Source organism: Neltuma alba, unplaced genomic scaffold, assembly GCF_004799145.2.
Source record: "Neltuma alba isolate B1F8T4 unplaced genomic scaffold, ASM479914v2 tig00011022_pilon, whole genome shotgun sequence".
Lineage (NCBI taxonomy): Eukaryota > Viridiplantae > Streptophyta > Magnoliopsida > Fabales > Fabaceae > Neltuma > Neltuma alba.
Genome location: NW_021635775.1, coordinates 214323 through 286411, shown reverse-complemented (window position 1 = coordinate 286411; position 72089 = coordinate 214323). Strand labels below are relative to the sequence as shown.

The 72089-nt window shown below is 31.1% G+C and overlaps 4 protein-coding genes and 1 long non-coding RNA gene across 6 annotated transcripts; 2 read left to right on the top strand and 3 right to left on the bottom strand.

Moving 5' to 3' along the window:
- Positions 1–5567: 5567 nt before the first annotated feature.
- Positions 5568–9827, top strand: LOC114760799 (uncharacterized). The gene is made up of 3 exons (XR_003742089.1): positions 5568–5672; positions 8414–8474; positions 8939–9827. It is a non-coding gene; the product is annotated as an uncharacterized LOC114760799 (long non-coding RNA).
- A 17084-nt stretch (positions 9828–26911) lies between these two features.
- Positions 26912–31066, top strand: LOC114760804 (metal-nicotianamine transporter YSL1-like). 2 transcript variants are annotated; one of them, XM_028950091.1, is made up of 8 exons: positions 26912–27011; positions 27132–27510; positions 27615–27787; positions 28259–28353; positions 28850–28984; positions 29068–29254; positions 29618–29738; positions 29849–31066. In XM_028950091.1, exons 2-8 carry the CDS (start codon positions 27132–27134, stop codon positions 30787–30789), a joined length of 2031 nt encoding a protein of 676 aa, XP_028805924.1. In that variant the 5' UTR covers positions 26912–27011; the 3' UTR covers positions 30790–31066. The 2 variants fall into 2 exon arrangements, with proteins under 2 accessions (XP_028805924.1, XP_028805925.1); XM_028950092.1 differs by having other exon boundaries at positions 26913–27011; positions 29618–29732; positions 29849–30789.
- A 2854-nt stretch (positions 31067–33920) lies between these two features.
- On the bottom strand, positions 33921–38179 carry LOC114760800 (oligopeptide transporter 7-like). The gene is made up of 6 exons (XM_028950087.1): positions 38068–38179; positions 37499–37977; positions 37295–37392; positions 36241–36810; positions 35344–35599; positions 33921–34931 (listed from the first exon to the last, which is right to left on the bottom strand). The coding sequence occupies exons 1-6, from the start codon at positions 38108–38110 to the stop codon at positions 34143–34145; spliced, it is 2235 nt and encodes a 744-aa protein (XP_028805920.1). The 5' UTR covers positions 38111–38179; the 3' UTR covers positions 33921–34142.
- Positions 38180–53524: 15345 nt separating this feature from the next.
- LOC114760784 (aluminum-activated malate transporter 10-like) lies at positions 53525–57234 on the bottom strand. The gene is made up of 6 exons (XM_028950069.1): positions 56925–57234; positions 56475–56615; positions 55935–56207; positions 55730–55845; positions 54939–55082; positions 53525–53947 (listed from the first exon to the last, which is right to left on the bottom strand). The coding sequence occupies exons 1-6, from the start codon at positions 57232–57234 to the stop codon at positions 53525–53527; spliced, it is 1407 nt and encodes a 468-aa protein (XP_028805902.1).
- A 2792-nt stretch (positions 57235–60026) lies between these two features.
- On the bottom strand, positions 60027–64401 carry LOC114760783 (bidirectional sugar transporter SWEET4-like). Its single transcript, XM_028950068.1, has 6 exons — positions 64359–64401; positions 63582–63618; positions 62812–63190; positions 62250–62369; positions 61414–61580; positions 60027–60057 (listed from the first exon to the last, which is right to left on the bottom strand). The coding sequence occupies exons 1-6, from the start codon at positions 64399–64401 to the stop codon at positions 60027–60029; spliced, it is 777 nt and encodes a 258-aa protein (XP_028805901.1).
- Positions 64402–72089: the final 7688 nt, after the last annotated feature.

The following is a 72089-nucleotide window of genomic DNA, read 5'->3' as shown; positions in this document are numbered from 1 at the left end:
TTGCAGGGAATGAAGGCTGTCGTCATCACCGGAGTCGTCGCTGTATACCGTTGTCCTCGCCGGAGTCATCGTCCTCGCCACCGTCGCTGTAAAGGACCATCATTGCTGGCGGAGGGAAGGAGAAAGAGCAAAGGGTAGAGAAGGAAAATGACTCATGGAACTGGAGGTGGAAGCCGGTTCCATGGGGTTAGGCAGGGAACTCACTTCCATCGATTTTGATGGAAGTGAGTTCCATCTGGAACTGGGTTCCGTCACACCAAACAAGCTAAAATATGGGTTCCGCTTCCACTTCCACTTGTCAGCCTTCAATTCCCTGCTACCAAAATTGTTAAACCCTCCGACATTTTTATCTCCGTATGACCGTATCATCAAAATGAACACTCCATTGTCTATTGTCTATTTACAATGTACTCCTTTTTATTTAATATAAACTTAATTATTAAATTGATTTTAATTTTAAATATAAGATTTATTTTTTATATTTATTAATTTTTTTAAATTATTTTTATTGATACTTTCTCAATCATAATCAAATAAAAAAAGGTAGAGGACATTAAAGAAAATGATTATAACGTTTTTTAAAAAAACATGTTATATTTTTTATAATTAACTAACTTATCTAACTTACTTAATCTAATTAAATTAGTTAAATGAATCTTATATTAAGAATTAGAAGAGTAAATCAATTCTAAAAGAGTGGTTTAATCCAAAAATATAAGTAATTTGAAGATTAATTAATAACTGATGTTTATTTTGTATTTTTATGTATTTTTTCTCTCCTTCACAATCTCATTTAATATGGGTATAATTAAGGAAAAAATTTTATTTGCGACAAATTTAATGAATTAACTACATTTTTTTTAATTTGGATGATTAGTTAAAACGATTTTATGGACCAGTAAGCGTATATCAATATCAATACTACCTTCCATTCTAAATATAAGAATTAGTTGTGGGGTTAGATTTAATCTTAAATATAAGGCCTTAATACCCTTTGCATGTCACCAAAAAATAATTTTAATGTATTTTTTAAAAAATAATACTTATTTATTATAAATAACTAACTTAACTAATTTTTTAATTTTTCTAAATTTTCAAATAAGTTATCTAACTTTTATATTAAGAACGAAATTAGTATTAAAACTGGATGTTACAACTCATGTCAAATTTTATCCTAATAAGAAAGCCTTGCTAATTTAATACAACATGAGGTTGTCAAATAGGGGTGTTTACGGGACGGATGGGAGCTGTCCCGGTGAACAGGGACAGGATAGGACTTTTGTCCCGTGTCCCGTCCCTTTTTTTTTGTTTGCCCCCTAATGAGTTTTGGACCTTTTCTGAATTGGGCCTGATGCTTTCCTATTTTTTTTTTTAGCAACTGTATTTCAAGTTAATTTTGGGCCTTTGCTTGCTTTTTTAACAAAAACTCCTCTCCTTGTGCGGAACGACGAGGAAGAGGCACGCCTGAAGGCAGAGGCGCCGAAGCCGTCGAGGTCGCGGGAGAGTTCAGTACAAAGTGTGGGAGCAAGATAAAAAATCTGACGAAGAACGCTAGCGGGACGGTGGTCCGGATTCAAGATCCAAATGTGGCTTTGGCTTCAGCTATCTCCTTGTGCGCGAGAGTCGGGAAAGGAGTGAGCACAGACCTTCTCGCGGAACAACGAGGAAGAGACGGGCAGCTCTGAAGCCAGCGGAAGGAAAGAGTTAGACTGAGATCTGAGAGGGGCGAGAGCACAAGAGCGGCAAGAAAGGCGCGGCTAGTATGAAGTATGAACTATTAGAAAATTTTAGGGCTCAAGAGACGAAGGGAGGACCGGATAAATTGAAAATTGCAATTTTTTTTTATAATATATACCTTGGGACGGGACAGGGACGGGATGACCCCGTCTCGTGTCCCGTCCCATCCCAGGGGTACATTCTGTCCCGTCCCGTCCTAAAGTTACCGGGATCAGGACGGACCTGCCGGGAAGGGACAATTTGAACACCCCTATTGTCAAATACAACACTTATGCGCTATTACTTCGTTTTTCGCGTATTTAAATTATGATCATTTAAGTGCATCAAAACAAAATTTCTTGTCATTTCGTGTGTTTATGCATACACATATAATATATAAAACTCAGGAACAATAATTTCTTAAATTTGTTGCAATTATCCATTTGATTCTTGAAATTTAATCTTTATTATAATCCTTAAAATTTCATAAACATTAACACGATAAGGACTAACTTATGGTGTTTTTCTTTTTTTTGTTGCCAACCTGACTTATCTAAAAAAAATTTAACATAAAAAAAATCATTCATAAATTTTTAATAATAATTTTTTTGGTTAACAAAAAAATAATATAAATTTTTCTGACCTTACAATCATATGTTTTGTATCTAGCTCTATGCAAAGTGTGAGCCTTATAATCACATTTTCTTTGCTAGTAGATCTCTCTGTTTTTTTTTTGGTTATGAAAAAAAAGATCTCCTAACTTTTTAGTTAGAATAATACATCAATCCAGTCTTTTAATATACTCACACATGTATATCCTCGGTTATATAGTATAAAATATAAATTTAAGAAATTCATGTTACTTATTTTTTATGGCCACAGCACAATCTATTTTAAACCTTAAATTTTGTGCAAAGCATGTGACTGGCATAATAATCATCTCTAAAATTAGAAAGTATATAACAAATCCAAATTTTAAATAAACTATATTGCGCTATCGAATACTACCTTTTGTCTTTAATATAAAATATAATTTATAATTCAATTCAAGATAAAATATAATTTATAGTTCAATTCATAAGACAAAGCATGTTTATAAGATTAAGATATGTATACAATAAATAAAATTACTTGCTCATCTGTCCCATCGTATTACTCTGAATTATGAAAACCACACAAGTTAATGAAATATTCCTCCGGTCCTTAATATACAACCTAATTTTTAAGTTGATTTTGGTCCTAAATATAGGACATATTTCTTATATTTATCAGTTTTTCCTAAATTACCCATATAGATACTTCCTCAATCATAATTAAGTAGAAGAAGGAGAGAGGATATTGAGGAAGATGATTATGATATTTTAGGAAAAACATGTCATGTTTCTTATAATTAACTAAGTTACCTAACTTTTTTAATCTAATCAAATTAGTTAAATAGATTTTATATTAAAGACCGGAAGAGTATTAAAATATAAGTTGCATGTAAAAATTAGCTTTTCATTACTTTTAACTTTGTTGAATAAGGTGGCTACTCAAGACGGGTGAATTGGATGTCTTATGAAAGTTTTAAAACTATCTCTCAACAAAAAAATTACAGCAATGAAGAACTAAAAAGCAGACAAATAAAGAAGACGAACTTTGAAAAGAAATTAGAAGGAAAATAAACACGAGATTTAGGCCTTGTTTTTTTTTTTGGAAATATAGTTTTTTTAAAAAATAAAAAAAATATTTGGTAATTTACTTTTAGTTAAGTGTTTTTAAAAACAAAAAAACAGAAATCTGTTTTTAAAACTAAATAATTTTTAGTTGTTTTTGGTTTTTGCATTTCTTATTTTTAATGCGGAAAAATTGAGAAACCTTTTCTTCTCTACTTGATGGCTTTTCCTCCATTTAATTTAAGGATTTGAGTTCTCATCAAAACTTCACCTTCCGATCTCAATATGGTTATTTTTAAATATAATATTTTAGAACAATTATCGAAACAGATTGTTTGTTTTCAAAACTTGTTTTATGAAACAATTCTATAAAATTATTTTGAGGGGAAAAAAACACAAAACAGAAACAAATAAAGTTATTAAAATAATTTAAAAACTTCGAAAGAAAGGTCTAAAGCCATATTCTTGAATTGGGATTGTAGGAGTTAGGAATTGATTTAAAGTTAAAGGATGGTCTTAAATACTTTAAATTGCTAAGTTATGATTTTGGCTTCTAAAGAATAGGCTTGAACTGATGTCTCAAAGTTAGGAATGATTTTCAAATTATTAAGGGCAGCTGAAATTGATTTGGAATTTATTGTTTAAGGTTTGCTTGAGGGTTTTAAATGGTGGATAGAAACTTTAAATGACTAAAAGATGATGTTTAAAGATTTAAATTGTTGAAATTGAGAGCTCTGAGCTTGGAAGTTAATCGGGAATTGTTGCTTGGTATTCTTAGATGGTAAATAAGCATTCTAAGTTATTATATTTAGAGATTTAGAAATAAGAGTCTAAACATTGTTTTTGGAACTGTTTGAGATAGAAAGGTATCAAATTGAATTAAAAACAAGAGAAAGTAGCATAATAAGGTTTATTAACAGTAGTTTAATGTTGGAGAGCGTGGTGAGTTCGAAAATGTGAAGTTATATGAAATAAGTTATGAATTAATGTATAAAAATAAAATAGTATCCTAGGTGGTAAAGTCTTCAATGTGCTAAGCTATATAAATGGTAATAAGTGTTTAAAATTATTTTACTGCACTTAAAGTTATAGCTTAAGATTCTTATGTTATAATTCAAAGCAATTCTTCTTTGGCCAAGCTAGTCTGACGGGATTGGAATTGAGTTTTGCTTGGTCTAATAATTTCCATAAATTCGAAAGATAAAATTGTGTAGGATATGCTTGGGGCATTAAAATAATTCTCAAGTAAGCAAATAAGTGTAAAAAAAAAGCAGATGAGTTGAGTTAATGAAATAAAGTTTGAGATTTCGGTAGAGGTTATGTCATTAAAATATAAATATACATATACGAGAAATGTAATAGACTGTAAAGATTGAGGGGGAAAAAAAGGCATTTCAAATATTCCTAAATATAATAGATGAATGTATTGTTTTTGCCATGGTGACCAACTCCTCAACATGGGTAGAATTTCAATAAATGTTGGAATCAAAAGGGAAGTTATTTAAGTTATAAATAGAATAAGTATTAACCTACTCTTACGTGTATATAAATGTTAGGTTTTTTTTTTTTGGGCTAACAAATGTTAGGTTTTGACATTTGCTAAAACATCTCAAATTTTCTGATTTAAGAAAAACACAAAGGAAAATATATTAAAATTATTTAAAGCCTAAATATGAATTGAAAAAAATTATGGAATATTAGTTTTGAGGACTTCAGAATTTTATGAAAAATTTTATTTCTCAAAAAGTGACTTAAATAATTTTATAGTTTTTTTTAGGACAAAAATGATTTATTTTTCTAGAAAATTCAACAAAAAATAGTTAGGGATTTATATACGAGTTAGAAATTTTAGCATAATTATTTTGTGAAGTAAAGAAGCTAATTGAGGCATAAAATTCTTAAAATGAGTTGAGAACTAATTTCTAGAATTAAATGCTATTTTTTTGAAAAATTTAAAAAAATAGTTGGGAATTGATTTTTGACAGGAAATTTTTATGAAAATTATTTTAGGGGTCAAAAAAGCTATTGGATAAGAAAGGTCTGTATAAAATATTTTGGATTAATTTTTGGGGTTTATTTTACAAATTACAGAAAAATAGAAAAACGATGAAAGCGAAGACAAAAACTTGTTGAAGGGTATAATGGTCATTTCCTGACTTAAGTCATCAGCTCCGTCTTTCCCCTTCATTTGCATCTGAAACCGAGAATTGACAGAGACGAGAGGAGCAGAGGAGAAACGGGCAAAGAGAAGCGGATGATCGGAGGCCGTTTTCGAGCATGCAAGCTTGGATTCTGGACAAGGTGACCCTCCTAAACCTCCTCCCATCTTTGTTTTTTGGTATTTGTGACAGGTTGGAGTGTTGATAATGAAAGAAGTATGGGTCCTAGTGAGAGAAACTCCCCGTTAAGGCTGAAACTTGATGATGATGAAAGAGTAATGCTTGTTGATGATAATGGAATATAATTTTTAGCTTGCACATCGATTATTGTTGCTGCAAGTGAAGGGTGGCTCTATTTTGTGATAGCCGAAACAGGGATTTTTATATTTATGGTTGTGGCTTCGGTATTCCTAGGTAATCAGATAATCAATCTCAGTCCTTCTCTTATAGAAATGTAAATATGGGAGATGGAGTTGTTCTGTGATTTTCGAAACTAATCTACCTGTTCTTGGCTGTGAAGTTCGAGTTTAGTGAGAAGGATGTGTGAATGTGAAAAAAAAAATTATATAAATTCATTTGTTGTTTCTGGTTGTAGAAGTGAATTCACAGCAAATAAAAGAAAATAATTACGTAATATATGTGGTGATTTTTGTGTTGTGCTTTCTTGGTAAATGGATAGAGTAAAACATTAGATATATGTGCGCGCGCGCGCGATATAAAATAAAGGAGTAGTGGCTGTTTAATATTTGTGAATGCTAGGAAAGAACGTAAAATGATTAAATTACAGATAAAGGATGTATAAGTCATGCTTAGGAGCAATAGGATAATGATTTAAAGTATGTTTGAATGTGGGAAAATAATTTCAGATTGAGGGTGGGATTAGTTGAAGCATTATGGGGTATTAAGTAATAGGAAAGTGAATGGAAGCTGGAATTTGATTTGGTTTTGCTGATTCATGATTAGGAACTATGAGTCATGTTTAAAGGTGTTAGAGATCACTAATTGTTGGTTGAAGTATGTTTGAGTGTAAGGTTATTGGAATCATTGGAGATATAAATATATAAATGTTTATAGGCCTGTAATGCTATGAATACTCAATATATAGTTACTGTTTAGTATCTTTAGATGTTGAACAAGTATTTTAAGTTATTAAATATTTAAATTGAGTTTAGAAACTTTGAAAGAAAGGTTCAAAGTTAAAGGATGGTCTTAATTACTTTAAGTTACTAAGTTATGATTTTGAGTTCTAAAGGATAGGCTTGAACTCATGTCCTGAAGCTAGGAATAATTTTCTGACTATAAAGGGTAGATGAGATTGATTTGATATCTATAATTTGAGGATGAGATTGACTGAAATTCAAGTATGACGTTTCTAAATTTTTAGTTAGATGCCTTAATTGAAGCTAGCTTGATGTAAGATTTCAAAGTTATGGTTCAAAGGTACTTGGAGGTATTATATAAAGGTTTTAAGAAAGGATTGAGAGAGAAGCTAGAAATGAATTAATGCAAGGTGAAGTGATTTTCATGAATTGAAGAGATGGAGATATACAACAACAACAACAAAGCTTTATCCCACTAGGTAGGGTCAGCTATATGGATTGCATGACACCATTGAGCTCTATCCAAAGCCAAATCTTTGGATATATTGTTAATTGAAAGATCTCTACTCTTTTTTAGAGGACGCTATACTATTCGATCAACTCTTCTTACCTGGAAGAGATGGAGATATAAGGGAATAAAATAATAGTTACAAAATAGATATAATGGAGAGCTTTAGAGATTGAATGACGCAGATTAGAATTAAAATTAGTAGATAGTGGGTGGCCAAAGAAGATAAGTTAGGAAAATATAATGGGATAGATTGTTGATTTTTCAAAGTGTTGTGTTGAAAGTTATTTCAGAACTTACAAGAAGGGTAGTTGGAATTAATGTGGATGATTGAAAGTGTGTTTGAGGATTCAAAGATGATAGATAGATTAATAGTTATGGAGATGGAAATTGATAAACTTGGATTTGAATATACTTTGGATCTTGTATGATTTTGGGTGCTAAACTTGTATAGAGTTAAATATAGGATTATAAAGTCATTGATTGATGTCTTAAGTGTAGGGGAATTATTGTAAATGTTAAATTAGGTTTTAAGGAATTACAATGATGATTTGAGCAAGGTTTAAGGAATAATCTTCAGCCTTGGGAATTTTCCAAATTTAATTGAAAGGTTGTATGAAGTTCAAGCGACTCAGAATGATGTTCAATTAGCTATGAAATATAAATGAATATTTTTCCAAACTAAAATAAGTTATGAGTTAATGTAATATATAAAAATAATGCTTTTGACCAAGATGACTAGTTATTAAGTAAGGTAACCAATTGGAATCACAAAAGGAAGGAAAACATTTCAAAAGGCGTATTATGAATAAGAAAAGTTGTCCAAAATGACCAATTATTAAGTAAAGGTAAAATTTAAAAAAAATTGGGATTTAATGAAAGTTATTTAACTTATAAATTATAATTGGATCCAGTATTAATATATCCTTACAAATATAATAGGTTTTGATATTAGTGTTTGATTGCTGCATGTCTGTTTGTACCATATTGCTATTTTAAAGATGAGAACATCTAATCCTTTATTCCTTGCATAGATTATTTAGCTTTAGCTTTGTGTAGCTGATAGACATTGAACAATATCTGCCAGTTACTTGCACATTAATTATTCAACTTGTTTTCCTGTCATTACACATAGATGCATCACTACATTAGCTTGTAAGGTTATGTTCCACTCTGGCTTGTTTTGCATGCTTTGTGTGATCTGCATTTTTATTTGATGAAAATTACTACTACAAGGATTCTCTAGAATCTCATCCTCCCTTTCATATGATACAGCCAAAGCAAGTAGTAGTAAGGGAAAGGAGATTGCAAGAGAAGAAGATGGGCTGTGAGAAGAGTATGAATGCTTACTTCTTTTTGTACAAATATGCAGAATATTTAATTATATCTAGTAGTTGCTTGTTAAATATATATTTGTGTGTGTGTACTTTTGTATCCTCCATAGGGGAGGTGTGCTTTGTCGAGCACAGGTAAGTACCATCAACCAAGATGGTTGTTATGCTTAAATGTATTATTAGTAAGATTTCATGGTATGAAATCATTATAGGTATAATAGAATAAGTTGAAAGTAGGGTAAAATTGTGAATCACTCGTTAATTTTTTTGAAATTTTTAATTTTTAGACAATGAATTCTAATGTTACTTTTAGGTTTAACTCCTACGTTGGATTTGGTCTTTAAAAGTATGAGTTTTGAAAGGATATTTTGAAGAAAAAAATTTACCCAGTTTTTCTCGCGTCAGAAACTTGGCATTCAGTGATTCATAGACTTTATAATGACCTTATTAGTATATAAAAAATTAGGTGTTGCATTTTCCCGAGCCTGTCAAGGAATCACCAGAAAAAGAGGACAATAAGATTTGTTTTGGAAGAAAGCGTGCCAGGTAGTAGCTCTTTCCTCTCTTATGATTGTGTTTTGATCGCTATATGTTTGTCTGTGCTATAATGCTGTAGTTAAGCATGAGAACATGTAATCTTTTCTTTGTATGGATTATTTAGCCATGGCCACGAGTAGCTAATAGACAAGGGATAGTTTTGCCATTTATCTGCGCGCCATTGATTTCATCTTGTCTATCTAGTTTTGCACATAATTTGCTTTTAGGCATAGCTTGGGAGGTGTTGTTTCTTCATTGCTTGTTTTGCATGTTTTTGTTGATGTTGCATAATTATTTGATGGAAATTGTTACCACGAGGATTCTTTGAAATCTCATCCCACATTTCTTCCATATTGTACAATTAAGACCGATAACTCTAAGGGCAAGAGCATTGTGATTGAAGAAGAATGAAGGTAGAAGAAGCAGGAATGCCTACTTATATTTTATACTGATTATATATATATATATAGGTTATATGTAAATATATATTTTGACAAGGTGTATTTACTTGCATGTGTGTGTGTAATATATATGTATTCCCTCCGTTAGGAGGAGGAAATTAATAGCTGGAGATAGACAAGTGCTATAGACTGAGGTGGTATCTATACAAGCGTATGATATTACTACCTCCTGTCCTAATTAGGACCGGAGGTCGTAATTAGGACCAAAGGTAGTAATTTCTAACTCTTGTTATGATGATAACAATGGATGTCAGTTAAAGCAAGTTAGAAATCAGGGCAATAAATATTAAGCTTTGCAGCTCATTATAGATTTAATTATATTTAGTGGATAGTTATAAGTAGTGAAGATTGGTTCAATTGAAGTTATGCTTGAGCCCAAGTCTTAAGATAATTTTACCAATTTTGAGAAATGGTTAAATCAAATACTTGAACCACTAAACATGTTAGAGTAAAAGTAAGCTTTCAAAACGTTAAAATTTTTTCAGAAAATTACATTCCTTATATAGGATCAAACCCTGAGTTTGAGAGAAGTTTTTAGAATGATTTAATAAAAGAGATCCATGATCAAACCTGACTTAGTGGTTCAATGTTAATTAAAATAATCCTACTAGTGTAATTAACTAAGGTGTTACATGGCTAGGTACAAGTATTCTTCTACTAGAGAAAATCCCGTTCAATTCAATGTATGATACTATATATGGGCACATCTTTCAACAAGGATTTGAATATTAGTTCACTATGTTATGAGGGACTAACTCTTTCTATTATATCAATATTAACGTTACCAACAAAGTGTTGGTCTAGCAGTTTAAGGCCGTACTAGATCCTTTTGAGTTTCGGGTTCAATTACCAGAGGATACATCTTTGTAGGGAGGGATAGCCACATATCGAACGATAATATATATCAGTATTATGGCTGAATGTTACGACTTATGTCAAATTTTACCCAATCATGAAAGCCTTGCTAATTTAATACAAGAGGCTGTTCAAAACAAACGCTTGTAGGTGGTAACGTCGTTTTTTCCTGTTTAATTTATTATTATTTAAGTTGACTACAACAAAATTCCTTGCCACTTCGTATTTATACACATATAATATTTTTTTGGGGTCAAAATAGACATATTATATGTAAAACTTAGGAATAAGTTTTTTTTTTTTAATTTCTTAAATTTGTTTTGATTATCAATTTGATTCTTGAACTTTAATCTTTATTGTATTCGTTGCCCTTAGTCCTTTATGGTGCCAATGGTTATGAGATCTTAAGAATTCAATTAATAAAAATTAACTTTTAGAAAATAAATTAATAATTAAGACAAATTTGATAATTAAGAGTTTTAGGATCTCTGGAAATTTTTTAATATGAAAATATTATTTATATGTTTTTAATAACATGACTTTACTGGTTGGCAAAAAAATTAACATGACTTTTTTTCACCAAACATGACTTTTTTTGACCTCATAATAATATGGCTTGTATCTAGCTTCATGTAAAGTATGAAACTTATAATCACATTTTCTTTTTCAGTTAGATCCCCTAATTTTTAGTCAGAGTAGTATATCAACCCAATTTTATATTCTAGACATCTCTGAAATTAGATTGTATTTTGATATATGTGTGTGTCTGCATGCTATGTATTTATAAAATTCATGTTATTTATTTTTTTTATTAGCCACAGCATAATCTATTTTAAATCTTAAATTTTGTGTGAAGCATGTGACTGGTTATGTAAAATGGGAAGAGGAAATGAGAAAGACATCAGAGATAGGAGAAGGGTAGAAGGGAAGAGACCTGAGAAGATAGAGCATAGAGGAGATAAAACTGGGGGAAAAAAAAGTAACTGCAATCTGATGCAATATCCAAGTTTAATTTAGTCTAAAAATAATCCTAGAATTACTTATACTAAAATAATAATAAAATAAAAATAATAATAGCAACTAATCCTTATAATGAAAAATACTAAAATATAAATAAATCTAAATAAATCTTAAAGTGATGACAAATTCAAATTGTTCAAATATCCTAGAAATATAATTAAATCGTAATTATTCCTTATTCCGCATTTCATTAAATAATTATCTCTAAAATTAGTAAGTATATAAAAAATAAAAATTTTAAATAAGGTTACATCAAGAGAAGAAGAAAGAAAACAGGGAAAATTACACATAGGTGTCAAGTAACAAATTTTATTAATTTAAGGTCTCTTCAAATGTTTAAATTACTGTAAAGTTTCCAAGGACTTGTGAGTAAAGTATTGTAATTGTCACCAATGATCGTTGGGTCTCGTAGAAAAGGGTTAGCGCTGCTACAAAAAAAAGCTTTTCACAATGCTCATTCACATCAGTTTTAAGAAGAAACGCTATAAAGAAAACGCAGTGGCATTTTTGTAATCAATGTCAAGTAAATTTAACTTTTTACAGCATTTTTTGAGACAACCGCTGTAAAAAGTCAAATGTGAAATTCACTTAAAATTTTTACGGCATTTTAGAAAATGATAGGGTTTATACTTTTTATTGAGGCTATTTTTATTGAGGCTATTTATCTAAAGTCGACGACATCAACACATTGAGAGATGGTTTGGCAAAAACAATAGTTGAGTTGATAGGTTGATAAACAATTAGTGTGATTGATGAATTGTGAACATTTTTGTATTGATTGTTAACTAGGTTTAGTTGAATTAGGATTGCAAATTTTGATTATCTTATTATTGGATTTGGATTTTAGTTATCAAATGATATTCTATTTCGCTAATAGGTTAACCGTCGTCGAAAGTTGCCCATAAAACATGTTTTATTGAACACCTGTCACAATGGTTACAGCTAAAACTACCTTGGAAAGTTACTTACCATGGCGATTTTTTAACCACCGATAAATCCTCTAATTTGTTACATCAACGGCATATACATTATTACTAAAATCATCATGAAAGTTTCATTGTAACTGCCTTAAAAGGCCTTTTTTATAGTAGCATAGTTTCCCGTAACATGGTTAACTAATGTTCAAATCTCCGCTGAAAGAAGTGTCTACATTTAGTATCCGAAAGTGTCTCGAACAAAATTGCCTCCAATAGGAGGATATTTGTTCCTAACCCAAAAAAAAAAATATAATGGTCATATTACCTCCATGCCCTTGTTTATACCCCATAAATGGCGTCTTTATAAGCTGGAAGTAACTTCTAATTTGCATGGGTGTTACTGTTTGGTAAATTTTTTCAGTTGAGTTTCATTGTCTTAATGCTAGTTCTTGTTATTATATTTGGAATTAGTATCTTATATGCTCAAATTAGTGTTGCTTAATATTAAATAAGAATCTTAGATAACTTAGGTCTGAATAATGGAAAATGAATTTGTATTCTTGAGCTAGAATTTCCTAAATCTTGGTGATGATGTATCCGTATGATTGAAGGGTTTGTTTGTGATGCCTAAGAGTTAAGTGTTGTTTGTTATTGTATGAATTGAAATTGATGAACATCTAAATATTAGTTGGATTGTTTTGGCTTTTGTTTTCTCTACAAGTTTTTTTTTTGGGTTGCTTTACCCCCACCTTGTAAGGACTTGGACAATTGTTCTAAGTATTGGCAGTATGTGTTGATCAAAATTTAACCATGACATATGCTTGCAGCAGATGCTCAATTCCTTTTGCTAGAATCGCTAAGGTTAAATGCAGCGTCCTTGAATTGGGTGGTGGGTTCACTAAGCTTGGGCATTTAGATTTTTGTGGGGGTTGAAATGGAACATGCGAATTTGTCCAACCTCTTGCTTGGGTGTGGTAAAGGGGAATATTCCTGTTTAAAGAAACTAAGCATAGTAGAGTCAATTTTGGAATTGCTTGCTACAATTTGTATGGTTGATGTGATTAAGTAGGATAGGTCTTCATAAAGGAAACCAAAATAAGTGGCAACCAAGACTGTCACTTTGGTTTTCTTTGTGACCAAAACCTGCTCTTTTCAATCATAATTAATCATATAAAATGTTGTTTGCAAATTTGGAATCAAATCTTTTTAACATTTGTTTCATTCAATAAGATTCTGCGATTTTGTCACCTCTAACAATGGCTGGGGGACATTGTATATTTCATTTTAATGCTAATGATAAAAATGCCTAATATTATAAAATGTAGAATCTAATTCAAGAGTTGTGAAATCCAACTTTATCGATACTTACAAAAGGAGTCGGCGTTCCACAGTAAGTAAACATCGGGATTAAATTGCATCCATGAAATCCAAGACAAAAAAAATCATTTAACCCTTTTGCATATAGGTGGCAAAATAAAGCAAGTAAAATAAATAAAACTTGAAAAGATAACTACATAAGAACAAGGGAAAATTACACTCAGGTCCCATAGAGCGCAATTAATATAAAAAAGGTCCCTCGAAATCGCGAAATGATTCTGAAGTCCCCAGGGACCTGTGTGTAATTAATTCTAATTGTGAAATTACCTACTTACCCCTATTAATTTTATTGCAACAATTCGTTTACAATTTCAACAGTGGCTGTTAACAATCCGAGAACACGTGATTGACAACCTCTGCAGTGTTCATGACAACTCACTCTGTGGAATGCCAGGGGCGTTGTTGAGGTTGTTAACCACCTCTTCTCGGGTTGTTAACAACCACTGTTGAGATTGTAAATAAGTTCTAATTTTATTGCAACAATTCGTTTACAATCTCAACAATGGCTGTTAACAACCCGAGAAAACGTGATTGACAACCTCGGCAGTGCTCATGACAACTCACTCTGTGGAATGCCAGGGGCGTTGTTGAGGTTGTTAACCACCTCTTCTCGGGTTGTTAACAGCCATTGTTGAGGTTGTAAATAGGTTTAAATTAACAAGGGTAACTATGTAATTTCACAATTAGAATTAATTACACACAGGTCCCTGGGGACTTCAGAATCATTTCGCGATTTCGAGGGACATTTTTGATATTAATTGTGCTCTGTGGGACCTGAGTGTAATTTTCTCAAGAACAACTAGGTAGTATAAGAAAAATGATAATTAAAAGAAAAAGTCTACTTAGACCTACTATAACAAATATAGCCGGTTTAAGAAGTGGATTTTTTTAATGAAAATTCCCATATGCACGCAGGTTGGCAATACAACCAATCTAAAAAAGTTACCTTTTCGGCACTGGTTTCGTGGCTAATATAAAGGAGAACTTTTTGAACTAGTAGTTTTTACGCTAGTCACGTCTTTGGTTTTAAACTTTAAATTACGTATTTTACCTGGTCTAAAAGATCTTCTTCTTGTTTTTTCCCCTAGTAGTGAAAGTACTCATAAATTTCAACTAAAGCAGGTTCCACATTTCATAGAAAAAATTATGCATTATGGTACTTGCCACTATAAGGTCCAAGAACTAGCAGAGAAAATCTAATTACAGAAAAATCCATGACAATTCGAGAGCCCAATTCAATTCTTTTCCATTAAAATTTCGGCAGCATAAGCTTCATTATGAAAAGAATGAAACCCAAACATATAAGAATATCATATTAAGGATTGAAATCATTCAACATGTGTTTCCCCTTCATTGATAGAATTGTTCTGGGAAACAAGTGCTATTAAAAAACATGGAGGGAGTAGAGGCGCCCAAAACAATAGCTGAATGAGAAGTGAGGGGGGTGACGCTTTTTACAAAGATGTTGAATGAGAAGTGCAAAGTGCCCTGACTTCCCTTCAGTTTTTCCTTTAAGAAGTACAAGGCACAATGAAGCCACCTGTGAAGAAATTCAACAGTGTTCACTTCCAGTGAGGGTAAAGAGATCAAAAACTAAATGAGATTTTGGGTTCTATGGGGGAACTTTTGAATTGAGGGACACAACTTCAGCTTCCTTGTCTTTCAATAAGGGTAGGAGCACCTTTTCACAATTGCATTCTATTACCCATAGTTCCTCTGGAACTTGTTATTTATTTTGAAATTTTATGAGATCTTGCGGTAATAATTCGTTTTCCTTGAAACCTTAACGTAATGTTGACAAGAAGCTTTGGTGAATTGCTATGTGATACCTCATAAAACATCACGTAGATATTATGTGTTTATCATAATTAGCATAACTTTCTCGTCCATCCTATAATACTTTTTTGGTCTTTAATATAAGACCTATTTATCACATTTATCAAATTTTCTTGAATTACCTGTATTGATACTCCCTTAACCATAATCAAGTAAGGTATGAATGAAGATATTAAAAAAGATGATTATGGTATTTTAAGAAAAACATGTCATATTTCTTATAATTAACTAACTTACATAACTTTCTTACCAAATTAGTTAAATAAGTCTTATATTAAGGATCGGAGGAGTACAACTCTTAATTATGAAAAATACAAATTAAGGAAACATTAAAACATATGCTGTACGTAAAAATTAGTTTTTGATCATTCTTAACTCAGTTGGATAAGGTTAGCATTCAAGAGAATGGGAAATGGGGTGCCTTATAAAAATTTTCAAAAATTATTTCTCAACAAATAACAGTATACCAGTCAAAAACTGAAAAAACAGAGAAATAAAAAAGAAAAAATGACTTAGAAAGAAAAACATAAATTTATGTAATAGGTATAAAAATTAAATGTTATTAAACACTCGTATATATTTAAATCTATTTGTACATATGAAAAACTAGATTGGTCATTGAATTAGTCAAGATAATGGTTCAAGGATCGGTGGTCCAATCAAGATCCAACATAGTTTTGATTAAAATAATAGAATATAATTTGAATATATAAAAATGTTCATAAATAATTCTCAAAAGAATAATATTTAGATAAAAAGGCATGAATATACAAGTAAATGGAACATTTTTATATATAATGCTTATTATCCAACAGAACAAAGCTGTTAAAGCACAAATATAACTTGTTATTTTTTCTTTTTAATTCAAAACGTCATCCAAAACTCCTGACTTGTTCAAAAATATAATGTTCACATGGGATGGATAGCAGAAGCTCATCACCAAGGTTAGAAGCATGCCTTCGAAGTTAAAAAGCAATTGCAAAAGTATTTATAATTCACTCATAAGCAAAGTCAGTACATTGATACCAAAATTTGAACCTATGACATTTATCAGCAAGATTCTTATCAACTAAGCTGACTTTTGGTGATATGAAAAAAGCCTTTTTTTTTTTGGGTTAGGAAAAAGAATGTTTTTATTTGGACAAATTTTCTCAATTTTGCTTTGGATCTACCCTTCCTTGCCCAAAAGTCCCATTAGTACCGCCTGGATCCCACAAAAAACAAAATACTACAAAAATGTTCATGAAAATCTAACAATTTTTTTTGAGTCTCAAAGGGACTTGACTGCAATAATAAAAAAGTTAAAAAAAAAAAAGAAACCTTGTTGCCCTTAGTAAAAAAAAAATATATTGAAAAGAGAGAGTTGTCAAAGTAGACTATGATAATTGTCAATGTAGGCTGTAATAATTGTCAATATTACTGTTTCACTTGTTAGTTTATCTGTAGATATAAATTTGAAAAAATAGGATTTCAAATTATATAATAACAAGTAATATTAACAAATCATGTGGATTAATACTTCTTGATCATAATGTGATATAATATCGTTATTAAAAATCAATTATTACTATAAAGTATTGGTCTAGATGATATGTTGATATTACATGTCATTATATAATTTGAAATCATATTTTTTTAAATGTATATCAGTAGATAAATTGACAAGTGAAATAATAATATTGACAATTATTGTGACTTATACTGACAACTATTAGGCATACTTTACTTTGACAACTCTTTCTTTTCAACGCTTTCTTTACTATGGACAATAAGGTCTTTTTTACTTTTTTATTATTACAGTCAAGTGCTTCTAGGACTACAAAACAATTATCAGATTTTGAGAAATTTTTCGCAGTATTTTATTTTCTGTAAGATCTCAGTGCAATTTTTCCTTATATGATAGTATTTCTTTTGGACAGACGTTAAATGAAGCGGACGGATCTGCAACAGTGGACCGAAAGGCTTAGATGAAGTTGGGCTTGCAAGGGAATGCAAAAATATCTCTTGTCAAATCAAACATGCGGAGGGTGGGTCAATGAGAGGCATAGTGGTCGCTATCGCAGCATATTTCCATGCTCATGATGTAATGCTTATCTTTTATTTTGACGGTCCATATTAAAATTCAATGATTCAGTTTTATTTTTATTTTATATCTATACATATTTTTTATATTTTTATTTTAATAGATATATAATTTAAAATAAAAATTATTCTTAACCGCTATGTTCTTTTAAAATAAAAGATTTTTAATAAAAATTTAATTTTATTCAACAAAAGTAAAATGATTACATAAAACATCGGCCAATCACATTTAGTCAATTTGAAATAAGCTCAAATGAACTAAACAAGAAGACTCGCCCAGAATAATTGAAACAAGAAAAGAATAGACAAAACAATGATCAACAGAATAAAATGCTAAGAGCAGAAAAACCCAAATAAAACATGTTAAAAGTGCTTTATAAATAAGTTAAAAGGATATTACATTTTTTGAATAAAAGATTCAAGATAAATATGATGGGAGTATATATGGTGTTGATTATTATGACAAATACAAAATCCAAATTTATGCCTTATCTAAAAGATACTTGATTGATTACCCAAAGATATGGAATGGAACTAGTAAAAGGGCGTAAGTAGGCATTGATTTGAAACCACACATCATTTGGATTGGAGGATACTCTTTAGTGCGCCATTAGTTTCATCCCAGGTTAATGAGAGGAAGTTGTAATCTAATCCTAGAAAAAGATCTGTGAAAAGACAGACCGGAATGCCATCATACAAGTTGCCGAAGAAAGTCCCACGGCACAGTCCGTTTGGGATTCTCCCTTTGAAAGGTCCTCTTTTGTTTTCTCTCTCTCTCTTCTTGAAGAACTTGTTCATGTTATATTTAGAGATTCAAATTCAATCCTCCATCCCTCTTCCAAAATTATTGTTGTTTAAGGTGCCTAGAGAATGCGTAATAATATCCTTCATGTCCTTTTGATAATATTTCAAAATTTAAATTGGTTTGGTTCTTTTTATAAGATATTGTTTAGGAGTGTCTAAACATTAAATTTAATTTTATCAATTTTGATCCAAATTAATTTTCTATTCTCTCTCATTATTTTTCCTTATGCTATATTTTTTTTATCATTTATTAACATTTCTCTCTCATTTACATCCTAATAAAATAGGAACATACATGGAAGAAATTTTACTTTTTATATATTTATTATTACATTTAACTAATTTTAATTCTTTTCTTAAACTGCATAATTTTGGTTAAAAGAATCTTATTAAAAGAATTGGATGTGAGATATCATTATAAATTTATCACCAAAAAAAAAGAAAGATATCATATGATATATTAGTTAATAATTTTTCTCCTCCAAGAGAGAGGTGGAGAAAAATAAAAAATTAAAGTGCAAATTTATTCATAAAATATTCACTAATATGCATCTAACACAATAATATTCACTTAGATACAAAAGTGCTCGTGAAAATTTTAAATGGGTGTAAAAATGTCGTGGCCATTTATTTGAATTTATTTGAGCAAACTCCTGTTACTTGATAACAGTTGGCTCTGTATTTGTTTGTGTTTTATGGCTTGTTTGGATAGAAGGCCAAACCATGGTTTGGAGATCACCCAAATAGGCACAAATTATCTGAAACCATAGTTTTGGTCAAAACCATGGTTTTGGAATCCAAAATCATGGTTTCGGGAGAAGTGAATTCATTCTGCTTTTGGCTCAAATTGGAGAGTATGATTGTGCCTATTAGAGTAAATCTCAACAATAACATGACTTTAACACCCCTTAATTAATTTTTTATAAACATATTTAATCTTATATCTTATAAATAAATATATACGTATTAATTATTTATTAATTACATTATCTTATGTATTATTAATTATGTTGGTAAAAAATATATTATTAACAATTTTATTCCTTCAAATTAAAATATATCATACAATCTATGTTTTATGTAATTATCATATTAACTTATGCTCTTTTTAATAATTTGTATATATAAAAAGTGTTTCTGATAATAACTATCCAAACACTTTCACTTCTCAGAGTTATTTTTTCACAAAACCTATTCTTCACAAAATCTATTTTTTTCAGAATCTATTCTCCTGAAGCTATTTTCCAAACCATAGTTTGGTTTCATCCAAACACCCTTTTAGTTTCTAAAAGTTAATGGACTATTTTTGCTTAAATTAACAGTCGTGACATTTTTATGCTCACTTTTAAAATTTTGATGGGACTTTTACATCTGAGTGAATATCATAGTGCCAAATGCATATTCATGAAATACGTTGTAGATAGTTTTGCATTTTAACCCAGAAATAAAACTAATAAAATGAGAACAATGGCAGATATAAAGAAGAGGAAATCAGATAAATATATACTCCTCCGGTCCTTATTATAAGACCCCATTTGACTTTTTATTTGGTCCTAATTATAAGACCCCAATCCATTTTGTCTCTTATATTTATGCATTTTTTTCCAAGATAATCCTTCTAATAATGATAGTTTTAGCCAATATACTTAATTAGCAAGGATATTTTAGGAATGACAATACTTATTTATTATAAATAACCAACTTAACTTACTTCCTTAATCTCCTCAAATAAGTCAATTGGGTCTTATAATTAGGACCGGAGGAGTAATTATTAAATTGTGTATAATTGATCAGAACTTAGATTTCTAAAATAACAGAAATTTTGATATAAAACAAAAACGAACTTAAAACCCCCCATACTGTATATTATTGAAATATCACAATGGATAAATAAGGAAATCTTAATGATAAAAAAGTGATTTATAAGATATGAAAGATGAAAAGGAAAAACAATTATTTTTTCTGATAAAAGGAAAAACAGAACAAGTAATGAAAGAAAAAAAAAAACCAAATTGGCATCTAGCTACTAGCATACGTCAAAATCACTAGTTGGAAAAATTCTATAGCATAATTTGGATCAGGATCAATCCACCCGCCTCTTAGCTGCTCTCTCTGCGGCAAAGGGAACGCATATCAGATAAATAATACTCCTCCGGTCCTTATTATAAGACCCAATTTGACTTTTTATTTGGTCCTAATTATAAGACCCAATCCATTTTCTCTCTTATATTTATGTATTTTTTTCCAAGATAATCCTTCTAATAATGATAGTTTTAGCCAATATACTTAATTAGCAAGGATATTTTAGGAATGACAACACTTATTTATTATAAATAACCAACTTAACTTACTTCCTTAATCTCCTCAAATAAGTCAATTGGGTCTTATAATTAGGACCGGAGGAGTACTTATTACTCAACAGAAAAAAACCATTCAAAACAGGATTTTCAATTCGCTCCTGAGCATCAAATGAAATGTAAATAACCCATTATCCTCTTTTCAAAACAAGGGGCACTTTTGGTTTGTCGGTGTTTGAAACAATCCTGTCTTCTCCATACTATTATATATTCAGAGGTAACAAGTTTATAGGAATTACTGAACTCAATCACTTGTTGTAAAAACAAAAAAGATTTTGCGCTGCTAGCCTATGTCTATTGTTTACACACTAAAAAAATTGCTTGATTTTATTTTTAATAATTTTATAAAGTAATTTTAAAATCAGTTTTAAAAATAAAAATTGAAAAATTAGTTGAATCATCATTTTGGAAAACATGTCTAGAAAAGAGAAGTGAAGGGTAAAAGAATAATTTTCTTTATTAACATAATTTTCATTAATGAGTATATAATGTTCCTTGTCTCTTCTCTAATTTAAAAAAAGAAAAAGAAAAATAAACCAGGGGCGTGTGATTGAGCGGTAGGGGCTTATTATCTTTTAACCAAAGTCGAGGGTTCGATCCCCGCTTGGGCATGGAAAGCGTTAAATCCCTTGGCCAGTTATCCTACCCATTGAGGTGTCTACAATTAGCGAATTCAGATTAGTCTGAGCTGTTGATGTACCTGAAAGATTTAGATTAGATAATCAAAGTAACCACTCAGAATTTAGACTATTAGAGGCTAAACAAGGAGTGACAACAGACGCATCAGATGCAAAAAAAAAATGATAAGAAAAGAAAAGAGAAAAACCAGAAAGCTCAAAATACATCAAGGAGGTGAAATTTTTCACATAAAAGGAAACTGGCGTCTCCATGTATTAGGCAGAATTTCCTACTTACCCCTTAATTAACCGTCTTACAATTAATGCTATATTTGATAATAAATCAGGTGAAAAAATCATAATTAAAATAGCCCAACGAATTAAGTGCCGACTTAAAGTCCAACACTAAATTTATGAAGCAAAAGGTGAGAAAATAATTTTATTTTTTGATAAAAAAAATTTAACCTTTTTATTTTTCAGAATATATACCTGAAAACACATTTTTAAATTTTTATAGTTTATTTTTTCATTCAAACAAACAGACTAAAAATCTTTGCACTTACTTTTTGAAGAAGATGCGCAGCCACAAATTGGTGGATTGATGCAAAGACAAATTCATTATTGGCGCACAATTAGTGCGGGTGATGCTGTCCGGCGGAGACATTGTTTTTGGTCCAAATGAAAGCGAAACGCAAGAATTGGGGTTGTGACAAGCCTTTGCTTTTAAGTTTTACCATACAAACTGCTACTTTACCCTCCATAAAAACAACAAATCGAGAGAAGCATCTATGAGCTCGTTTGGACCATTCATATTAATTTTAGATATTTTATATTTAATTTAAATTTTTTTATTTTAATAGATACAAAATTTAAAATAAAGATAATCGATCTTATAATCAATACTTTTTAAAAAATAAATCTGAACTGTTCAAATACAATTCTGAATGGTAAAAGTTTTGTTACAATGATGGTGTGATGATGTGATAATGGTGAGTGGTCCATTATGAACGGTTGATATGGTTCCAATGAATAACTTTTGAAATTCGGAAAAAAGCGCTGGTAAAAAGGTAGTTTTCCTTTCAAATGACCATGAAGGATGCAAGTGATAAGTTGACAGAAGAGAATAAATTTTTTTTTCTTTTCCTGTTGTTTTTTAAATTGTGATTATCCTGTATATTTGTTTAATATTATCATGTCCAATAATTGAGAATAAATTTTATCAGATCTCACTGATGATAAATCCTTGCATATCATCTTTTTATATTAACAAAAGTCCAATCTTTAATTTTACTTAAGAATGAAATTAAGTCATTTTCATTCTACTTGATATAGTTATAGTTGAAGAAAACAACTATTTTCCGTCTATGAGATTTATAAAACCAAAACGTATCAAAAACCTTTTTCTTTTGCCAACCTTTCTTAGCTCGATGCGAGGATGGATGGACGGACGGACCCAAACAGCTGTATTGTATACTGTAGCCGAATATGTTTGTCATTTGCTTAAGCCAAAAAGGGGACCAAATACAGCCAAACTCATGAAAATAGAGGGAAGCAAGTAATTCCTGTTCCTGAGAGCACATTGGAGACTGTAACGAGTGTGTGTCTATATATATATATATATATATTGAATTTGAATTTGAATGGAGACTGTAATTCATTATCTAAGGAAAAGAGAGTCAACAAAACCATACGACCTATCCTTCTTCAATTTCTGCCTTTTGAATAAAAAGAGCAGAAGGGTGATCAAAAATACAAGAATTACTTTCTATGCTTTGCGTAGATTTAGCTAACTAGTTAGATATAGCTATGGCTTTTCTAGACACGAGTAGTTAGTAGTAACTATAACTTGCCAATCTCTAAGAATAACAAACCTAACCTCACCCACTACATTCTTGAAATGATAATCACTATCACATCCTTTGAGTGAAAGATTAATAGCTTCTATATAGTTATATAACAAAGTAATTTTTCCAAAGTCTTTTGACCAACGTAAATTAAGACCATGAATAAAACCAGTTAACTCCGCCACCACAGACAGAATACTTGTAAGTTTGCAGCTGAAGCCCCCAAGCCATGACTCATTTGCATCCTGTATAGAGTCATTCATTGCCACTAATTCGATATAGTCTTCTTGGTTAGGAATAAGTAGGTCTTCCCCTAAGCAGCCCATATGTTTGTGTGTGATATTCTTAACAAGATCCTGATTCGAGCATGCCTTGAAGAAACTAGAAGTTGCACTGAGACCTACTTTAGCAACTTTAGACCTAAACAACTTGCTGCATCGAGAAACCTAAATGTCCCAGCAAATACAACCAGATAGAGTTGGCACGGAACCTTTTTGGTATAATTCATTCCAATCTCATGTGTGTCAAGTTGCACTTAACCCACTTTGTACACCTTGAAGAGGAGAAAAAATGACCCATTTATCAAATTGGACCACATATTTCCATTGTTCAATAGAACTTGAGCAATCCCATAGCAAATGTGTTGATGGCCTATTTAGAATAACTTAATTATAAGTTGTTTTTTAATCATAATTTATAGAATACAAGGTAAGTATGTGAGAAAAGTTTTACCTTGATTTATGTGAAATGTGTTTATAAGTGATTTTTAAAGCTATGCCAGATAGGCTCTAAATCTTCCTCTTGTTCACAGTTAAAAGAGCAAGTAGTGGATGCTTTCAATCCTCTTCTTGCTCTTAGTTGTGCCATATGTGCTCTTTCATGTGCATAAAAATTTTGATCTTTTTCGAAACGAACTATCTCTCAAGGATTTTCTAAATGTTATCTCCATCAGGAACTTGCAAAAAGAAAATGCGATAGGTAGATTTAGCAGAATAATTATCGATAGACAGTTTTCAAAATATTTTATCCTCTCCTCTCTCTTTTCGGGATGAGTGTGCATAGGCAATATGATCAATTATATGTTCATGAAACCACAACTCCATTTTCTTCCTGTCCCACCCTCCATTATTCATGACATAATCAGCAAACATTCCCTATGATGAATTTAATCCTCCTAGCCATACATTAGATCGATAAGTGGAATATCCGTTTCAAAAACTAATTATCAGACCATAATGATGAAGAGACTCCATCTCCAGTCTTCCTTCGAACCCCTGCTTGAAAATCACTCCGTATAGCACATATTCCTCTCTAGGTCAGTAAGGGGTTCTGTTTCTTTCTAATTTTTTTTTTTTAAAAAAACAAACAAATAAAAAAATAGAAGTAGTAGTAATCATTTTCTCCAAAAAACCTATAAAGTTATACTTTGGGAAAATGAAACCTTTTCCTTTAAAGTTTACCTCAATTATTGATTTGACCCCTGAAATATAAATTATTTTTTATTTATCAAGTCCCTAAATTTTCATAATCATACGTGATTAATTTTTATAATCCTAAATACAAATGTGATAAAACTATTAACTCAAGGATGATAACCGCTTCATAAATTGTGGGAAAAATTAAATTTCTGGAATCAAATTGATACTAATTTAAATAAATCTAAGGAACTAATTAAAAATTTAATTATTACTGGAGCCCAGATTTGCGACTCATATCAGCTATGACTATATTGTGTTTCTGGTATATAATTTGAGATTTAAAATATTTAAATTTAATTCAAATGGTCTGAGCTTTATATTTTATATTTTTAATTCTTAAATTAGAATTAATTTAAACAACTTAATTAACAGTTTAAGAAAGCCCGTTGTTACTGTATACTGTACCGCAAATGAATTTATTTTAATTTTTTAAGACAATATTAAGAATTTCAAATTCAAACATTATGCATTGCATGAGTAATATATATATATATATACACACACCTTTTTTTAACAAAAAATATTAAAATAAAAACTAAAGGATAGCTTGAAAGAGAAAGGACGAACTAGGTTGACAATTATCTGGTCTTAAAAATTTTACAATTATGAATATAGCTCACGTCACGCCTTTCAAATTGGTAAAGATATATTTGAAGAGGCCGACGTCTTCGGTGACATCGGTGGCAAATCAATTTGTTTCCGATAAAAAAAAAAAAAAAAAAGCCCTTTTAAATTTTGAGTCGGCTGCACACCACCTCCCTAACTTTTAAAAATTTAAATTAAGAATCCTGACATTTCATGTTTTAACTATAAATTTTCCTACCGCTAAGTCTACTGTTAATTCTAACAGTTTTTGCCATGTTACAATTTTTTAACTTTTTATTATGTATCATATCAATTAAAAAAATAGAAATGTAATTTTAAATATTTTATACTTTTTTATTTTAAAAAGACATAAATCAGATAAATATTTTAAATATTTTTTAAAGTATTTTGCATTTTTTAGTTACTTTATTTTAAATTCTTAGAAAAAATTTCAAATTTCAAATTTCATGTCAAATGTCAAATATTATTTTTTTAATTGATAAGGTATATAATAAAATATATAAAAATTGTGACATGGCAAAATCTGTTAAAGTTAACAGTAATTTTAACGGTAGAGGAATTTATAATCAAAATAGAAAATATCAGGGTTTTCAATTTAAATTTTTAAAGGTCAAGGCGATGATGTGTAACTAACTCAAAGTTCAAGAGAATTTTGTGTGTTTTAACCTTAGTTTTTTCATAAGCATGAGTATCTTTTTCCTATTAAAGGGAATCATATACTTAATTAATATCAAAACATCTCTTGATGAGGATTTGGATCCTAGTTTATCACCTTGTGTGAGGGATCAGTAAATGAGTCGTAATATTAATTGTGCACTAATTAAATATGTATAAACAAATAAACAATTTTACTTAAAAAAAAAAGAATAACGTAAATGGACCAAATGGATGGAAAATTCATATATAGCCTGTTTGAGCGGTGGCCCTTCGGAGAATCTTTCCCACTTGAAACGTGTAATCACAACGACCTCACAGTGCAGGCAGGTCAATGATAAGGTATAATCATGCTAAAGAGTCAAGCCAGTCGCAGTGAATGAATACTTTCCCCTTTGTAAAACTTTTCCCCCACAATAACTACAAATTAAACGATTACACTTATATAATAATAAGAATAATTAAATTTTAAATCTTACTTTTCCTTTCCACTGTGACTACCTATTGAGCCCAGATTTCTTCAGCCTCAGCAGGTATTACATTGCTAAAACTATTGTCTTTAACACTTAATGAAGTCCTCTTAAAAAGGATAAAAAAAGATTAAATAAAGTACTCAATAAAGTTATTGAGCGAGATCTTTGGATTAATAATCTACCTAAAGATTTGGTAATTTAATCATGTAACCGATTCCACCTGGTAGAATAAGGCACTGCTATTGCTGTTGTTTTACTAGGCTCAGTCTTAGATGGCCAACAAGAGCTTTCACGTCAAACTTATTTGATTAGAACAATTTGGAAGGTAGAAGCCAAACAACGTAACGATAAACCAATATTAATTACAAAGTTGAAACACGCGCACACCACACGCCAACATTGTTTTCTAGGGATATATTATTGTTGTTGTTGTACCTTTCAAAGGGAATCAGCATTATATACTGTACACGTAATCACTGAACAATATGATCTATATGTACACCATAACCACACGATGATAGTCTTCAATTCATCCTTTTCTTTTCTTTCTCGCTCTGTCTTTCTTACTCTACCCCAACCGGCGGTAATAAGGCAGTGAGAGAAATTAAACTACAGATCAAGGTGAGTTTGTCTATGCATTGATATCTCTATCAGAAGAACTAGTTTCTTTATTGGCACCTGTTATATAATATTGGGTTCTTGTGTGTGTTATGACTGAAAGAGAGGCTTAAAATTATGCAGATGAATCCTTCAAGTGAACTGGACAGAGAAAAGAGTGAAGAAAGACAAGAAGAAATTGATGTGGGAGAGAATAAAGCTGTGGTGGGACTTGGAGGTGAATCTCAGAGGATTCAGCCATGGACACAGCAAATAACAGTAAGAGGGGTGTTAGTGAGCATGGTTATTGGGATTATGTACAGTATAATAGCCATGAAGCTCAATCTCACCACTGGACTGGTTCCAAATCTTAATGTTTCTGCTGCTCTTCTGGCCTTTGTGTTTATGAGGAGTTGGACCAAAGTGTTGCACAAGGCTGGCTTTGTTTCTAAGCCTTTTACTCGCCAAGAAAACACAATTATACAGACTTGTGCAGTGGCTTGTTATAGCATTGCGATTGGAGGTCCAATTTAATTACCTCTGCTTCTTTTTCTTTTCTTCTTCCCTTTGATCTCTTTCGCTTTCTTGACCTGTTTCTTCTTTAATTTTATGTTTGATATTTTGCAGGAGGATTTGCTTCTTATCTTCTGGGGATGAACCGGAAGACATATGAATTATCAGGAGTCGGCACAGAGGGAAACAGTCCAAAGGGTATCAAAGAACCTGGATTTGGCTGGATGACAGGATATCTGTTTGTGGTTTGCTTTGTTGGCCTCTTTGTCTTGATTCCACTCAGAAAGGTACCTTTTAGTGTTTTTTTTATTTTTGTTAATACAATATTTAATTCTTGAAATTTGATCTCATTTTTATTTTGGTTCCTGAAATTTGAAACCAATATTTTTTTGTCCTTGAAATTTGAAATCATATTTAGCTTTTAGTGGCTAACATCTATAAACACAGTAAATTTCAAAGGCCAAAAATACTGGTTTTGAATTTCATAGGTCAAAACGAAGAGAGAGTCAAATTTCAGAAACTAAAGTTTATGTTAACCCATATTTCTTCTTTGCATGTCAATCTGTATAAGGAATTAAATAATAATAAACTATAAAGTTCACTTATTAGAAGTTTCTCACTCCAAGTAAAGAGTGTTATGATATACGAATGGAACAGCTAAATGGAGATGTACTACTTTTTATGGTGTGTTAGATTTTTCTGAGTATGGTATACAGAGAGAAAATCATTGGCTAAATAAGAGCACTTTTACCGTGTAGATCATGATAGTTGACCTCAAATTAACATATCCCAGTGGCTTAGCAACGGCAGTTCTCATCAATGGATTTCATACCCAAGGGGACAAGATGGCCAAGTATGTAAAATTCCTATCCAGTCATCATACTTTGTTTATTTGAAATAAGGTTACGGTTCAATTTTGTCCCAAAAGTTTTCTAGTAAGACCTATGGGCATCCAAAACTTTTTTTAAATCAATATCACTTCAAAAGTATTGAAAAAGAGCAATGTTGCTCCTAGCCGTTAAAAATGTCAATAGTCAATATTAATTTTTTAACTGTTAGGGTGATTTTGCTTCTTTTTAACGCTTATGAGGAGATATATTGATCCTAAAACAACTTTTGAGTATCCACAGTTTCCAGGCGAAAACTTCTGAGACAAAAGTAGACCCTCTTCCTTTAAAATACAACTGTGGAAAATGATTCATTTGGAAATTGATGAAGAGAGTTAGTTTTCATGTTTTGTGGAGAACCAAAGGCATATGTATTACCAATTTGTATAGCAGACAAGTAGTTTTATGCTGGAGACTAGACAATAGGAAGTGATAGAACATGTATTACATATAATAATGCAGGAAGCAAGTTCGCGGGTTCATGAAGTACTTTTCCATCAGTTTCTTGTGGGGTTTATTTAAGTGGTTCTTCTCAGGGATGAATGACTGTGGATTTGAACAGTTTCCTACCTTTGGACTCCAAGCTTGGAAACAAACGTATGACTTTTCAACCAACAACATCAATTGTCCTTGTTTGTTTCCAACTGTCGTGATAATATGTCTGTGTATATATATTGCAGATTTTATTTCGATTTTAGCATGACTTATGTGGGAGCAGGGATGATTTGTTCACACATTGTGAATTTGTCTTTGCTTCTCGGAGCTGTGCTCTCTTTTGGTGTGATGTGGCCGCTTATTGATCAGCTTAAAGGTCATTGGTTCCCTCCAACTTCTGAAGAAAGTATGAAGGGCTTATACGGCTATAAGGTGCCACTTCACATTATTACTTTGGGTTAAAGTCCAATTTTGTTATGAAAGTTTTTTTTTATAAGAGCTGTGGATATTTGAAAGTTTTTTTGGATCACTACAACCTCAAAAATGTTAAAAAAGGAGAAATGTCGCCCCTAATAGTTAATAGTGTTAGCAGTCAATGCAAGTTTTTTAACGGCTCAAGCAAAATTGCCCTTTTTAATGTCATCGGGGTGATATTGATCTTCAAATAATTTTGGACAACCATAGCTCTTATGCAAAGACTTTTAGGAAAAAATTGGACATTAACCCTATTACTTTTAAAACAGATTTCAAGATGGCTTTGATTTTGCATTTACTCTTTTGACTATTCATCATCAGGTTTTCATATCAGTTGCCTTAATCCTTGGTGATGGCATATACAATTTCATCAAGATACTAATTTCCACCATCCTCAGCATGCTTGAACGAATAAAGAGCAGGAAGCTTCAAAACTGTAAGAGTAATAACCACTAAAGATTGGTTGGAACTTGCAAAGCTAGCTATTTTCCATTCTTCAAAATTAAGACAGCAGTTTTAATTAATACATTTTCCTTTTGGGGTTTCTGGCAGCAACATTAAACAATGCTGATCAAGGTCAGAGGAACTTAAAAGGCAACCTCAAACAGAATGAAATCTTCCTAAGAGATAACATTCCAATATGGATTGGAATCATTGGATACATCATATTCTCTATCTTATCCGCAATAATAATCCCTCACATGTTTCCACAGCTAAAATGGTACTTTGTTGTTGGGGCTTACATTTTTGCTCCTTCTCTGGCATTCTGCAATGCATATGGATCAGGTTTAACAGACATAAACATGGCATATAATTATGGTAAAGTTGCCCTTTTTGTTCTTGCTGCTTCAAGTGGAAAAGAAAATGGTTTAGTTGCAGGACTCGTAGGCTGTGGTCTGATTAAATCCGTAGTTTCTGTCTCATGCATTCTGATGCAAGATTTCAAAACTGCACATTACACTTACACATCTCCAAAAGCAATGTTCATGTGTCAAGTTATTGGAACCATACTGGGATGTATCACAGCTCCTTTAAGCTTCTTCATGTTCTACAAAGCTTTCGATGTGGGAAATCCAAATGGAGAATTCAAAGCTCCCTATGCTTTGATCTACAGAAACATGGCAGTTATAGGAGTTGAAGGTTTCTCTGCATTGCCCCACCATTGTTTACAACTTTGTTATGGCTTCTTTGCTTTTGCAGTACTGATAAATATGGTTCGAGATCTGGCTCCACAGAAGGTTGGGAAATGGATGCCATTGCCAATGGTTATGGCAGTTCCATTTCTGGTTGGGGCATATTTTGCCATTGATATGTGCGTGGGAAGTTTGGTTGTTTTTGTTTGGGAGAGAGTTAATTCAAAGAAGGCAGAGTTAATGGTTCCTGCGGTTGCTTCTGGACTTATTTGTGGTGAAGGACTTTGGACTCTTCCTGCTTCAATTCTTGCTCTTGCAAAAGTTAATCCTCCTATCTGCATGAAATTTTTGGCTTCATAGGTTTTTTTTTTTTTTTTTTTCTGTGGTTGGAGAATCATTTACACAGAAAATTTAAAACTTTAGAACCTGCATTGATTTAACATTGCAATGCAAATAGGTTCTCCAGGTTGGGTTTCTCTGTACACGTAACGCACAAGGAAACAGTATAATTGTTTTTTTTTTTTTTTGGAGACAGAAGGAGGGACATCTTAATTTTATTACACAGGGAAAGTAATGTAATGTAATAGGATTACTATGAGCAAAAATAATAATAAGAATGCATGTTTGCTGTGCACAATTCTTGCAGTGCAGGTCATAACCTTGTCATGATTTTTTCCAAGAGAATCATGCTGAATAAACCAATAGATCAATAAGATTTTTTTCTCTTTTCTTTCTCCTTCTTCTTCTTCTTCTTTTTTTTTAAATTAAGGTGAAAACTAATATACAGCTAATAAATAACATTTTAAATACCAAACTGAAAGTCAGATTGAAGAGGTTAGCAGATCTCGATTATCATGGCCAAACCATGATCGAATCGATTATAAATAGATTAATATATTATTAATTTAAGACTAATTTTTTAACTAATAAAAATTTAAAATAGTGAAAATTATAAATTAAAACAAATAGTTAATATTGTATGTAATAAATATTTTAGAAATATAAAATAATAAATATTTGTAATACCTATATCTATTTTATCTTATTTTATATAATTTATGAGCCATAATTATATCATATTATAATGAAAAGTGTGTGTACTTTTTTCTCCTATATATTCAAACTCAATGCACCTACTTAACAAAATTCAAGGGGAAAAAAAACTAATTGGGCTCATTTGCTAGGAAGAATTAACTGCGATGAAAAAGAAGGAAAGAAAATAGAAAGAAACAGAATGGAAAAAAAAATCTTACCACTAATGTGTTTGGTATGTACTAAAATGAAAAGGGGTTTGATACAAAAATTTATGTTCAGTAGGGTGAAAATGATACTCCTCCGGTCCTTAATATAAGACCCATTTAACTAATTTGATTAGATTAAGGAAGTTAGGTAAGTTAGTTAATTATAAGAAAAGTGACACATTTTTCCTAAAACACCACAATCATCTTTTTTAATACCCCCTCTCCTTCTTTTACTTGATTATGGTTGAGGGAGTATTCATAGGGGTAATTTAGAGAAAATTGATAAATATGAGAATGGGCTCTTATATTTAGGACCAAAACCAACTCAAGAATTGGGTCCTATATTAAGGACCGGAGGAGTAGTAAGATAAGTCAAAAATTTATACAACTGACCATATTACCCTCAATGAGTATTTATTAATCAAATTCATAAATAAAAAATAAATGAATAAAAATAATAAATTATAATTTAAATAGATACAATAAATATGAAAATTCAATAATATAAATATAAAGATCACCAAATATAAATAAAATATGCTACCTCCTATCCTTAATATATAAACTAGTTAGGATGTTAGGTTTGATACTAAATATAAGATATCAATCCACTTCATCTTCTAAATCTATAATATTTTTTAAAAAAATATCTTTATTGATTGTAAGGAGTTGGCACTAAAAAAATAGTCTTAATACATATTATTAAAGAAGGTAGTTTAGATAAATCAACACATATTTGTTATAATTAATAACCATTTTAACTAAGTTTTTTAATATTTTCAAATTAAATACCTAACTTTTATATTAAGGATCGAAGCTAGCAGTAAAAAAATTTCAACAAAACGGTCAATATAAAAATAAATAAATAAATACTATATAAAGCATAGAATGAAAATACATCCGCAAGCCAAAAGAAAGTATGATAGAGCAATTTATAAATCCGAACATAAACAAAATCAACTTATAGGTCAAATTCCAATGAGCGTACATTTCTCAATTTACATCTAAATTAGGCAAATGAGCTATCATTGGAAAGATTACTAAGTTAATTTCCAATGCAATAAGTTCCATTCAAAATTTATTTGTATTTTTAAAGTTATTTTCAAAACAGTGAGCAAAGATCACAAACATTTTTCTGACTTTTCCTCAATCTTTCAATCATGACTTTAAAAATACAAAATGTTTTTCTATCAGCCTTATTGTGTTAGAAATTAGACCTAAAAAGCTTTTTTATAATGGGTCATTTTCCTAATTCAAATTTAAATTGATAAAGTTATGAGTAATGAAATCTAAGCTTCCATTGAGGCAAGAAAGGAAATTAGGAAATTCAAATTTGTTAAGTAAGTTTGACTTTCCCACAGATTCTGCTCCTTTCTTTACCTTAACTTGCACTAAACATAATTTTCTTAATTAAAATTTAAGTTAGGCAAATTACTTATCATTAAAAAGCTCTTTGACTATAGTTCTAATGTGATAGGAATCATTCAAAACCTCTTCATATTGTATTAAAAATTAGACTCAATAGTGCTTTTAATAATAGGTCATTTGTTCAATTTAAATTTAAATTGAGAAAATTATGTTCATTACAATTTAAGTTTTAATTACGATTAGGAAAAGAGAAAATTCAAATTTGCTAGATGTCGGTCAAATCCAAGCATTTGCTAAGCAAATTTGAATTTGATGGATCAGATTCTGAATTTTCTCAAACACATGTGAAGCAAATTCGAATTTGAATAAAAAAGAATGAAAAGGTCCTTAGAAATTAAAAAGCAAATACATAAACGAAAAAGAAAAACAGAAAATGCACTAAATTTTCGTGACCCCATTTAAGTACTCCAACACTGAAACGGGATATTGAAATTTAGCCGAAAATATAGAAATGCCCTCAGATCTATTTTTTAGCTCCCCCCCCCCCAAATAGCATCGCATATTAATAATTCCAAGTCTAGATTATTAAAATGTTACTACCTCCGGTCCTAATTATAAGAGCTAATTGACTAATTTGAGGAGATTAAAAAAAGAAGTTATGTTAGTTATTTGCAATAAATATGTGTTATCTTTATTAAAATATCCTTACTAATTGAGTATATTGGCTAGAACTACCATTGTTAGAAGGACTATATTGGAAAAAATACATAAATATGAGAGACAAAGTGGATTAGGGTCTTATATTTAGAATTAAAATAAAAATCAAATAAGGTCTTATATTAAAAATTGGAGGTAGTAGTATATTTAGTTGTGCAAATATGATGATGAAAGGTTACTTCTTTACCCACTTTTCATTTTGTAGGCGCAAATATACCCCAAGTAAATAAAATTACAGATTCTAATTAACACTAAAGCAGAAACAGTTTAAGGATCTTGAATTAATTGATGACCAACTTATATGTACTTTTTTTTTCCCCCTATAAACATATTCCCTTCAAGCGACTTTTATAATGCCTTGCTTAACCTCACTACATGCTCCTTGGATCATGTAAAAACAGGGCAATCCTTAACTGTGATTCCCTTGGCCGTTGGGCAATGGGCAAGCGGACAACCATCAATGTTATTACCCCACCAATTAAGACTAATACCTTCTAATCCAAGGCAAAGATACAAAAGCACACCCATAAAAGCAAGCCCAGCATCAAGCGCACCAGAAAGCACATAATTACGACGCTTCCACCAATTAGGAAAATACCTATACGCAACAAACCCAGAAAGAAACCCGACAATAATCCATGTAGTGTAGTTCACGGCGGTAGCCGGCGGCATCATCCCGGTGGCGCCGAGCAAGACCGGAAGGTTTATAAGTGAAATCCACTCTTGTTGTGGGAAAGCCCTGGCAGCCAACCAGACTATTAGAGGGGAAATTGCACCACCCAAGAAGAACCAATTCACTGCCTCATAATAACCTTCGTCTCCGAAGATCCTACGTGGACCAATCAAACCCCAAATCACAGAAGCATCGTAGAATACTTTGTCGCTTGGACATGTCCAAACGGAGGATGTGTCCTCACATATGTCTGGGATTGCTTCCATAAGCCACCATGCTGTCCCCAAGTACACTATTCCTGAAATTAAGGTTCCCATAACCTGGGCCATGAACATTGTTCTTGGAGGGATTTTCATGTAGTGTCCTAGCTTGAAGTCTTGCAAGAATGTGATTGCTTGAGTCATACTAATGTACCCATAAACCTTAAAACACATGTTTGCCACTGGATATCCTGGATAAATATATCCTATTATGTACTCTGTTATAATGTTCAACCCTGGAGTCTGCAAAGAAACACAGATAACAATTATCATTCCAATTTATCACAACCATTGATCAATCACATAGTCACACACACACACATTTATACATACACACATATATATTAGGATTAACATGCAAATTTGTTTCAAAAGTTTTCACTTAGGAACACTAAGTACTTAAAAGTTTTTCTTTTCTAGTTCAATGTCATCCCAAAATTTTAAAATCACAGTAATGTTACCCCTTATCGTCAAAAATTTAACATTGACCATTAAAATTATTAACAATAATAAGGGCACAACATTACGATTTTAAGTTTTCGGGTGATATTGAACACAAGAAAACTTTCGAATACATAATGTTTCTGAATGAAAACTTTTAAGAAAAATTTACACATTAATCTTATATATTATTAGTCATTATTAATTAACGTACTTGGTTTGTGATTGCGGTAATTATGCCAATGGGGAGAGTGAACAAGATGGCGATACCACAAGCGAGTAAAACCCCCCACCATGGAAGCTGAAGCTGTTCATTGTAATACTCACAAGTGAATATGGTTCCTGCGATGGTTACGATCAATATGCAAACGAACCACCACTCAGGTACTTGCTTGTACCTCCTCATCAACCTTGTGTGTATATCCATTTTACTTTTCACCCAACTCGATTTGGTTTGTTCCCATATTTCTCTGTGTCACATCACATTTTACATTATATATAGTTATGTCAGTACTTGAAGAAATTGCAAAATAGATATCAATGGGGAAGGATGCCTCTAATGTCCCACGCACTCTCTAATAATACCCCTTGTGATGTGCTAACCTTCCAAATATTTTTATTTTTTATATTGATCATTAGATTCTACATAAAGTCATTGCTATTTTACTATCTTACGGGATGAAATAGGGCACTTTTTGAATTTTTTTTAATTCAAAAAAATAAAACCAGTCAATTTTCTAGTATTTTTTTAGAAAAATCTTTAAAAATTCAAAATTGCATCATTTTATACCCAGAAGATATCAAAATTTCACTTATTTTATATATGATCTAATCATCAATACAAATAAAGATAGAAACCAAAACCCACTAAAATTACAAGTGCCAAACGAGTTTCGTATTGTTTTGGTCCCTGTACTTGTAATAAGTCTTGATTTTAATCTATATACTTAACGGTGTTAACCCAAATCAAATCCTCATGAAATTAATAAAAACCAAAATCAAAATTCGATTAAATTGTAAGCACAACAATGGTATTAACGGTCAGTAATTGGAGATATAGCAAAAATAGACATCAAAATATGTATGTATGTATCATGTATGTATACATTACCTTCCATGAAAAAGAGCCACGTGTACAATTGTGGCAGAGAGAGCAGCAAAGCCAACACCGTATGTCATGGCGAAGAAAGTACTGAGATAGAGACGACCCTGTCGCTCGTAAGCCGCAATGTCCAAATGAAAATGGGAGTCAACTATGGCCGAGATATTGTATGTCTGACCATTTGACTTAAACAGCTCATCGGAGAATATGGGAAAACTTTCGGCTTTGTACACATTCAACCAATAAGAAAGTGGCGTCAAAATGTACATCACGCTGAAGAATCCAACGGCAACGTTGGCCGTGGCAAACCATGGGCTTGCTAGTGGGCTTCCTAGGTAGGCCGAGATGGTGGACCAGTCGAGCCCAATTGCTCCGATTCCAAGCCCGTAAAGCCCAGATCCAAGCTGTTGGGCCAGAACTGAGTTGGGAAATATCCAGCATATCCAAGATAGAGAAGTTAACATTTCGAAAAGGTAGCCTGGGAATACGTAATAGGCGAAACTGCATAAGAACGCAATTACAAAGAACTGGGCTCTCGTCAACCCTCCTTTGGGCCGTTCCTCTTTCTCATGCAGAGCCCTGGCAAAATAACACGTGTTTCTTTAATTATAATTTATAAAACCCGCGAGGTGTGCAACTTAATTAAATAAGAATTACTAAGAATTAAAGAAGTAATAATAATCCACAAAGATTGCTTTTTTTTAGACATGACCCACAATTATTATATTCCCTGCTTTTGCACAATTACAGTTAATATGTACCTTAATATAAGAGTTAGATAACTAATTTACGAATATTAAAAAAATTAGGTAAATTAATTATTTGTAAGAAATATGTCTTGTTTTCCTTAAATTATCCTGTTTAATTAATCATAAATATTGAAACTATTTTTTGTTTGGTAACTGTTTTAATATGTGCAATTAATATAAATACTTTGGGCAAAAAATTTAGATTGTAAATTTGGGTGAACAAAACTAATTGAGATTTTATATTTAATACCAAATTAAATTATCTATCTCTTAATAGGGGAGATAGTGGTAATTTGAGGTGAGTGAAGAGTGACCTGAAGAGTGATACTTGAACTAAATTTGCAGGCCACCACATTTCTGCTGGTTCCACGAGATACCTTCTGAATATACCCGCCCATCCAAATCCTAGTACCTATATATAATCCAATAATATTGAATTACTATTGGCATATATATTTTTGCCGATAAATCAAAATTCATATATGAAGAAATATAATTAATGAAGAAGGAAATGAAACCTGAGTGGTGAGCACAACGAGGAAGGAGACGAAGAAGGAGATATGTTTCTTATAAAACACCTTCACAACAGTAATTACATGGATGGCATAAACAGTTCCGGCACCAGAATTGGCAAAGATGGTGATCAGAACATGTTCTTTGACATTGAAGGGTCCAGGGTTGAGCGTGAACTCTAATGGGGTACCTCGGAAGAAGACTCGGTCGGTGATTTTCTCCGCCATGAAGTGGCCGAGTGGGACGACGGCAATCTGGGCGGAGATGGCGGTGATGGTGAGAGGCTCAGTGCGATACCAAAAGAATTGATTCAGAAATGACAGTAAGACGCATGAGACTGTCCCCAGCACCCACATTCGGAACGTCAGAACTGGAAGCGACGGGTCGTCGGTGGTTGGCACCGTTAAAGCCACTTGTCTCACCGGCGAGTTCTCTTCTTCTTCACCGACCACCTCCTCCTCCATAACCTCACCTTTCTTTGATACTGCGTAAAAAATCACAGAACCAGGACATCCAAGAGAAGCAGTTGAAGTGGATTAAGCTATACTAATTAAGCAATTCATGAATTACTTACAGAGAGAGGATCTGATATCATCGTCAGGAAAGGACTCTTCCATGGCTGGAACCGAGAAGAATTATGGGAAATCAGAATCAGAATCAGAATCTGAAACTAAAGAGAAAGAGAAGAGCTAGAAAGGGGAGAGAGAACGACGGAGTTATCTCTAATCGGTTGGTCCCATTTTCGAAATCTTAAAGGTGGTCACTGAGCAGAGTCATTGCATTGCTACTACTTGACCACGCTGACCCACCCACGTGCACTCTGAAAAATCTGTGTTCGAATGGAAGGTGAAGGAACCCGCCTTTGACGGTCCGTTAAACTCAGTCTTATATTATTTATTTATTTGTTTGTCAATGTATTTGTAAATTTAATTGTTTGTATTTAATTTACGGTCCGTTAAACTCAGCCAGAGAACTCAGTATTTTCCTTTTTATAATAATAAAAATAATGAAAAATATTGGCAGAAAAAAAAAATTAAAGGGACATCTTTTTAACTTTGAGATACTTATTCATACATTTTTCCTCATTTTTGGTTTCTTTATTTTTTTGTTCAGTTGGTTTCTTTATTTTATTCTTCATATTATTATTTTAATAAATTTTTTGAGATTTTTTCACATTATGTTTTTTATTTTAATTTTTATCTAAAATAATTAATATAAATTAAACATGCGTTTTTACCATATTATTATCATATAAGTTAGTTTAAGGTTTATTTTCAAATTATTTGATAACTTTATATTTAATTTTTTATGCATATATTATTATATAAGGATATAATATTATTTTTATTTAATTATTACATTACTGGTTTGACCAATCCAATTATATGAATCGTGACCCGCTAATATCTTCAGTTCAATGTTCAATTCAACTTTTAAAACATTGAATTTACCATAACATAATCATGCAACCAAAATTGGTCATGCATTAATTAGTTTGCCTCCAATGGATTGTGTGACTTTTAATTTATTTTATACTACTCTCTCCTGTCCTTTTTATGAATCACAAGTCAAACTATTGATTAAAATTAACCCAGTTGTATTTAGAAGTAACTCTAAGATGTTTTATATGAATTAAAAACAGTATTAAACTTTATCAACTCTATATTAAAATTTAATAACTTTTCAACTTTATCTCTATTTAATATATATTATACCCCATAAAAACAAAATAAGTATAATAATAAATAAAGGGTAAAATTGTATATTTATGTGAAAAAAAGTTTTCTCTGCATTATAAATCAACCAAAAAGTTCTCTCTCTTTCTGTCTTATAAATAAAATTATAGGAGTATATACTGTATAGAATCTCATATAAATGTTACTTATAAAAAAAAGGAGGGATTACTATATTCATGATTTCAAAAATAAAAAAAGGAGGGATTAATATATTCATGATTTCAAACTCTTACCCTATTTTGAATGAATCTGCACACGGTTATTAAAGTATTTTATTATATATGATAAAATACAAGATAAAATGTAGAGAGAAAAATAATAGGCTTTATTTTTATGCACGTGGATTTTAAAAATTGGATCCATTATTTTCTTTTTATTTTTCTTCTCACTTATAAAATGCTTGAAAAAAATTAAAAAAATTCAAATCGGAGATATGCTCATGTTTAGTATTTGACAATACCTCAAATAAGATTGTCTTTAAGAAAATCAAATTTAATTGATTTATTAAAACTAATTAAACATGTGTTTAACTTTATCGGTTCAATTATTGTGTAGTTTTATTTTCCCCTTACGAGTCATCGTGCACTAGTGAAGTCATATGAAACAATATTGTTAGATTAGCTACCAGTCAGATGGTTATCACATGACAGTTAGTTGGCCAACGTAGTTAGCACTTTTTTGGGGCCAAAATGTAGGTAGCGGGCTTAGCGCTTTTAACAAAAAAATTGGATGATTTGTTGTCTTGTTGCGAAGTAACTGCGACCCGTTTGGTTCAACCGATTGCAGGAATGCAATAGTAATTAAGATTGCATTACTTAAAAGATGTATGTTTGGTTGCTCTTTGGCGTGATAGTAAGATTTACCACAGTACTCTTCCTGTCCTTAATAAGTTAATATAGAATTTAATTGGAGAGTTGATGTTGGTTATGTATTAGACCTGTTTCATGTGTTTATCAATTTTTTTTTTCAAATTAACCATATTGATATTTTTCTAACAATCAAGTAAGGAGAGAAAGGGAATTAAAAAAATGCTTATGATCATTTATAAAAAAAATATATCATATTAACTAATTTAATTAATATTCTTAATATCCTCAAATTAGTTAATTAAGTCTTACATTAAGGATTCGAGAAGTAATAATGATTACCACAAAATTGGTAATCCCCATTCATAACTCTCCCTATCAATTTTCATCATCACTTAGCAAGTTCGAACCAAATTATATTTATTTTTATAATTTAATATGTTGATAATAGTTTTAATTATTGAAATATTAATCTAAAGGTTAAAAAAACAAAAGAGGAGGGAAGAGAATGGAAAGGGAAGATGAGAGGTTCTTTTCCTTCTTCTTCTTTTTCTAACCATTAGATTAATATATCTTAATAGTTTAAATTTTAATTTTTTTATTAATTATTTATAAAAAAATTTAAAAAAATTTAGTGTATTTGCAAACCATTAGAATTAAATGTTAATATAATTTGTAATGTAATTTATTAGTTATTTATTTTGGTAATTTAATATTTTAATAATAGTTTTAAAAAGATTTAAATCACAACTGGTGAAATATTAATCTAAGCTTAGAAAAAGGAAGAGGAGGAACCTCTCCTCTTCTTTGTCTGACTATTAGATTAATACATCTCAGTAGTTCAGATTTTAATTTTTATAAAGTATTTAATAAAATTTTTTTAAAAATATCCTCTGCATATGCAAACGATTAGAATTAAATTTTAATATAGTTTGTAATTTATTATTTATTTATTTTTATAATTTAATATTTTACTAATAGTTTTAAAAAGATTTAAATCTCAACCATTGAAATATTAGTCTAAGGGTTAGGAAAAAGAAGATGAGGGAAGAGAAGAGGCTCCGAACTGATGTTTCCACACTATGCTCACCCGAAATTAAGGTTTGTTTCATCACAAACACAAATAATATAGAAGTGTGTGCATATATAATGAATAGAGATAAGATCGTGAAATAATTTCTTATATTTTGTATTCTTAAATATCTTATCATAACTAATATGCTCAATTTATAGGCATAGTTTTATATCCTTTCTCATCCTATTTATAAACTTTAAATTTGAAGAAATGTATAATCTATTTTATAAGTTTTAATTTGAGTTTGTCTTAACATTTAATACGTATTTTTAATTTTATCACACACTCTCTCATCACATTTTTCCATACACATTCTTTTTAATATTTTTCATTTATTATAAAGGCATATTTAAAACTAAAAATATATTTCTAACCGATTTATTACTTTTAAATAATTTTAATTAAATTTTTTATATGTAAATTAATTATTTAAAGTTTATAATAAGGACAAGAAAGAGTATATCAAACGACCTCATCCATGTTAAATGGCAAATAGTAGATAATATAGAAAGGCCATGAATGCCACTGGAGAAATGAATTACAAGAGTAGAAAGGAATAGTAGCAACTTAGTAGAAGTTATACACTAGGCGCAAAAAAAAATTGTAATTATATGATTTAGCAACAAACGAAATTTTTTCATCGCTAAGTGGTCACTAATTTCCGTTTTTAATAATTTTAAGATACCATATAAACTCCTTCGAAGGGAAGAAGAATTTCTATTTAGCTCCAGTTTCTTTTTAGTTATTATCTCTACCATCAAATCAAGTAACTCTCCAATGGTTGAGACTTAACATCTTACATAATAATATTTTATGATATTAAATAACCAAATCACATATAAATGAATACAAATTTTTAAAATTTAACCTAAACAATTTAGATATGCATATGATAAAGTAAAAAAATTATAAGATGTTTTCATAAAAATCTAAAAAGTTGAAATATTCAGATTAAATTTCAACGATTGAAGTTTAGTTACATGTATTTTTGTAATTTAATATTATAATAAAAAATACCTAGGTCAAGTTTCTTATATTCATTACGTCGAATTTTCCTATCACACATATCTATGTGTCCTATTTTTCTCATGTGAGTTTAGTACCCATTTGGATCAATAGCAAAAAATTGTAATTTTAAATAAGCATAATTTTTATAAGTAATATTGGTTAGAAGTGATGTTGGTTAATCTTGATTTTTCTTTGAATACCTTTTCATACATGACTTTGAGAAATTTGGTTATGTCTGTGTTTTATTTATTAAAATCCTCATGGATGCATAATTACTAAAAAATATAAATTTGATAAATTTGTTTATATTTTCATTATTATATTTAAAAATAATTATTATAAACTATAATTTATAAGTTCTTGACAAGTACCTCAATATACGTTTGACAACATGTTTCTAGAGAAGTTGGCTTAAACTAACAAACTTTATTTACTATATAACATATCTTAAGCCTTGTAACTATAGCATACTATGAATGATGGAGGAGCATGGTGTGATCAAGATCAAGTTTCAAAGAAAGAACAAGAAGCCTAAATGTTTCAAAAGATCAATTACAAGGCTTTGGAGGCCAAATGACGAGCAAAAACCAAAGCTACGCAAGAGGCCTTGAATTGTCTAATAAGAGAGCTAAAAAAATTGAAGCCCATTTATTTGGAGGAAGCACATTTTAGTGAGCCTAAAAAGTATCCAAGAATGGTGATCATATTGTTAGAACCCAACAAGATGATGTACAAGGCCCGTGTGGAGTACAGATTGAAGAATTCACTTAAAATACCATGTGACAAGCAAGTGTCTTGGAAGAGGAGTATAAATGATGTCCAAGAACCTTCAAGAAGCATCAAAAGGAGTCATTATGCATTAATTATGATTTAAATTTGTTTTTTTTTAAGTTTTCCTTTTTCCTTATTTGCTTTGAATAAGGCTTTTTGGTCTAGGATTGTTCTAAAAGATTATGTTTTGATTCAGTTTCTTATTTTCAAATAGAAGACTTGTTCTTGAAGTTTAAGTCATTTCCGTTTGTCTCTATGTAATAAATGGCGCTTCTATAGTCAAATAATCATTAATGATGCGTCATCCCTAGTATTTATGCCTTAGGATGCTGATTCTAGAGTGTTCTATGATTGTCTATATATAGGCTATATTTTTGTACTTGAATTTTAGACTTAGATAAATGATAATTGAATTTATTTCTCTTTGTGTGAGCTCTCATATTCTCATGAGCATACTCAACAGTATCAAAAAATTGATCAACCTTGTGATGTCTTCATAGCTAGGGTTGTAAGAAATAAGTTCTCTTAAGGTCCTACCTAGATCGTTTGTCTGTTCATTACTTGATTCTAGCTAGTCCGTACTCCCATCATATTAAGTAGTATCAGAGTTAAGGTTTGCTAGATCTCAAGTTTTATTCTTTTTATGTTTTCACTTTTTTCTTCTTTGTTGCTTCTGTTTTCTTTTTGTTCTGTTTTCCTCATTTTGTCTTCCTCTTTTCTTCTTTATTTCTATGCCTTATGTCTTTTTTCCTCTTCATATTCTTTCCACCTATTGTTATATTTGTTTGACTTGCTTTATTCTTTTGAGTGGTAAAATAAAAAAAGAAAAAAGAAAAACATTCGTGCATAAAAATAGGTCTAGTTGTGCTGAGCAAAAAAAAAAAAAAGTTTAGAATTAAAACAAAATCTAAAGATAAAAAGAAAGGGGAAAGAGTTGCAGGTTTGGAATGTTAGTTTCCTAATTTGACAGTACTTCCATTGCAAGTCACAAGTAATTTCTTAAATCTTTAAGCTTAGGTTGGTAAGATTATTACTTTTCTTTCTTTCTTATTTCCTATTTTGAATTTTGTTCCTTTTCATATTATTTTCCCATTCTCTTTCTTTAAGTTTCCTTCTTTCTTTTGTTTCCTATTCCTTTTCCTTCCTTTTCATATTACTTGCCTAATTTGAGTTCTTTTCTTACAAAGTACTCACTTTCCTATAGTTTTCTCAAAGTAGTACATTTCCTAAATATTTTATTTTTTATTTTTATTTATTTTCACACTCTTATTTCTATTCTTTACTTCCTTCCTTCCTTTCCTATGTTTTTTTTCCTATTCTTTTTTTTCATCATGTAGTTCTCTTCTCACTTTCTTTTTACCTCCTTTTATTCCATCCTCACGTTTTCCTATCTTTCTTCTTTCATCTATTATTTCTTTTCCTCTTACATATAGTTACTAGCTCTTACAATTTCTGATTGTGAAAGTTACCACTTTCTAAGATTGTCTCTTGATTTTTATTTAGTTTCAATCAAGAATACTATAGGAGGCAAGCTTGAGTGGTAAAAAGGAAAAGTGTTTTACTTTGATATAAAAGCCAAATTTAAGAGAAATACAAGTGGCACCAAATTGATTGAGTAAAACAGGTGAGCAGAGTAGGGAGGTCTTTTATTCCTATTTTTTTCCTTTTTGCTTTTCAAGTTAAAAATGAGCAGGAAAGAATCCAACAATGAAGAATTCAACAAATATCCAAATATTCATAAGGGCCATAAGAGATGAGTTTCTTAAACTCAAGATGAAAATAGAAGAGTTGAAGGTATCCAAAGCTGATAGTAGTGATGGGGAGATAATTAGATCTGGTTCGTCATCTTCAAAGAGCAAGTGCAAATATTCCAAAAATGACGTGGCCATAACTGACCCAAAGATTAAGTATCCTACTTTCAAGAGGAATACTAATGCGGATAAATATCTTAATTGGGAGATGAAGTTTGAAAAGAAGGTAAAACTAGCTTCATTTTAGTTTCTAATTATGCTACTATTTGGTGGGAAGATTTGAAGCTCAAGAGGTGCCTTAAAGGTAAACATCCACCTCGTACGTGGGAGAAACTAAAAAAAAACTCATGCGCAAGAAGTAGATTCCTAGTTTGTTCTATTGAGAGCCTAATAGAAAGTTGAGATTGTTTAGCCAAGAATCTATGACAGTAGAAGAGTATGTACATGTGCTTGATCTTCTTAAGATGTATGCTGGAGTACAAGAAGATAAAGAATCAAGCGTGACTAGAATTGTTGATGGTTTGTGACCTAAAATTGGAGACAAGGTTGAGGTGTACACTTTTGTTAATAAGAAAAAGTTGCTATAGAAAGCCATCAAAGTTGAGAAGCGGTTTAAAGAGAAACACTCCAAATCCTCATCCTATAGCTAAGGGGACTCTAAATCAACCTTCAAGTGGATGGATTCCAAGGCTAAGGATGCGGCAAAATTCACACCTAAAGCCAAGGAGGAATCGAAGCCCAAGGGTGATGGTGGTAAGAAACTTGACTCTAAAACTTCTTCTACTGATAAAACATCTTCTCTTTAATGTTTTAGATGTCATGGAAAAGGGCATATTGCTTCCAAATGTCCCAATAAGAGAGCCATCATTCTCAAAGATAATGATAGTATGATAGTGAATATTCTAGTGGTGGAAGTGATGATGACATGCCTTTTTTTGTTGACTGATTCTGAATTGGAGATTGATGAAGTTGAGCCTGTTATGGGAGAGGCATTGATAACTAGAAGGGCCCTAAATATATATGGAAAAAAAGATGATAAGAAAGAATAGTGAGAGCTTATCTTCCCCACTAAGTGCTTCATAAAGAACAAGGTATGCAGCATGGTTATTGATAGTGGTAGTGTTACCAATATTACTTGTACCTTACTTATTGAAAAGTTAGACTTGCCTACTATGAAGTAGCCCAATCTTATAAATTGCAATGGTTGAATCATAATGCTGAGACTAAAATCACTAAGCATGTTTTGGTTTCTTTTTCTATTGGGAACTATCATGCTGAAGTTCTACATGGTGTAGTTTCAATGCCTACTAAACATCTCTTGCTTGAAAGGCCATGACAATTTGATAGTAAAGCTCATCATGATTGTTACAAAAATTGTTATTTTGTACCATTCAATGGAAAAATCATTGTATTGAAGCCTCTTTGGTCAAAAGAAGCTTGTGAGGACCAAATGAGGATTGAGCTAGATTGTAAAAAAATAAATGAGTCGAGAGAAAAAGAGAAATTGGAAATAAAAGAAAATAAGGGGAGAGAAAAGAAAAAGAAAGAAAATGAGAAAAGTGGAAAAAAGATTGAGAGTTTATTTTGTAAAAAAAAAAAGCGAGATTAAGAGAGTATTGTTGAGTGAGCAAGTCTTGGTGCTTGTATGCAAGGATGTTTATTTTTCCACTAACGATCCCAACTCCTTTTTGTTCTCTAGTATTGTGTCTTTGTTGCAAGAATTTATTGATTTATTCCCATAAGAGATACCTGATGGGCTTCTTCCCTTGAGAGGAATTAAGCATAGGATTGATTTTATTTCTAGAGTTTATCTACCTAATAGACCTATTTATATGGCCAATCCTGAGAAAACTATAGAATTTCAGCACTAAGTAGATGAGCTTATAAGGAAAGGCTTTCTAAGAGAAAGCTTGAGCTTACGTATTATTCTAGTGCTCTTAGTGCCTAAGAAAGATGGTTAGTGGAGAATTTGTGTTGATTGTAGTACCATCAACAAAATAACAGTTAAGTATTGTTACCCCATTCTTAGATTAGATGCCATGTTAGATAAGCCGTATAGTGCTGCTTTATTCTCTAAAATTGATCTTAGGAGTAGTTATCATCAAATGCACATGAAAGAAGGAGATAAATGATTGGTTATCCCTTTTAGGTTAACTAATACACCTAGTATTTCATGAGCTTAATTAATGAATCATGTTTTTGTTCATATATTGGGAAGTTTGTGGTTGTCTACTTTGATGATATTCTTGTCTATAGTAAAATAATAGATGACCATGTTACTTACTTACGTGAGATGTTTTAAAATATTAGAGAGAATAGCTTATATGCTAATTTTCAAAAATGCTCTTTTTGTATGGATTTTGTTGTGTTTCTTAGTTTTGTTATAGTTGCTCAAGGAATCCGTGTGGATAAGAAAAAGATGAAAGCTATAAGAGATTGACCAACCCTAAAGAATACTAATATAGTCAGGAGTTTTCATGGATTAACAAGGTTTTATAGCAGGTTTGTCAAATATTTTTCAACTATTGTTGTGCCTCTGAATGAGCTAGTTAAGAAGCATGTGACATTTAAATGGGGTGAAACACAAAAAACAACTTTTACTAATTTGAAAGAGAAATTAACTAATAAAGTTTTTAAAATCAAATGTAATGCTTTTGAAATTAGTATTGGTGCTATTCTAGTGTAGGAGTCTAGGCCTATTGCTTACTTTAGTGAGAAATTAAGTGGAGCTTCTTTGAATTACTTTACTTATGATAAGAAACTCTATACTTTGAAAAGAACTTTAGAAACTTGGCAGTATTATCTATGGCCTAAGGAGTTCATTATTCACTCTAATCACGAAAGCTTGAAGTTTCTAAAGTCTCAAGGTAAGCTTAACAAGTGGCATGCTCATTAGTTAGAGTTCATTGAGACTTTTCCATATGTGATCAAGCATAAGCAATGTAAAAAGAATGTTGTTGCTGATGTTCTAAAACAAATGATGCTATCCATATTGTTTACATGTTTTTCAAGAAAATTGTTAGGCTACATGAATTGCCCAAAACCATTGTGAGTGATAGGGATGTGAAGTTCTTTAACCATTTTTAGAGGACTTTATGAAGTAAACTAAGAATTAAGTTGTTGTTTTCTACTGTGGCATGTCCCCAAACTGATGGGCAAATTGAGGTCATTAAGAGAACACTTACTACCTTGTTGCATGCAATAATCCAAAAGAATTTGAAGAATTGGATTAATTGTTTGCCTTATATTAAGTTTGTAGATAATTGAGCTGTTACTTCCTTCTTTCTATTTGAAATTGTCTATGGCTTTAATCCTTTGCCTCCTTTAAATATATTACCATTTCCTTCTAATGAAGGAGCAAACCTTAATAGCAAGAAAGATGCTAGGTTTGTGCAAGGATTGAATGCTAAGATGAGGGCCAACATAGAGAGAAAGAATGAACAATATACTAGGCAAACTAATAAAGGTCATCAAAAGATTATCTTTGAGCCTAGAGATTGGGTTTAGGTATACCTGTGAAAGGAGAGATTTCCAAACAATGCAAATCTAAGTTACACCTAATAGGACATGGCCCATTCTAAGTCTTAGAGCAGATCAATGACAATGATTATAAAATATATTTGCCTAGCTCATATAGTAATGTTAGTGCTACTTTTAATATGGCTAATTTATCTCTCTTTGATATTGCAGATTTGAGGATGAATCCTTTTGAGTAGGGAGGAAGTGATGGAGGAGTATGGTGTAATCAAGATCAAGATTCAAAGGAAGAACAAGGAGCATGAACACATGGAAAGAAGTCCAATATTCTAAAAGTTCCATTACAAGGCATTATAGGATCAATGAAAAGAGTAAGGATTAGAGCTATGAAAAAGGTCCTAAATTGTCTAATAAGAGAGCTAAAAGAGTTGAAGTCTATTTATTTGGAGAGAGCACATTTTAGTAAGCCTAAAAAGTACTCAAGAATGGTGATCACATTGCTAGAAGCCCAACAAAATAATGTATAAGGCCTGTGTGAAGTCCAGATTGAAGAATTAATTTATAATACCATGTGACAAACATGTGCCTTGGAGGAGGAGGAGTATAAATGACGTCCAAGAACTTTTAAGAAGCATCAAAAGGAGTCATCATGCATCAATTATGATTTAAGTTTTTTTTATGAAGTTTTTTTTTTTGTATTTGCTTTGAATAAGGCTTTGTGATTAAGGATTTTTCTCGTAAATTATGTTTTAATTTAGTTTTCTATTTTCAAATAGCAAACTTGTTCTTGAATTTTAAGTCATTTCTTTTTATCTTTATATAATAAATAGTGTATCCTATAGTCAAATAATCATTAATGAAGCATCATCCCTCGCATTTATATCTTAGGGTACTGATTCTAGAGTGTTCTATAGTTTCCTATATATAGACTATGTTTTTGTACTTGAATTTCAAACTTAGATGAATGAAAATTGACTTTATTTCTCTTTGTGTGAGCTTTGCTTGCATTCTTGTGTTATAGTGAGAATACTCGAAAGTATCAAGGAATTGATCAACCTTGTGGTATCTTCATAACTGGGATTGTACGAGATGAGTTCTCCCAAGGTTTTACTTAGATCATCTATCCTTTCATTACTTAATTCTAGCCGGTTTGTACCCTTCTCATATCAACGAACCTCTCACAATTGATTGATATAAAGCTATGTCATAAAAAATATATGTCCATTTTTAGTAAGCTTGAGGCTAGAAACTATTAATGTCTTTTCATAATTGGATTATGAAAGAAATAGACTTCTATCGGCCTGAGGTTCAACCTTGATACCCAAAAAATAACTAAGTGTACTAAGATTCTTTAAGGCAAATTCTTTGTTCATATCAACAATAACGACGTACTATGAGAGAGTGAATTATATCACCTATATAGACTAAAATATAAAGACTTTCATTTCCATTAATTCTTGTTAATAGCGATTGATCACATCTATTACTTTAAAAATTCACTTTATTCAATGATGCAACAAGTTTTCGGAACCAGGCTTTAAGGGTTTGTGTTAGACCATATAGTGCTTTATCTAGTTTGCAAACCAAACTTTTATCAGCATGTTCATAGTCTAGAGGTTGTTGCATATAGACTTCTGCATGAAGTATGCCTACTTAGAAAGGCATTGTTGACATCAACTTGGCACATATACCACCTTTGAGCCATTATAATAGTTAGCATAATTTGAATTGCAACAGGTTTAATGACCAAACTAAAAGTTTCAATGAAATCAAATCCTTCTTGTTGATGAAATCCCTTGGCTACAACTGAGCTTTATGATAAGTAAGAGTATTATCTGGGTTTCTTTTGACCTTGAACATCCACTTACAAGCAATACCACACATATTCTTAGGTAATTAAACCAAATGCCAAGTCTTGTTTTTCATGGGAGTATCATATTCTTTAACCGTTGTATTTTTTTCATAAAGGGAACTGTAAAGCCTCATTTATAGAAGCATGTTCTATTTTTGCTATATATACTTTTGGTATGTAAATGCCATTCATAGATTGAGTAACCATCCTATGAAAAGCATTTAGTATCATAATATTATCAACATCATGTGTTTGGCACTGAGATAACTGAGCAGGAGAAGAAGTAAAATCTAACTTGTAGGCACACTATCTATAGAAGAAGTATTGTTAGCATCATCACACTAGTATGTGTGGGGGGGGGAATTAAGGAGGACTACCTAAAGGACAAACTAACAGAGACTCTAGTTTAGGATGAGAAAATAAGGATTTGTGAGAGTGAGATTGGGAAAGACAAACTAATAAAATACAACATCTCTTGAAATATATAAGCTACCGTTAGAATCCCATCATTTATATCCTTTACATGAGAAAGAATACCTAACTAAAATACAATGCATAGATCTAAAATCAAACTTATGCTTGTTATAAGGCTGTGTGTGTGAAAAACAAGAACATCTAAATGTTCTATAAAATGCTATTACATTGCCAATAAAGAAATATTATTTTTTTATCTTTATTGGTAATCTGTTAGATAGATAAGTAGCTTAGTAAAAGCTTCAACCCATAATAGAAAAGGAGAAGCATCTTTTAGTAATGTAAGCCCTATTTCAACTATTTTTCTATGGTTTCTTCTCGCCAAACCATTTTGTTCATAAGTGTAAGTATAATTCATATGATGAATAATGCCATGCTCTTGTAAATATTTTCCTTTCTTGAGAAATTCAGCCCCTACATCAAACTGAATAGCATTGATTTTATAGTTTAACTGCAGCTAAACCACCTTATGAAAATTGACAAAGGCTTGACGGGCTTTAGCTTTAGTGTGTAATGGACACAACTAAGTAAAATCTTGAAAAGACATAAATAAAATGAATTTAATGGAGATAACCATTAAGAGAAGTGTGTGGTGAAAGACCCTAAATATTTGTATGAATAAGCTTAATAGGAGAGTTATACATGGTTGATGAAGAAGCAAAAGAAAGTTTATGAGATTTATCAAGACAACAAGAAGTGCAAGAATCAAACATAGTGATCTTATTTGAACGAAACAATATTACAAGTACTAAGAACAAAAGATACAATGACAGATGAAGGGACAGTGACAAACGAAGGGTGGCGAAGCTTATTGTGCCATAGCTAAAAAAAAAAAAAAAATACAAGTAGTACTAGACTGACAAGATTTAGATGAAGTACAATTAGTATTGGTAGAAACATTTACACTAGAACTGGAAGACATAAAAGAAGCTGTGAAAGTTGACTTAGAAGAAGTAAGACCTGATGACTTCAGAAAAAAGCTAGAAGAATGAAGAGGTGCACTATAGACACTGTATTTGGTTTTTTTTTTTTGTAGATTAGCTTGTCATTTCAAAGATCCTTGATAATGAAAATATTGGAATAAAAAGGAATTAGTATATTATTATCAAGAAACAATTTAGGAATGCTTAAAATATTTTTAGTGATTTCAAGAATATGAAGAATATCATGAAGTCTAAGTTTGTAGGTAGAAGGATAAACATGAGGATTAGAATGACCAATGCAATGAACCAACAAACTTTTACCATTACTAACATAAGTTCGATCAATAGAGGGATAACCTGGTTTGTCAGCTATTATCTTATCAGAATGAGTTATATAGCTTTTAACACCCGAATTAAGATACCAATCTGGATCCACCTCTGACTCAAAGGTTGCAACCATGCCATTGTCCTCCTTCTGATTAGATTTGTCAAATTTCATCGAGCTACTTAGAGCCTGGAAATCCTCTTTAAAATGATACCAACAATCAATAGCTTTGTGTCCTTGTTTCTCACAGATTTAATAGATCAGAATGTCTTTGCCAAAGTTGTTGGATTAGGAACTAGAACTAAGAGTAGACCTTCCTTGACCATGATGATTGTGAATGCCTCTACAAGAATAGGACTTAGTTTGAACAAGATTAGCAGTCACATTAATACATTTGATGTTTTTCTCCATATAAGCCTCTTAAACAATAAAAGGAGACTCAATCTGATCAATAATACAAGGGTCTTTTTGGTTGTAATAATAATGATGAATGGATCATGTTCTTCTATAAGACCTTTAAAAATATAATTGATGTGATCCGATTCTAAAATCGGATGTCTAATTGCTATAAGGGAATCAAAAAGTGATGCAATCCTAAGCAAGTATTCATTAGCAAAAAGATTACCTTTCTTAGTGGTCTTTAACTGAGTCTTTTGCTATTGAATGATTGCTTTAGTTTGAGAGGCAAAATAAGCTTGTATCTTCTCCTAGATTTGGAGAAAATTTTGACACCCACCAATCTGAGTAAGCATTCTATAGGACATGGAGCATGACATCCATGACATCAGAAGCAAATATTGCTTCTGCCAATCTAGGAAATCTGATTGATTGGTAGCTATTGTCAAATTATTCATTGACTAGATGCACCAGAGGAGGTTTCACAAATCTATCAATGAAATTTTGCAGGTTGTGGCCTCTGATTGCAATGAAGATTCGATGCTTCCATACAAGATAATTGTTCTCCTTGAGTTTGATAGAGATGAGAGATAAGAGATAAGTGAAGGTGACAATATCTTGATAGCAATAGTTGAGAGACTGGTTAAAGGAAGGTTGGAAAGAGGTGGAAGAAGACATGGTTCTTGGTACATATTGCTTTGATACCATAAAGGACTTTAGAGAAAGTGTGAGTGATAAGCTAAATGATAGGTATATTGATATGATAAGGCAATACTCAATTTTAGGACTTAATTAACTAATTTGAGTAAATTAAGAATGATAGTTAAATTAATTAATATGATATAATGCTTTTCTAAAACACCCTAAACATATTCTGTAATTCCCTTTCTCCTTTTTCTATTTGATTATTGTTGAAAAAAATATCAATACAGTTAATTTGAGAAAAAATTGATAAACAAATGAAATAGGTTTTACATATAGGACCAATATCAACTCCCTAATAAGGTCGTATGTTAAGCACATGAGGAATACAATATATGGAGTCAAAGAGTGACAATTGTATATAGTTCATTCACTAAACATAATTAGTTACATAATATGTTTCTTAACTATCTCATATATACATATTTATATATTGTCAATTCACATCAATATAATTGATATTAATATAAAATATAAAAGTGTGAGAGGAATCATTTTGTTCATGAGAAGTCTTGAACAATAGGCTCATATCAACTCCATCCCTACTCTAGTTGAAGTTTTATTTCATCACAAATACAACATTTTCTTTTTCTTCTTCTTTAATCTCTTTGTTATACAATATTGAACTGTTACGCATACACACATAAACACACATGATGCACATACTTAATATATAGTGAGACATCATTGAAGAGCCCAAAGAATAAACATTTATCAATGTATACAGTTTCTTTTTCAATTTTGGGAGCATGGACCTTCAAGATCCTTTTCTTGTTTGAGGGCTTTAACAGATATTTCAGGCAAGAAATGAGCCAAATCTGCTAATTGTTGTACATCTTTGGCAATGTCTTCCACGCGTGCTGCAATTTCTAAGAGCAAAGAAGCTAGGGTTAGAAGTTGAAAAGTTTCCATGAGAACAAGTTGTGGAGAGCTTTGTGCTTTTGTTGGGTTGGCATCATTATTATTATTTATTGGATTAGACTTCAATACTTCCTGAAGCTCTTGTGCTGTATTATTCATCTTCCCAACTAAAATATCAACACTTAATGATTTTGTCATATTTTGACTCATCTTCGCCAGCTCCCTTATCACACTCGCACAGTTGGAACTCATTCTCAAGCACACGCCACTGATTTGCTCCTTCATATCACTATTGTCCTGTACCAAAGTCAATATAGCATATTTCATTATGTATAGAGAAAATAAGTTTTCAAAAATTTTGTTTTATCATCATCTTTCTAGCATTCAAACCATGAACATAAAAAGATGTTTGCTGTCACTTTTTGTCCTTTGATTAGGTTTAAAGTCAAACTTTGTACTGAAAACTTTTGCATAGATGCTACGGGTATTCAGAAGTTTTTTAATTAATATTAATGTCACTCCAAAAGTGTTAAAAAAAGACCAGTAAAAATGTTGATGGTCAGCATTAGTTTTTTAATAGTTAGAGTGACTTAGGCTTTTGTGATAATATTGATTGGAAAAAAAAAAAAACCTTTAGGATACTCATAGTTCTTGCACAGAATTTCAAGGGCAAAATTAGATTTTAACCCTTTTAGCTATTTTACAAAAATAATTGAGTTAAATTAGGTAATGTTATCAAATCTATCAAACTTTCATGTTATTTTTTTCCCCAAATTACCCTTAAAATTAATGAGATTTCATTTCTCTCAATAATCTCTTGCCATCTAATTAATTAAGGGCATTTTTGTGAAAAAAATAATTGATATATTGGACAATTTGAAAAAGGTTTAATAAAAAAGGATTAAGCTAAACTTTTCAAAATGTTATAACAAAAAAGGATCCAAATTAAAGGAGTAATAAACAATGGTAAATGAGACCCAATAGGCCAATATATTGTGTAGCAGGAAAAAATTATTGAAAAAAAAAAGATAGATTGCATAGGATGGATCTACTCACCTATAATAATTAAGTTGTATGACTCGTCATAGATATTATATATTATTTTGCTATTAATATATTTAAAATCTTCTATATATATCATTTATTAATTGTTTGTTGACAATATATTGATATGAGCCTTCAAAGTTGTGTGTGTGTGTGTGTGTGTAGAGACTGTCGTACTCAGTTAAAAGTAGTTTAGCAATTTGTTATGCTGGCCAAAAAAAAGTTTAGCAATTTATTAAACCACCTTGCTTTCTAAATTCACGCAGCCAACGAGAGCATCTAAACATGAAGCACAACTGCGCATTGATGCCCCTACTTTAAGATATTGCTTCCACGGGTGACGAAATCTGAACCGACCGTGGGCGGGTTCCCATCTTGCAGCGTTAGCCTGCACATTGCAATATGGTCAAACCATATTTATTTGTATGTATGTATTAGGGTTAAGACTATTTTTAGTCCCTGAAATTTAATTTTATTTTAGTTTTGGTTCTTAAAATATGATTTCATTTTGGTTCGACTCAAAATTTTTGGTCCCTGAAAATAATGATCACAACCAAAATGAGGTTAAATTTTAAGGATCAAAACTACTTATTTCAAATTTCAAGGACTAGAAACAAAATAAAATCAAATTTCAGAGACCAAAATAATTATTTCAAATTTCAGGAACTAAAATTAAAATGAAGTCAAATTTTATAGACTAAAGATGGTGTTAACCCTATGTATTAATTACGAAACTTATGTCAAGTGGCTTATATCTATTAGATTAAGTTCATAGGTGAATTTATAAAAGTGCATCTACGTATTTTAACAACATTACAATGACAAAATAACGTGTTCATATAAAAATTTATGTATTATAATTTACATTATAAGAGCTAATACAAAATTTACAAGATGAGTTTACGAGTGTATATATGCATTTTTAACGAGAACTTGACATAATGATAAAAGCAACTTGATCTAAATTCTATCCACATAAATATTGTAAATTATAAATTCAAATCATTTAAATTAATCCTTATCAAGTTTGCATACCATAGAATCTTCTGCTGCCTTAGAACTCAGCACGCACTTGTAGCCTAGCAACGTTTTATCAGATTCATGGTCAATAACAGATGAAGTTTGATCAATGAAGTACTGAGCCACAAGACCTGAAATGTCACGAACATATTATTATTCTTAGCTACGTTCCAAGGAAACTAGGTATACGTCCAAATGGGGCATCAAAATAAGGGCTAACCATCTAAAGAATTTGCGAGTTTGTCCATGTTTGAAGTGATTGAAACATGGAGCTCCTGACCCGCCCAAATGGGGCAAACAGTGATGCTTGTGATTATGCAGAAAGATGTGCCAATTATAATGGTGAATATCCTTTGCATTGCCATATCCCATAATTCATCGACCCGATAACCCGATATTGAAACCAAGCTATAAGTGAGGATAAATATCACGGCGCCATAATCAAATCGAGCCTTAATAGTGGGGATGAATCTAGAGAACGTTGCAGCAGAAGCTGACCACGGAAATAACAATGATTAAGTTAACAGGATATTGGTTAAGTCCTACATTGAGTGATTAGATGATAAATCCAACATATATCTTTGGATTTTTTTTTTGGCACAAGAGATATGTGGTCAAAGTTAAAACTCTAACATCAAGACTAAAGAATAAACAATAAATTTTGACTATAGTCTGTGAATGAATTGTGCATAGAGTGATAATTGATTACTTGTAACAATACAAGACCATTAGATGGGTTGGCGAAAATTGCTTTTAATACCTAACAAAAAGAGTGAGACGCCTTCAATGATTGGTTCAACATGATCTCCTGCTCTGTTGGCTACCCAATGCACACCAATGGCAAGAAACCCCGCAATAGATGTCGCACAGATCCGATTTATAGTTTTACTAATTGTATCACCTGCATTAGTTAATTATCCAATTATTAACTTAATTATACTCTTTGAATATATTGCCCAAAGGAAAAAAAAAAAAGTGAATCAACAACAGAATTTGTAAATTTCCTTGCAAAAAATATCATCACTAATTGATTAGTGACAGAATTTCATCGCTGAATTAATTAGTAAAAAAATTTCATCACTAAACTAATTAATGACGAAAATTATCTGTCGCTAAATTCTGTTTCTAATTAACTGTGTTTTTAAAATACGATAGATGGGTTTAAGAGGAAAAAATTGTAATTTTGAGTGATTGGGTGTACCGTACGTACCTGCTGTGTACTGAAACACAACAACCACAGTCATGACTGCCCACATAGCATTTCCTCCAACTCCATCGTACAAAGGCTTGACGTAGTAGAAGAGAGAGACTAAAGTAAGAGCTATGGCTACCTTGATGGCATGAATAAACTTTCTGGGATCATTCACTCCTAATTCCCACGCTTTCTTCGGAAATATCAATAACTTCAAACCCAACCTTACAATCCAATGTCGGATCCTTCCAATTCCAAATCTCTCCGGCACCAAAATCTCCGATGATCCGTCACCGGCCTTTATTCTCCATTCAACTTCATTACCCATCTACTTCGTCGCTTGTTACTTCTGCAGTGTACACTACTAGCAGGTTATTAGATTCGTGGAGTATAAGTATATAAATTCGAAATGTAAAACCGACTATATAATGTAAACGACATTGATCTAATAGAAAAAGAGGGGTGCAATGGAGAAAATGACCAAGATTTGAACTCTATTTTGGCCTACCTGCACCATCGGATGATACTGCTTAGTGCTGAGATTGCAGCATACGTGTATTTATAGAGATGGCCTTCTCTTCTCTATCATCTCAGTTCCAAGATTCAAGAAATTAATTATTTCAAATTCTGTTGATGGGGTTGGCTTTAGATGTAGAGGATATCATCAAAGCACAAAACCTAAGTTGTTTAGAAACCATTACCTCCGTTATTCCAATCAGATTCTGCCACGTATCCTATTTTTTTGGTCCCTACGTCAGCATTTGTGGTTAATGATGATGGAAAAAAATAATACAAGTGCCAAAATCAGATTGGAATAATAGATGTAATGGTACTCCCTCTTGACCATATTATAAGAAGTCACTGACACATACCGATAAAACTAGTTAAAAAGATTAAGTTTAAGTGATTTCTAGTATTACTCTCATTAATTGTACTAAATTCTAACATCGTATTATTTTCTATTCTCCCACTACCCTAATCAAATATGGGCATATATGAAAAAAGTAGTTAATATTAATTGAAACTAACAAAGGGTATATAAAAAGAACCAAGAATTTATTCTGTACGGATTCCTATAATGAGGTTTAAGTTTTGTCCTTTTCAAAATTATTTTTTCTTAGTGCATTGCTGTACGCAGATGGCTGAAAATGAAAGTGTCGCATCCGTACATAGGCCATGAATGTTGCCAATTTTGGACTAAAGTTAGGTAACATATAGTTTCCATGAACGCATGATCAAAGTGAAATTATACTAGTTTCATTTGAAAATAGAATTATAAAACACCAAACTTACAGGAACTATAAAATATTGAGACGATTTGCACTCCCCCACCTAATTTTAGTGGACATGAATCGACAAAATTAAAGTTGTGGGATTTAAAAAAAAGAAAAAAAAGAAAAAGAAAAGACGTCAACTTGTGGACGCACTCAGGTGTTCAACTGGGACAAGTCATGAAGCACTTGCGGATTATATTAATCCATGCATCATAGTAGAAGAGCAATAAATTAGAAAGATTCGCAATGATGACCTAAATCAGAAGAATTAGTGCCTGCCGCAGCTAATATTTGATGGTTATTATACTTTGTTTTCATTTTCATTTTGTTTTATAATTTCAAATTATAGGTTTTAGTCTGTTAAAAGAAAATAGTCTATGTTCTTATTAAAATATAGATACTAACATTTTAAATGGAAAGGAGCGTAAGGAAATTGAAACATATAGTTTGAAATTATAAAGACCAAAAATCAAAATGAAAATAAATTATAAGGATCAAACATTTTATTAATTCTAAAAGTTCTCAAACATCAATTGCAAGTAAGGGTATTCAATTGTATCCTGTCTTGACATCCCGTCATTGCCTGGGACGGGATATAGGATGGGAGTATACCGTCCCGGTTCCGTCCCCATATATTATGTTTTCTAATTTTATAAAATTACTTTGCTTTATTATTAATATAATAATATTAGAACTTTTATAATTTTATAATTATATCGTTTACAATTTTATAAGTTTTTTCTATAGGTTATATGATGTGCTTTCAGGGATATCTTGAGTTTATATATTTTCTATCTTTCAAAAGAAACATTTTTCTTTGTTAATTTTCTATTATTGTCAATTTTTAGCTATTTTCTTTATATAATTTTTACTACGAGTTTTTATGCTCTAGATACGTTTAGTTTTGAGATAAAAAAATTCATTAAAAAATAAATGGGATACCTGGTCCTGTCCCTATTATGTCCTGTCATGAATGGGACGAGGCACTATCGGGATGGAATGGGATATGACGCGGGATTGAAAACCATCCTATCTCAATTATTGGGATGGGACTGGGATGGGTTTGTCCCAGTCTCATCCCACCCCATAGGCACTTCCAATTACAAGTGGTTAGCATGTTTTTCTTTAAATATTTATAACATGAAGTACTAATTCTAGTCTTTAATATAAGAATTAGTTTGACATTTAATTTGGTTTTAAATATAATACCTCAATTCATTTTGTTTCATATATTTATCTATTTTTTTCAACACTTATATATTACAAATAACTAAATTAACTAATTTTCTTAATCTATTTAAATTAGTCAATCAAATGTTATATTAAGGATAGAAGGTAATATTTTTTAGTATAATACTTACATCAAATTCCTTATATCTATTATGTTAAGTTCTCCAATTATACATAACCATGTGTCCTATTTTTGAAATATTAATATTTAATAGTATTTAATTATAAATCCATGTTAAAAAAAGACACAGCCATATATGATTAAAAAACCTAACATAATAGATATAAACAATTTTTTCCTATCTTTTATGCAAATGATAAAGCAATTGAAAGAAATTCTATGAAGCAACATTCATAATCATCTCAAATATTTTATAAGGAAATGAGATTCCCATTCCATCAAGGCTCACCGAAAACCGCTTGGAAGTTTTTTTCCCCCTTTTCACGTAGCTTTACACTCGAAGTGGAAACCCCAATATGAGCATGTTCATTCATATAAATATTATCCATTTATAAATATGAATAAGTGAGTGAAAATTAGGTCATGAATAGGATTCTTGGAAAGGTAAATAAGCAAGCAAACATCTTGAGACGCAAATGCGACTATAGAACTTGATTAGTGAGACACAGCACTTATCTTTCTGCGGCACCACTTGCACTCATATTATTGATATTAGATTTTGATGGACTGAAATATTTAATAAGTGATTTTTCAGATTAAATATAACATAAATTAGATAAAGGATTTAATTTAGGAGAAAATTTAGGTGCAGTTTGTTATAGAACCATTACATTCATTATTCCAATAAGATTCTGCCACTTGTATTATTTTTTCCATATGCGAGGCCTGCAAATCTTCAACATATAGTTTTTTTTCCAGGTCTTCTATTAGTGCAAAAGCTACTCTAGTAGCTTCTGCTCAAATGTGCAATTGAGATTGAAATTACGATTTATCAAGATTTTAAAAAATTTAGCCAAATAAAATAAACAAACTACATAATCACTTATTTGGATTCAAATGGGTTTATTTGAATTCCCACCATTTAACCAAACATGCACTCCTTTATGAGTTGGCCAATAAAAATCAATTTTTTTTTTTTAAAAAAGGTTTTAAAAAATAATGACTAAGTTTGAAACAATCAAAAGTTTAAGGATTGACTTATAGGTGGGATGAAAGTTGAAGGATTAAATAATTAATTTTCTCTTTAATTTATATTATTCAAATAATCTAATTGAGATAATATATACATTACCATAAATTAACCAACATATACGGTTGTATATCTTTTTCTTCAATAGATGTAGATATGAATATTTTGTCTTCATAGAATACCACATATCCCCACCCGTCTCTATGTAAGGAGACTCAATCAGTTGTGAATCACTCCAATCGTAGAGTTATTACACACACATACACGCACATATAATCTCCCCTTTCCTTTTTTTCCCCCCTCTCCCTTATGGTGCATCCATGCCGCCCCATCTTATGATTTTTTTAAATAAATAAAAGTTTGAGTGAATTGAGTCTTAAGAGTTCATTTGGATTAGAAGATGTCTCCAGGCTTAGAAAACATTTATAAAAGTACTTACAGATTACCTACTAATAAGAATTTTTTATTAAAAACAAAATTCGAATTTAAGATATTGTGAATTATGAGCTAACTCTTTGACAATTAAACCAACTCTTATTAGTAAACTTATGATTTAATAATTCAACTCGAATCCAAACCAACTTAGCTCCAAGTAAATATGGTTGGGCTTAGCCCATTGTCATTAAAGAAAACATTGTGCCGATGAATTGTCATCTAATTCTCAGGACCCAGAAGAACACTTACCGTGATCATACACCGACAACGGGAAAAAAACAGACCCAAAAAAAAAAAATCAGAGGAAAGAAAGCAGACTCTTTTTTTTTTTTTTTTTTTGGAGAAATAGAAAATTATTCAAAAAATTAAAATAAAAAAGTGCGGTTGCGGCGGAGGGTTGCGAGGGGGAGAGATCATTTGGGAAGGGTAGGATTGGCAAGGACGACCACCTCGGAAAGCGTGGGCTCCACTTGCCCCTTGGCGGCCAACTTCCGTTCTGCAATCTGCCGCTTCGTGGATTTGTAATAAGTGGCATAGAGGATCAACTGAGCCACCGATAGCAATAATCCTATCCCATTCGGTATCTGCCTCCTCAAAATAATATCTTTGTATTATTTTATAATTATATTAAAATTACATCAAATGCTATAATATCTATTAGAAAGAAAACATTAGAAAACCATTTGAATCAATTAGGACATGAAAAAAAAAGGGTGTTGGAGGGGGTGGTAACGAGAGATCAGACGATATAGAGGTTTAAAAGAGGGTGAAATAAGATACAAGAAAATGGTTAAAAAAATTTTTTGTTAACAATTAACAGAATGTAAATAATTTTGCCGTGAGAATCATACAGCTAACCCCACTTTTATTGAGATAAAACTAGTTATTGTTGTTATTTGGCTATATCAATTAAACATTTTCTTCAATATAATCATGCCCACGTATACACATGCACATACTCCTTCTCATCCTAAATATGAGAGTTAGTTACCTAATTAGAGTATATTAAGAAAATTAGTTAAATTAGTTATTTGTAATAAACATGTATTGTCTTTCTTAAAATACCTTTAATAATCATGTGTATTAACTAAAACTAGCATTTGATAAAATATTTAATATGTACAATTATTACAAGAACTATTTTAAGAAAGATAAATAAATGAAAGACGAAGTAAATTAGAGTTTTATATTTAAGACCAAATTAAATGTCAAACTCGTTTTTATATTAAAAACCGGAGGTAATACACACTTACAGCAATGAAAGGGTCAAAACGGATGAGAGCATAGGTAGTCCAAGCGACGCCATTGCCAAAGGTGCCAAGAGACACAAAGAAAGGCATGTACTCCACGCTTTTGGTAGTGATCACCATTTTCTGCGTCCAACATATATTTATATATATATATATATCGTCACATAGCTTGTATATATACACACACATATTGAAATTAAAAATGATAGTTGACATGTAAATTTGTCTCAAAAATTTTCACCCGAAAGTCAGGTTGACCTGAAATTTTTCTTCTAGGTTCAAAGTCACTCGAAAAGTGTTAAAATGGAGAAATCTGTTACCTCTTACCATTAAAAATGTTAAGAGTCATCAATACTATAATTTAATTGTTCATGTTAGTTTTTTAATGAGATAAGGTAATATTGCTATGTTTTGAAACTTTCAGGGCAATATTAAACTTAAAAAAATTCCAGACCAATATTGATTCGGAAGGAAAACTTCTAAGAAAAATTTGCATCTAAACCCATTAAAAATTAAAATGGAATGAAAAATAATTAAACAGAAGTAATTGATTAATAATACTAACCATGACGGTCAAAGGAGAAGCATACATCATAAGGTTGAAGAGGGCACAAATGGTTCCGACGACGGCGGAGCGTTTCTTGACGGTGTGAAGAAGCGTTAAGGAGAGAACAGTAAGAGAAGAGATGAAAAGGATCTCAACAAGAAGCAAAAGAAAGACTTTGAGCCTCTTGGTGCGTCGAGAGTATATGAGGAAGATGATGACGTAGATCAGCTCCACCACACAACCCGCCCCGTTTATGGTCACAACCAAGAGGCTATTCGGGTGCACCATCGGCAAACCGTACAGCGTCCACACCATACAGTTCACCAGTGTCGCTAAATACGGCATCGCCGAGTACTGCTCCACCGTTCCTTTCCTCCATATGTCCAAAAATGTTGGCCTGCAAATATATATTTTAATATTGAAAATCTTATTTAAAATTAAAGAGAAATAATAAATATGTAAAAAATAATTTTTTTCAGGGAAAAATAGCATAAGAGAGAATTTACCATGTAAATAATTCACCTTGATAATAAATGCAATGATATTAATACAAGTGACTAAATAGAAAAATAGGACATTAAAAAAAAAATTGGAAACGAGCCCCTAAATGTATCTTATAAATAGGAACAAGGCATATTCAAAAATTGTCTCATATAAAAGGAACGAAAAAAGAGTATAAGCTCGTAATATAGTGTGACTAATATGAGTTTTAAATTAAATGTTAATTCAAATTCATTTGATGGTGCTGGTAAACCAAAAAAAAAAAAAACCATTTGATGGTTACTTACAGGGGAGATAAGAACATGAAGCCCGAGATGATGTTTCCTGCAAGTTAAATTAAGTTCCCAAAAATTTATTAAAAAAAAAAAACAAAGATCAGTTAATTATGTATGAAAGAGAAAAAAACACGAAACTGAATCCTCTCAGTATAAAGAATATCACATAAATGAATTGTAAAAGATCCAATTCATTTATTTACCTTTATTTTCTTTTACAACATTATACTATCAGTAAATCATTTATTGGATTAAATAAAAAGAAAAATCATGCTTCAGTACTGTCAATGAAGGAACACCAGAAGATGAGAAGGAGAGATCATATATCACAGAAGTCGGATTAGGTTAATTTAGAATCATGCTTATAAGTTGAAAACCATCAATATAAATATGCTAAAATAACATAAGAATAAAAAATGCACTGTTCACAAATAGTGGATTGTTGGGGAGCAACAAGGATTGGTTGGTCTTGGTGAAAAGGGCTATGGCGGCTTGAGTATAAGGTTTTACATTCAAGTCCATGTGAACATCCACAATACTTAAATTTGACTCATTCATATGGCCATATCAAGGAGAAAAAATTAGACAGAGAAAGAAATTTCACCCACCTAGGATGCCGAGAACAAAATTAGCGACAAACTTTAGTAAAAGAATTCTGTCATTATAGAATTCTGTAACTAAATCAGTTAGTGACAATCTTTTCCATGACGGAATTTACAAATTCTGTCCCTAAATTTTGTTATTAGTTTACTTTTTTTTTCGTAATATAGTGAAAGAAATATCACCCACCTAGGATGCCGACAACGATTCGAGCAATATCTGCAGGATTCATGGCTAAGCAGTCGCGTGGGCAAGCTCTCAAGTTTAATTTCAAGTGACAGGAAGCTAGCTTGCCAAATGCGGGTTGGTGTGGTGGATCATTGGAATGATATGTATTTATATATAGAGCTGGGAATATATAATTGAATAAAAATATTATATGTGAGGCTTTAATTTATTAAATATATAGAAGAAAATAGTCTCTTTGGCACTGTGTTTAAGATGCCATATTAATGGCGTTGCAGAGAGATGAGAGAGGGAAAGCGACGACTCTACATTCTGCAATTTTGGATGGCCCTCTTTACAAAGATAAGCCCTCCATTTGTGACTCAATATTTATGACTGATCGTCAAATAAAAGAAATAATTTAATAATAATTTTGATGTAACAGTTATACAAATATATAAAAACATAGTAACACAAATTTACCTAGTACTTATGTTAGTTAGAGTGTCAATTTTTCATGACTCATGCTTTATGCCTTGGAGGGATTCTAAATGTCATTTACAACATCGAGCATTCTAAATGTCATTTGAAAAATAATCAATAAACAAGTATCTCCTAATTGTGATTAGACTAAGTGCAAAGGACTTTACAACCTTTTAGCAGAATCTTGAATCTGAATTGATGGAATCACGAAGGGAGCTTGACTCAACTCAATTATAGATTAGTCGGTGGGCATCTTATAATTTGCCAAAGAGGGAGGAGGAAAAAAGAAAAAACTTAAGTACTTAATTTATATTTTTATGTTTTTGATTAAAAATTGAAATATGTATATTTTCGTTCATGATTTACCCTATAACTAACCTTTTTTTAAGAAAATGTGAACAAAATTATCAATTTCATTGTGAAAATAAATTGGCCATTTTAGAACAACATAAGGTAAAGGGTCGATTTATAACATCTATGAATTTGATATTTTAATGGATCGAAATGCGAATTTTAGTTTTCGATGCATATGAAATGTACAAGTCAAAGGTGATGATAGAACTTCAGGTTAAAGTCTAATTTTGTCTCAGAAATTTTTGTTGAGAAGTTATCGGTATTTAGAAGATTTTTTAGCTTCAATGTTACTTGAAATTTTTTTAAATATAATAATATTCACTTGAGCCAACAAAGACTTAACATTGACCTTTAAAAAAACACGCTAACGTTGAAAGTAACATAGTGATAAAAAAAAGTTGGCTTACACGTGCTGATGTGAGACAAAAACACGAGGTATTAAGGTAGAAAAAGTGAAGGGAGAACCATGATGAACAAAAAGCTAAACGTAATGCCTGAAATTGCAAGTGATTTCCTGTGTTAGGGTAACGGAGGAGATTGGGATGCATGTGAGCACTGAATCTTGTACGCTATTGGAATAGGCAAGAGAGCAAAGATTCATCTTCAGTAAACATGTCTGTGGGTTAAGTATTTTTTTTCGTTTTTTATTAATTAATTTAGATTTATGGTGAGATTCTATTAGATGGAAACGATGGTCTTGATGATGATCCCCCGCATGGTGAAAAGAGTAGAGGTCCCGATGATTTGTGGGATTTGAATAGTTTTTGAATGAGTTGAATAGTGTGAGAAAGGTGATTGAAAAGATTACATCAAGTACTTCAGTGTTAGGAGGTGAACGAAGTGGAGTTATGTGTAGAGACTGAGAAGGACGATAATGGCAAGTATGAATGTTAAATAATTAGAGTTATGTGTAAAGAAAGGATGAGGAATATGAGGATGAGGAGTAGGAATGTGCTGAGACATATTAGAGGACATTAGCTTACTTAGATACTAACTCCAATTCTTAATATAAAAACTAATTTGATATTTAATTTGATCTTAAATATAAGATTCATACTTATTTTGTCTTTCATGTTTATTTATTTTTTCTCAGGTAGTTTTTATACCCAAAAAAATATATGGTATTCAGTGCACATTAGGTATAAGTTTATGGATATTTGCAGCATAATCCTACATTTTATATACTTTGTTGCATTGCTTTTATTATTCTATTACTTTATCCTTGTTTTTGCATACAATTTTGAGTAGCCCCAATTTAACCCCTCTTGGATGGCAGCTATCTTTATAGGTAAATGCCAAGAGACAAATGTTATTTCTTACCCATGTAGAACACCAAAATACTATTTTAATCAACTTCCTTGACTTGCCACCTGGTAATTTTGGGAAAATATTTATAAATTATTACATATTGAGTTATAAATAACAAATATACTAGTTTTGTTTTAAATTTCTAGAGGATTTGTAAATCTCAGAAGTTGACTTGTAAATTGTGTTTGAAAATTTATATATAATAATATTTACATTATTAAATGATAAATTATTAAAATTTTTAATATTATATTGTCAAACGAATTTAATGCACTTAATTAGTGTTGTTGCCTGCAATGATGATCCAATAATCACCCAATAGTAGATCAAAATGGTTGGTTAAAATTGTTTTTGGTCTTTTACAACAAATAACATTAGTCTTTTAGCACTTATTTATATTTTAAAACTTAATCAATATTAATTTTTTATGTGATACTTATTTGTAATTTTTTGGCATTATTTTCTATAATTTTCTTAGTTAAAAAAAATCAAATTGTGTAATATTTAACTAAGGAGCTAAATTATTTCCCCGAAAATTATATTCAAGTTCTAAGTAAGACATTATTAGTGCAAAATCCCTTGAAATCATCAAATAAACCTAAAATCCCAAGGGAATTGTGGGTAAGAGAATCATAGTTGTTAATACCTGCTACAATAGTTGTTAATGTAACCGGTCTAGTTGTAAATGACAAGTACGTAGTGCAGGTGCATATTTATTGTTAATATAACTAATTTAGTTGTTAATAATAAGTGTGCAGTGTATGTGGACATTAGTTGTTAATACATACTATCATAGTTGTTAATATAACTAGGTTAGTTGTCAATGACAACTGTGTAATTGAAGTAGACATTAATTGTTAATACATGTCACGATAGATGTTAATATAATAACTAGTTTAATTATCAATGACAAGTGTGTATTGCTGGTAGATATTAATTGTTAATACATGTCGTGATAGTTGTTAATATAACTAGTTTAATTAGTTGCCAATGACAAGTGTGTTGTGTAAGTGGATATTAGTTGGGAATATATGCCACGATATGTTGAACGTAGTGTGATAACAAGAACACTACTAGAAAAAGGACTTTTAATATTGGTTAAAAAGAACCTTTTATATTAGTTAATGAGGGGACATAAGAGCCAATAACATAATTTCTTAGCAATTCTATGTCAATTTCAAAAACGACGTAGAAAGTCACTCTCTTCATCAGTTTTTAATAACCAACATAGATTGTAGAATTTTTCTTAAAAAAATAGAAAAACAAAATGATAGTTTTGAATTCATTCAAAATAAATGCACAATCATTCCAGAATCATATTACAGATAACATTACTCTTTTTAACCTATTTTTTTACAAAAAGATAACATAACACAGTCATGATAACCAATGATAATGGCCAACTCTATTGATGCTCTTGTCTTCACAACATCATGACAAGGAGGGTCAGAGGATGGGCAGTGGACTTCTAGAGTAACAAATAGGTTAGGGGTCGAAAGGTGTACGTCTCTGAAATTGGGGATGGAATTTATGCTTTTTCTAAAGGATAATTTGGTAATTGTACAATTGAATTAACTTACTCTCAATTCTTTGGAGACGTCACATTTATTTCATCATCTCATGGGACCTTTTAGTAGTAATTTTTCTTGCTTGGGATCTAAATATAATTTTCCCATTGTTCCCCTCGTAAAATGTAAGAAGTAATATTGTACCGTCCTGACTTTAGGATGTCTAATGTGCCTTAAAAAAATGAATTCTTTATTTCAAATATACAATAAGAAAATGAATCAACATCAAAGGCACGCAAAGCTAATTATTACTCCTTCAGTTATAAATATAAGACCCACTTTATAGTGTAAATTACACTGTAAAGTGGGTCTTATATTTAGGATCGAAGAGTATTATTTTAAAAAATATATACCCTTAGGCCTTATAGTTTTAATATTAATATATAAAAGTTGGCACAAAAATAATATTAACATATACAAAATGTTAATGATTGGAATAAATTATAATAACTTGAAACAAACACGGTGGATATAGTGGAAGAGGTTAATCCTTCGTAATGTGTCACACTAAGGTTTGAATTTTTGTTGAAAGATGTACTTACATTTAATATTCAACAATATTTTAAACAAGATTATTTCTAATAAGTTGAAGGATACACAGGGAAAAACATTATAATAGCTTGAGATTGTCAACTTCATGTGCAAACATGATGTTGAATCCTAGAAATACATAATTTTATTTTGGGTCCACTAACTTAAAGGGATCAGGCACCAATAAATTTTTTGCCATTTGCCGACACGGATTTTGAGGTTGCATATCATGCTGCATTCTTCTCAATGGACCCCGTTTTCTAGCAGGTGAAGACCCAAAAATCCCAAGCAAAACTTTAAAGGACTACTGTTTGAATTGAACATTTTAGGGGACCATGATACATTGGGGGGATTACGTATGAATGTGAAGAATGTGAACCTGAGACTCTTCCTAAGTTTAGGAAAGCTTTTTGAGATGTGATATAATTATTCATATATTTGCATCAAATCAGAAAGGGTTCTTGACGGGAATAATGATTAAAAAGGAGCCTGTCAAAACCTATTAAAATATAGGAAATAAACTTAATTTGGGACTTAGTAATTTTCATATTCTTTTTTTGTCATTTTTGTGTTCTCGACGACTTGGGTAGCAGGACGTGTTGATACTAATTAAGCTGAGAAAACTTTTTTAGAAAATGTGTAAATATAATTTTAATTGAAAAAAGCAATTCATTCCATAAGTTTTTAAGATGACGAAATGTTTTTCAGGATAAAAAGGTTGATGACAAACTTTTTATAGGAAAAGGTGATGATTTTATTATCATGCCTCTAAATAATCCATTCTACTTCATGAGCCGTTAAAGTTTATTGCAGATTATTGAAGAAACAAGGTGACAATTAAAGATAATTGCAAAAAAATTTCCTCCTTTCTCATCCAATGTTACCTTGAATATTAATGAAGACTTGTGAAGAAAACTGAAAACTTTTTAAGATTATCGGAGACTCTAGAAGAAAGGTGGAAGATGATTGAAGCAGCTTGATGAAATTTTTGTTGAAGATATGTTGAAGTCTTTTGGAGATTAATGAAGATTCTTGAATAAAATTGAAGTTTTTTGAAGATTACCATATACTTTTGAAGAAATGTGGAAGATATATGATTGAAGTTAATTGCATAAATTTTTCATCTTTACTTATTCAATGGTCTTGAAGCTACATTGAAGACTTATGAAGATTATTGAAGACTCCTGAAGATTCTTGAATACTTTTTGGAAAAAAATAAAATAAAATAAAGACCCATGAAGATTCAACGATGTTGAACCGAAGATCGATATATATAATTTTTAGTACAGTAAAAAAGATAATTATCTAAATAATTGTTAACAATTTTCCTGAAAAATTTTCCCCCTAACCTAGCCATAGCCTTGGGTTTAATGATCATCAATTGTTCTTCAAGAGTTGGCAATATAACTTCAACATATCTTGAAATTTGTTTCACTTGCTTTCCTCAAATATTTGAATGTTTTACACATTATAAGAATAATTTCGACAATATTTGAATAATTTTACAAATATTCCAATATTGTAGAAAATTTTTCATGAAAACTTAGTGTCATTCTGAAAAATTATGTCACCTGAGGCAAACATCTTAATAAATAGTATTAATACCATTAATTAATTTTGATAGTTTGATGAAATTTTGGTTTTAATTTCTATAGTTTCAAATAAGTGGTTTTAAATGGTATAGCTTTATAAAAATTTTATCTGAGTTTAAATATATGGACCCAAACCAAAACTTATTAAAAGCATAGAAACCAGTAGTTAAACATAGACCAAGTTTTTATGAAACTGTATAGAGGCTAAAACTAATAATTTGAAATTATAGGGCTAAAATTAAAATTAATTAAACTGCAAGGACTAATAATAATATATCCTAATAAATATATCATTTTTTCCTGAAAATTTTTCCTGTATTTAGATATAGTCTCGGCTTCACATTCTTTCCGTGGCTTACTAAAAGGAGCACGCAATTACTTTCTTTTTTTAGCCCTTCATGTTCAAACAACTCCCCCTCATTAAAGATCCTGCATATGGTTTCCAATAATGTTCAATTCAAACACTTGTCTTTCGCTTAAGTATTTTTGTCTGTTGGTCTTTTTAACCAATATAATTGTCCCAAAATCATATGTTAATTAAATCATATCTATTTGTAATTCGTTAGTGAATTAATTTACTCCTATTATCTTTTAGCACTTTTTCCTACGTAGCATTTTTTGTGGGTGTGGGGGTGGCATTGGGATGGTTGTAGGCCCATGCTGCTCCGCCTAATGAAAAGAACTTCCTATTTTCCAATGTTTCGGTCAATTTGTTCCATTTGATAACTTCAAAATATATCGGCTCTAGCATACATGTTTATGTAAATAATATGCCAGTCTATTTTTATATATGTAAATCAATAGTACAATATGATTTATTATTCAATATAAGTCATTTGTAGCTAATTAATAATCTTTTTTAAATTTTATCCGTATAAATACAATAATAAATAATATAGATGAGAGAAAATGTACAACATGTTTTCTTTCAATACTTTTTTAATAGGGATATATGTGAAAATTTTTATCAATTTAATATATTTTTTAGTATGTGATAACGGGGTATAAATAACTTACATCTAAAAACATAATAGTCCTAAGATCAAATCCATCTTTTTTTTTTTACCAGCAGATCAAATCCATATACACATACAGTTGCATTACACAAAACTAGACTTTCAGTGATGACTTTCAGCGACGACTAGAAGTGTTGCTGCTAATTGTCGCTGCCAAAAATGATAGTAACGGTGGTGACAAGAAGAAGTCGCTACTATAGGTGCAACTTTCAGCGGCAATAAAATATGTCATCGTTGAAAGTTGCACACTACGGCGGTGACAAATGTGGTCAATGCTAAAAGATAAGATTCTGGCGGCAACAATATTTGTCCCCACAGAAAGGTGATTGTCGCCACTGAAAGTTTTTTTCACATTTTTTTTTTTTATTTTTTTGTAAAAAGTTTATATTATAATCTTTTATTTGTGTAAGTAACTTTGATAATTATTGTTTTTTGATGTATTATTGTGTTAGAGAGAGACTAAAAGAAAGATAATGTGGTGTTTGAGAGAGAAAGGGAGAGGAAGAAAGTTTCGAGTGTGTATAAAACACATATATTATAATTAAATATTTGAGAGATGGAATTAGAAAAGAGAAAATTACACACAGGTCTCATGGGAGATAAGTTAGTACTATAAGGTCCTCTAAAATCTCAAAATAACTAACAAGTCCTAAGGAACCTGCGGATAATAAATTTTAATTGTGATATTACCTACTTACCCCCATTAATTTGACTCTGAATATTTTCCCCGCCTCAAACCGTCAGCCACTCTTTTTGCCTATTGAGACCATCTTCGTCTTCACGACTGCTCTAAATCACTTTCAGTGTCGTCAGTGCCAAATCTCAACCCAATCCTCATGACCTTCATCTTATGCGTGGATATGGTCTCTTGAAGGAAGCAAGGAACAATATCATAAAGAGAAT

Bases quoted from the DNA above. Each gene is read 5' to 3' on its own strand.
- LOC114760783 (XM_028950068.1), bottom strand. From the start codon at position 64,401: ATGAATCCTGCAGATATTGCTCGAATCGTTGTCGGCATCCTAG. The intron at 63,619-64,358 runs GTGGGTGATATT...TTTAACTTGCAG, and splicing joins AATCGTTGTCGGCATCCTAG to GAAACATCATCTCGGGCTTC. The intron at 62,370-62,811 runs GTTAGTATTATT...TGTTGGACGCAG, and splicing joins CTTCTCCTTTGACCGTCATG to AAAATGGTGATCACTACCAA.
- LOC114760804 (XM_028950091.1), top strand. From the start codon at position 27,132: ATGAATCCTTCAAGTGAACTGGACAGAGAAAAGAGTGAAGAAAGACAA. The intron at 27,788-28,258 runs GTACCTTTTAGT...TTTACCGTGTAG, and splicing joins TCTTGATTCCACTCAGAAAG to ATCATGATAGTTGACCTCAA. The intron at 28,354-28,849 runs GTATGTAAAATT...ATAATAATGCAG, and splicing joins CAAGGGGACAAGATGGCCAA to GAAGCAAGTTCGCGGGTTCA.
- LOC114760784 (XM_028950069.1), bottom strand. From the start codon at position 57,234: ATGGGTAATGAAGTTGAATGGAGAATAAAGGCCGGTGACGGATCATCG. The intron at 56,616-56,924 runs GTACGTACGGTA...TAACTAATGCAG, and splicing joins TGTGTTTCAGTACACAGCAG to GTGATACAATTAGTAAAACT. The intron at 55,083-55,729 runs GTATGCAAACTT...TGCAATGTGCAG, and splicing joins AGGCAGCAGAAGATTCTATG to GCTAACGCTGCAAGATGGGA.
- LOC114760800 (XM_028950087.1), bottom strand. From the start codon at position 38,110: ATGGAAGAGTCCTTTCCTGACGATGATATCAGATCCTCTCTCT. The intron at 37,978-38,067 runs GTAAGTAATTCA...TTTTTTACGCAG, and splicing joins TGATATCAGATCCTCTCTCT to TATCAAAGAAAGGTGAGGTT. The intron at 37,393-37,498 runs GTTTCATTTCCT...GATTATATATAG, and splicing joins TCGTTGTGCTCACCACTCAG to GTACTAGGATTTGGATGGGC.